The sequence below is a fragment of the Vicia villosa genome, linkage group LG5 (genome assembly GCF_029867415.1).
Source record: "Vicia villosa cultivar HV-30 ecotype Madison, WI linkage group LG5, Vvil1.0, whole genome shotgun sequence".
Lineage (NCBI taxonomy): Eukaryota > Viridiplantae > Streptophyta > Magnoliopsida > Fabales > Fabaceae > Vicia > Vicia villosa.
The window spans coordinates 63,804,489-63,876,577 of NC_081184.1; the positions used below are offsets into that span (position 1 = coordinate 63,804,489).

At 34.7% G+C, this 72,089-nt stretch overlaps 1 protein-coding gene and 1 long non-coding RNA gene across 3 annotated transcripts; one reads left to right on the top strand and one right to left on the bottom strand.

The window, feature by feature from the left end:
• The first annotated feature begins 35,072 nt into the window (after window positions 1-35,072).
• On the top strand, window positions 35,073-43,559 carry LOC131606681 (uncharacterized). Of its 2 annotated transcripts, none has more exons than XR_009284968.1 (7): window positions 35,073-35,388; window positions 36,124-37,237; window positions 38,785-39,969; window positions 41,791-41,867; window positions 42,216-42,307; window positions 42,390-42,486; window positions 43,298-43,559. It is a non-coding gene; the product is annotated as an uncharacterized LOC131606681 (long non-coding RNA). The 2 variants fall into 2 exon arrangements; XR_009284969.1 differs by having other exon boundaries at window positions 41,791-41,820.
• A 2,647-nt stretch (window positions 43,560-46,206) lies between these two features.
• LOC131606682 (equilibrative nucleotide transporter 3-like) lies at window positions 46,207-48,860 on the bottom strand. The gene is made up of 10 exons (XM_058878848.1): window positions 48,780-48,860; window positions 48,483-48,555; window positions 48,300-48,404; window positions 47,852-48,007; window positions 47,619-47,762; window positions 47,421-47,526; window positions 47,108-47,280; window positions 46,867-47,027; window positions 46,509-46,767; window positions 46,207-46,419 (listed from the first exon to the last, which is right to left on the bottom strand). The coding sequence occupies exons 2-10, from the start codon at window positions 48,513-48,515 to the stop codon at window positions 46,312-46,314; spliced, it is 1,245 nt and encodes a 414-aa protein (XP_058734831.1). The 5' UTR covers window positions 48,516-48,555; window positions 48,780-48,860; the 3' UTR covers window positions 46,207-46,311.
• Between the last annotated feature and the right edge of the window lie 23,229 nt (window positions 48,861-72,089).

Below are 72,089 nucleotides of genomic sequence, written 5' to 3' on the forward strand. Positions count from 1 at the left end.
TCGTTCCGACTAAATCTATTGGTCGCAATGGTTAATAATTGATTAATTATTTAATCAAATCCTATAAATTAAAATACACATTATTTTGCTAAATGGTTTTAACCATCTTATTGGTTATGATGATTAGCGTACCTTATCAATTTGTTATTATTTGTAATCGTATTTATCGGTTATGAGAGGTAACAGTATAAAAATACAAATTCATAAAATAATAAAATACGTTAATTCATTATTAGTGATAATCGAATCAATCGATTTGAATTGGTAATGGTGCAAAAACCCCAATCTTTTAACTATGGTGATCAAACCTATTGATCATTGCGGTTAATTGTGCCAAATCAGGGTTGTACGCCCGAAACATCTAAAATACACTAAACCACGATACTACAGGATTTTTATCCTGGGCAACTCAAAATGCCCTTTCAAATCAAATTCAAACTGCGATAGGCAATTCGAAAAGCCTCTAAAACAACTCCAAATTCAAATACAATCAAATTCAATTCTAAGGCGTACAACCCGTATCCCGAACTACGTTGACTCTGATTCTCCCTAAGGAGATACGTAGGCACTTGGCAACAAGGCGAGTCCCCTTCCCAAAAATCTCAATTTTCCCCCTTCTCATTTCCTTAGCTATTAACCTCTGTAATTTTGCCATAAACCTTTATCTTTGAATGTTAGCCTTTAGGAAAGGGTTGAGGGTGCCTAACACCTTCCCTCGACCTGAATATAGTATCTTACCCCGATCTCTATACTGCGTAGGGTTTCCTATTCACCCTTCAGAATAGGTGGCGACTCTCTAAGTTCTAATTTTTAGGCAGGTTGCTACACCATCGAGTACGATGGGCGCGTGGGGTGCTAATACCTTCCCCTCGCGTAACCGACTCCCTTACCCTTTTTCTCTGGTCGTGAGACCGTTGTTTTGTTTTGTGGTTTGCTGGCATTCCCTTCCTTTTCAGGATAAATATGTTAGTGGCGACTCTGTTAATTTTCGCGGTAGCGACAGCCTCGTCACACTGAATTCTGGGAATACAAACATCTCAAACTAAAAAATTAAATGGGTGGCGCCCCAAGGGATCGAACCCATGAACATTTATCATTCTCACCCTTTGCCACTTGAACTGAACTCATATCTTGTCAATTACACGCTTGAAAAATAATAAATAATAAAACATTTGATTAAATGCAAATTCAAAAGTAGTCAAAACCTGGGTCCACTCATTATACGCAAGCCAATGGTATTGGGAGAGAGATTATGTGTGTGTTGACTGGCCACTCATGGTAGAGAGAGGATTCAAACGTGGCTGACCTGCGAATAGTATTGCAAGAAACTTCCACGCGCGCATCCAAGCACTATTCACTTTCTTCTTCGCAGCCACCTGCGATTTTTCCTGCGGAATTTCCTTCAAGTTCATCATCTTCAACCTGCAGATTGAGAACACCAAAAACACGACAAGAAAAATACCGGCCATCAACCCAGATCTATATAAAGACATGCCCTGAGTTCAATGGTGGTATAGGATTGGACTGAAACGGCCTGCAAGTTAGAAAACGAAGACGAAGCTTCACCATGCCCTAACCATGGTGTTTGACGTTCCAGTTGTCAAAGCTTGCGAAAGATAGGTCTAACCTGGCCTAATGAACCCCAAGAATGCATTAGTGTGGTTACTTTCAATTAAAATACGTTAGATATTTACATTCGATTAACAGAAAAAAAATGCAAGGATGATGTTTATGCATGGGACCATATAACGTGTTATACCTTTACCTTTAGATCCAAACTTACTATATTGTATCCCTGGAACAAGATTGGATGGTTGAACTTAGCTGAAACCTGCTGCAACTCGCGACTTTGGATGCCCAAATTCCTTGAATATTTTCTCCTTTATAAACCCTAGTGGCTCTCCTTTTTTTCTCTTAATTTTCCGTCCTAGGTGTGAGAATTACTTCTGTTTATATAGGGCATTAGATTAGGTCAAGAAGTAATCCAAAAGGCCATGATTGAAGGAAAAATATTTGATTGAATGTTGGATTTCAATAATCATGGAAAGTTTCTATTTTTGCCTCATATCTCTCCAATCTTTTTTCATATAATTTTTGGACTTTTGAATCAATTTAAATTGATTGAATATTTGATGATTGAACCATATAATTTTATTTCATTTATTTGTGATTTTGTTTGATTTATTTGAATTTTAATGAATGAAATCAAATGTAAATCAAATAAAATTATGAAATAAATAATATATGACTAATGGTCCTTTTCCAATCCCAAATTCACGTGGTAATGGTAATGTCATAGGCCCATTACTCAAAAATATGAAACTCACCTTTAGGGCTTTATGCAATTTCTAAAATCGACCAACTTGTGCAAGCCATAACTCATTCAATATTTATCATATGGAAATGATCTAAGACTTTTTGGAAAGCCCAAGATGTCTTCTACAAGCCACTTTGGAACATATTTTTCATTTGGAGATTTTATCTTGATGATATTGCTCCTGGCAAAAAACAGCTTTTCGTGAGCTTCTAGAAGGACCTGTAATATACTGGCTCATATCACTCAAATGATGCATTTTTGTCCTTGGCATGTGAGAGACAAAATTGTAGATAAATAAATTTCCTTCAAATTGAGCTTTGGATGGAAATTTTCTGACGTTCCATGTAAAAATTATGGCTGGTCAAACTGGGGTTGACTTTCTCCTTAAAAACCCTAATTTAGAAACTTAGGTTTTTGATGATTTTGGAGCTTTTCTTGATGAATCATGATCAATCCTTGGTCAAATGATGAATGATCCTTCAAAATGAGGATGTTGACCAAAAATCAGGAATTTTGATTGTACTTTGACCACAGTTGACTTTTAAGTCAAACCAGTCGCCTATTGATCATTTGAGCAATTGACTGAGCAATCCTATGAATCAGAGCTTGAAACTTGGAATGAGGACCCTTTAAAGCATATGAGAGGCCATGGGATCCATTTGAGGTCTTAGAACTTGATTTTACTTTGAGAAATACAAAACCCTAGTTTAGAGGCTGTTGTTTAGGAGAGAGACTGCATGCTTCCTTCTTGTGTATCTTTGAGCATTTGAAAGTCAGATGGACTGAAATATGAATAAATATGATGGGAAAATTTTGGGGTATGACAGATGCTCTGATACATTCAAGAATTTTCTGATTCAGTCAAGCATGCTATTACAAGGAAGAAATTCAAAGCTCTGAAGCTGTCCTATGGAAGCAAGAAGCAGAAGCTCTGAATATTCTGAAGTTCTAGGCAAAGTGAAAGTCTCTACTGAATTGGAAAAATAATCAGGGAAGTCTTTTATTTATAAATTCTTCTAGTATTTATTTCAGGGGGAGATTGTTAATGTCAGAGGGAGACATATTCACACACTCTGATTATATGCTTATGCTATAACTGTGTAATTGTCTTTTGTCATCTGATATTCTGATTTCAAATTCATATCAATTATATATGTTTAGTCATCATCAAAAAGGGGGATATTGTTAGAACAAGATTTGTTCTGATCAATATTCTTGTTTTGATGATAACAATATATATGAATTTTGTATCAGACAATGTGGTACTCTAATCCTTTGCATTTTCCATTTCAGGAAATATATAAAGAGTATGCACAATTCAGCGCTCAGAAGCACTGACTCAGAAAGTTCAGGATTACAACATCAGAACATGCTCTCGCAAGACATCAGAAGATGGTCAAGCAGAATTAGAACATGGTCTATGAAGCATCAGAAGAACATGAAGTCAGAAGCAGAAGCACTGAAGTTCTTATGGTATCACGCTTAAGCACTTCAAAGTCAGAAGACAAGAAGATGCTCTGCACCAAGCTGTGACTCTGATTATTCAAACGTTGTAATCACAAATCTGAGATCAGAAGCTAGTACTAGATGACAAGCTATTAAGTCTAATCTCTGACTGACAAAAGGAACATTAGAAGCTACAAAAGGCAAAGTCAGTAAAAGCAGGAAAAGCATGGCTCGAGGTAGTTGACAAAACAGTGAAAACATTAAATGCAAAGCTATACTATTCACGCAATGCATTAAATGCAATCCAACAGTCATCTTCTCAAATGCCTATAAATATGAAGTTCTGATCAGAAGCAGAAAAAGCTGTTGTGAAACATACTGAAACGCTGTTGAAATCAAAGCTCACGATTTTCATCTTCAACCTCACAAACTCTTGTATTATTTAGTGAGTGTTAAGCTTAGAACTTAAGAGAAATATCACAGTTGTGATTATAGCTTACTAAGAAGCAATTCATACTCTTGTAACATTTATTTTACATTGATTGTAAAAGGTTCCAAGAGTGATCAGTGAGATCTATAGACTCTAGAAGACTTAGAAGTTTCTAAGTGGTGATTTCCTAGAGTGATCAAGTTGTGATCAGTATACTCTAGAAGACTTAGAGGGTATCTAAGTGGAAAACCATTGTAATTAGATTGATTAGTGGATTAAATCCTCAGTTGAGGTAAATCACTCTAAGGGGGTGGACTGGAGTAGTTTCGTTAACAACGAACCAGGATAAAAATAATTATGTTCATTGTTTTTATCTTAAGAGTTTTTAAAGTCACACTTATTCAAACCCCCCCCCCCCTTTCTAAGTGTTTTTCTATCCTTCAGATTCTTGCCATGCAAGAAGAGTTAAATCAATTCAAGTGAAACGATGTTTGGGAACTTGTTCCAAATCCAGGAAACAAACGTATCATTGGAACCAAATGGGTATTCAAGAATAAAATGGACGAAAATGGTATAATTACTTGAAACAAGGCAAGATTAGTGGCACAAGGGTACAATCAAGAAGAAGGTATTGACTTTGAAGAAACCTTTGCTCCGGTAGCTAGATTGGAGGCGATAAGATTACTACTTGCGTATGCGTGCTCATTAGACTTTAAAATTTTTCAAATGGATGTAAAAAGTGCTTTTCTCAATGGTATCATCAATGAAGAAGTTTATGTAAAGCAACCCCCCGGGTTTGAAGACTACAAGAATCCTACTCATGTCTTCAAACTAAAGAAAGCATTATATGGGCTAAAACAAGCACCAAGGGCTTGGTATGATCGACTAAGTACCTTCCTGATCGAAAAAGGGTTTGTAAAGGGTAAAGTAGATACTACTCTCTTCATTAAAAAATTCAATCGTCATACTTTACTTGTACAAATTTATGTAGATGATATTGTTTTTGGGTCGACTAACCATGAAATGTGCAAGGAATTTTCTTCAATGATGCAAGGAGAATTTGAAATGTCCATGATGGGAAGATTAAACTTCTTTATTGGTCTCCAAATCAAACAACTCAAGCATGTAATCTTCATCAATCAGTCAAAATATTGCAAAGAACTAATCAAGAAATTTGAGATGGAAAATAGTAAAGATAGTGCAACACCAATGGGATCTGGCACCTACCTTGATCCAGATGAACCAGGAAATCCTGTCAACATCATAAAATATCGTGGAATGATCGGCTCACTTTTATACTTAACGGCAAGTAGACCAGATATAATGTTTAGCGTCTGCTTATGTGCCAGATATCAAGCCAACCCTAAGGAATCTCACCTTGCAGTAGTCAAACGAATCATTAAATATCTAAAAGGAACAACCAATGTCGGCTTATGGTATCCTAAAGGTAGTATGAATACTTTAGTTGGTTATTCTGATGCTGACTATGCAGGTTGTAAAACTGATCGTAAAAGCACCAGTGGAACGTGTCACATTTTGGGAAATGCTCTAGTGTCATGGTCATGCAAGAAACAAGCAAGCGTGGCACTTAGTACTGCTGAGGCTGAATATATTGCAGCCGGAAGTGGATGCGCTCAAATCTTATGGCTCAAACAACAACTGCATGACTATGGTTTAAACCTTGGCTGTATTCCTCTGAGATATGATAACACAAGCGCGATCAACATAAAAAAAATCCAGTGATGCACTCCCGCACGAAACACATAGATATCAGACATCACTTCATATGGGATCATGTGTTCAAAGGTGACGTTGAGATAACATTTGTAGATACGCAAAATCAACTCACGAATATATTCACAAAGCCGCTTTCAAAAGATGCTTTCTATAAAATCCGTCGGGAACTTGGCATTTTGAATGAAAAGTGATCTGGCCTAACTCTTCACAATTGATTAAGGTGCCTTCCTTCTATGATCATCATGTTTTTACTATGGTTATAATTGAAATTTTTGCATTTTCTGCATCAGTAACCGGTTATCCAGTCCCCAATAACCGGTTACCACTGGGCGTTTACGAAAAAAATTGGTTTTTACATTGAGTAACCGGTTACCCAAACCCCAGTAACCGGTTACCCTGGGCATTTTTTTATTTTTATTTTTTATTTTTCGTTTTCATGAAATGTTACGTTTTTTATATGTTTTTTATATGCTTTGTTCCTATGTGGCATACATGCATGCATCTAGTTTTTTTAATTTTATTTCCTCTCTCCTCATATCTCCTTTTTTTATCTCTTCCACCTACCTCTCATAAACCTCATTCAATTCATTCAAACCTCTCTTAACTACACATTCAATCCATTCAACCCTCACATTCAATCTCATAACTATTCTTAAAAACTCTCAAATTCCCATAAACTCTCTACCTATTTTATATTACCTCAAACTTTCATCTCTCCATCTAAAACCTAACATCTCTATCATCTTCTCCAAACCCTAACTTTCATCATGAGATCTTCAAGAAGCAACAAGCATATGGATGGAAGCTCTTCAAGGCATCCGGCGGCACCATCCTTGAAAGCTCGACGACTCACCTTCAATGTCCGCAAGAGACTTCTAATGGGAACAAAGTATGGTATGTTGCATAAATTTCCTAACACTAGCTTCCAATTTCCAGAATTGCTTAGATACCAAAGAGTGGATAGGTTTGTAAGTGACCATGGAGAAGTCTATGCGGATTTAGTGAAAGATTTCTATTGTTCTTTTGAACTTGGGGATGATTTATCTTTGTCTAGTGAGGTTCAAGGGAAACAAATTTCCTTGACCTTAGAAGAATTTAGGGAGTTTTCAACTATTCCCACTACCGGCTTGGCTATCCTTCACGGTATGTCACCTCCATGGGAGAACTGTACTAGGTATGGCTACTTTTATGAAATTTCAAGAGAATCGGTTAGGGAGAGCTTCGCGGCCAAGGGTAACACGGCAGACCATTTGGTATTACCGGCGAAGAATTTAACTGTGAGTGATCGAGTGCTTCACTTTTTCATTAGTTATATTTTGATTCCAGAACATTCCAACCACTCTCAAGTGAGTGATACCGAGTTGATGATTATGTTTGCGGTCAAAAACCGCATTAAACTCGATTGGGCAACTATGATCTTAAGGAATGTGGAGCATTAACTTAAATTAACGGGTGGCCTACCCTATGCTAGAATGATTTCTCGCCTTTTGCCTCAATTTGATATTGCTCTAAGAAGGGAACCTAAAATCATCATGACTAATGATAATGAGATCGACACTTCAACCATCACCAAAAATACCGGCATTTTTCAAAACCGTGATGGGCGATATGTTTATCGAGAAGTTGAACCACAACAACCAAATGCTCCATACCAACCTCCCGCTATACCCGAAGGAGGATACACCAATGAAGCTATCTACAACCTTCAAATGTTAACCTACAACAAGATGTGTGCTATGGAAACCTATATGATCAACCGGTTTAACAACATTCAACTCCAAATAGATATGCTTCACAACCAAAATGAAGAGGAAGAAGAGGAGGAAGAGGAAGAAAACATGGATGAGAAAGAATAGTCATTTCATCTCATTATCATTTAGCTTAAGTTTCATCATCTTTTTATGTTCAAGTTTTATGTTATTTTCCTCAATGTTGTGTGTTTAAATTGCATGTTCTAAAAACAATGTTTGCATTATGTTATTGAATTATTATATTTGAGTTATGTTTGGATTAAATATATCCTCTCTATACTTTTTACCATTTATATACTCTAACTTTCATTAGTCTTTCATTCCTTTTTGTTAATGACAAATGGGGAGAAAGATCTCAAAACTATATGATTGCTTTTACTAACCATATGTAGCTCAAGAATACTCAACTTTCAAAATCAAGAAATACTCTTACATAAAGGGGTAGTATTGGTGTTAGGGGGAGCAAAATTCAATCATAAGGCAAAAGCAATATTATTCATATTTTCATCTAATATTGGTTTGTCATCATCAAAAAGGGGGAGAATGTGAAGACAGGCTTCTTCAAGAGTTTTTGATGAAGACAAAACATCACCATAGCTTTTGGCAAAGGACTTGGATCAAGACTTCTCTCAATATACAAGTTTAATCTTCAATATATCTTGATCAAATGTAAGGTAAATAAGTTAAAGAAAAAATCACTTAGATATAATTGTGTAATCAATGGAAATATCACTCATATCATGCATTGCATTTAAAAGGTTTTTTGGTAAAACACATTTCAGCATAAAAGCCTCTCTCAAAATGTTTTTTTGGCTTTTTAGTTGAAGTAATCGGTTACTGGCATTATGGTAACCGGTTACTGATGTTCTGAAAAGATCTCCCACTGTTTTTTGTATGGGTAATCGATTACTCTAGTCTCAGTAATCGGTTACCCTGTTAAAATTTTGACAAATATGAACGTTGGGAGTGGGTAACCGGTTACCCTGCTTTTGGTAACCGATTACCACTGAAACATCACATCTTTTCATAGTTTCTTAAGCCATACGAAATTAGTTTTAAGCCATGTATTTGCACCTTTTTGAAAATGTTTTTGCAGCCTTTTAGAAGGGTGTTTATCACTATATAAAGGCTTCATTATTCCTTTTGAAAACACACACATACTATCAATTTTTCATAATCATTTTGTTGTGCTCTTGCTTTCAAATTTTCATTGTGTTCAAACTTCTTCTTTGAGAAAGAAAATTTTCAGCATACACTTTCATATAGTTAGAAAATTTTCTTCATCATTTCCATTGAGTACATAATAACCTAATGTGAGAAAATGTAATACGGTGAACTGACTTTAAAGAAATGTTGCGGATAGCAATAGTCGCCACCGACTTTTATTTTATCCAATTTAATAGAAAGGCTAAAAGAACAGAAAAAGACCTTTTAAAAAGATTTTAAGTTCGGGGGGTAATTTATACAAAGGGAAGGTGTAAAGCACCCTTTGTATCCATGGTTATCCATGGGCTCTTAATTGCCTAGCTCACTTTTTGAATTTGATTTTGGAAAGAGTGGGAAAAAGATTTTGAATTTAGAGCAAGCAATTAGTAGCAACTACCCTAAGTTTTGAAATTTGTTCTTTTAGCTTTTCAGGGTGAAAGGGTCTATCCATACCATGAGAGGGCAAGAAGTCTTTCAATTGGATGTTTAAGGGTCATCGAGAATAATCGTTCTCCACAAGACTGTCCCATGCCACAAAGAGGGCAGGTAGTCTAAGGGAAGGATATATTAGTCATTTATTTTTTAGGCATCATGCGAGGATACCTTAGCAATAGGACAATCATCTTATTTTTCCGAGGCAGCATCGAGGGACTAGATGATTTTTAATCTCTTTAGGCAACCTTGCTTTAGGTTTCCTCGGAATCGAGGGACTTGACTATTTTTAGTACAATTAGAGGTAACAAGGCAACAGGCAACAAAGGCAACAAAAGGAATTACCCTAAAGGTGTGTGTGTGTGTGTGTGTGTGTGTGTCGCAATCAAGTGATTAATTTCGATGATATTTATCTTGTAAATTAGTGATCTATGTTCAATTCATGGTTTATCACTCCCTAGGATTACTAACCACACAGTTTAAAATTGCAGAAGTTAAAGGCAGAAAAATAAAAGTCCTACGCTATTACAATAAACATCTGCTGGGAAGGGGAAATTAAAAGACGGAAAAATAAGAGGGATCAATAATTAGTATAAATATCTTTGAATGCCTTGATCTTCCTCGAACCCTCGATTAACTCTGAAAATTAAGAAGAAAAGAATAGGGGTAAGTGTAGGAGAGATCCGTTGACTATTTGAAATAAACACTATTTTGGGCAAAAGGCAAAATAAGAATTAAAATGATATTTAAACAAAAAAAAAGGAGTTAGAACTTAGCTTTTTGATCTGATGGCGCGTGGGTGAAGAATCTTTGATTAACCCTGAAAAAAATTAAGAATGAAGAAAAGAAAGGTTAGTGTATTAAATGATCTAAACCCTAATTGATAAAAGATCTACAAACCCTAAAAAGTTTACAAACCCTAATCCTGAACCTAAAAGGGTTATTTAAGAAAACTTATTGTGACCCAAAGGGTTTATAAGGCTTAAAAATGCGTTAGTTGTAACACCCTTCTAAACCCCCAATAAATTAAATGATATTTTCAGAGTAAACATGTAATTAAGAGTGTTACAATTATCTCATATAAAATAAAACATCTGTCATGCTGTTCTGAGGAACATAAACAATTGCAAACATGTTTAAAACACAGCGGAATACTTTATTAGTTGAATAATCAAAACCATCATCCACCACGTTCAAGGCATAAACAACATTTTCAACAACAAAACCAAAACTAGAGTTATCATCCAACTCTAAACACAAGAGCCCCCCAGTGTTACAAGACCAGAGCAGGACACCGACACAACCGAACTACACTAAGTAACTCTACGAGTTATCCTCACCCAGCACAAGCCACTAATCCTTAATCTGAAAAATAATCAACAGTAAGGGTGAGTCTCATTCGCAATTAAACAATGTTATCAGTTCATAAACGATAAAACATCAACAGTATAATATTCACCCAACATCATCATATATTCAGGCTATACACACATACATCAAACACACAACATTATAACATTGGACAACTTCCATTCATGTTATAATAAATCAAACACCTAATGCAATGCAACTACATGCATGTGGTACCAATCATGGGACGAACCCATCTCACCGATCCACCATCGTCAAGGATACGGCGACACCCACTCACTAATTCCACACAATGGGAATTAGCTACCACTGATCCACCATCGTCAAGGATCAGCCACATAATGATTATGAAATGCATGTATCAACCATAACATGCTCATCATCCACATAGACCAACCAATGTCATAATCATCAACCAATATAGTAATCAATAGCCACACACACAGTTATGCTATTCCCAACCAAATAGAATACATATTTTACATCAACAATATATGTATAACAAACACATATAACACATCCATCATAATTCAACACCTTGAATTATCCACCATTGGTATAACATACATTCATCATGTAACAATCACAAAAATACATAGAACTTATCATTTATCAATTCCATGTATCACAATTAGCACATAATACACAATACCCATACATGTTATTCTTAAATAACATTAATCCACGACATACACAAACACAATTACATATCATTTTCAAACCACATAATAATTAAATTATCTAGTGATAATTAATTTAATTTAATCATAAAGAGCATTTCATTAGCTTCATAACGCTTCGAACGGCACCCAAAACGGACTTACGGATCAAAAGTTATGAGTTTTATAAAAACAAGTATTTTTCAAAAACGTACAGCGGTAACCGATTACCCAAACACCAGTAATCGGTTACTGAAGTTCAAAACCCAAAATTTTCTGTTTTTACTATGGGTAATCGATTACACCCCTTTCGGTAACCGATTACCTCGTACCTGCAACCCAAAAACCAGTTTTCAGCACCTTGAATTCCCCCAAACATCCCCCAATCGAACCAATACGATTGTATACGAAAAACAGAGGGATTTCACATGCAATATGAGTTATATCATCAACCAAACAACACTTTTAACATCAACAATCACTACCAACAAGTAATCACACAAAGTTCACAAAATTGAACCTAAATACCAAAACCCCAACCTAGAACATATTCTCTATCGAATCAATAATATACGATTTCAATCCTAACGCCTACGACCCGATAATAGAGGTTAACCGGAAGAGTCCCCCCTTACCTTAGAGTTTGGGATCCTTGAAGCTCTCTTCCTCTTCTTCTCCTCTGTCGCACTTTCACGTTCTCCCAAATGCACTTGTATTTCTCTTCTTCCAGAACTCTTGTTTTATGAAAAACACAACATAGCTTTAGTAAAGGCCTTATTTCTTGCACCCCCTTTCTCACTAACTACAGCACTGACCCATTACTACATATTCCAATTTTATTATTTTAATCACCGCATAATTACATAAATCCAATTAATTAAATTAAAATCCAATTAATTAATAAATATAAAATATGGGGTGTTACAACTCTCCCCCACTAAAAGAGTTTTCGTCCTCGAAAACATACTTCAAGCAACCAGCTCGTATAAGAATCCTTCATATGATTCTCCAGCTCCCGATTAACATTGCCACTTGATAGTCCTCCCCAAGCTACTCTGACCAATGCTATCTATTTACCGCACAATTACTTCAACTTCCTATTTTTGATCCTCAAAAATCATCTGATATAGCCAACAGAAAGCGTGTCTCATGCATTCAAATTTCAACTCTTACGTCATATTTGACCATCCAAAGATGTACCACTCGTTATACCTCCAAAATTTAACAACAATGGGACATTGAGGTACAACTCACACAATGCACCCAATGATTGAATAAAACATGAATGGTCACCCAACGCATAATCATAGTTGTAAACTATTCTTCATCGTACTACCTTAGAATCAAATTCATCCTCAAAATGAAAGAGAATTCCACCCACGTCAGCAAGATGTATAACATTTCTCTAACCTCTCCATCTTAGAAGGTTATACATACGCACTAGGATCCCATCCTAGAAAGCGATATCACAACCTTATTTAGGACAAGGATCTTCCCCCAATCCTATCCGCCCTTCTCAATATCCTACTACTTAATAACACTGTCATCGTGACATAACTTATCTGCATCTGTCAATAAGGTCGTCACTCAACACTAATATAGATTTCCGCTACACAAGTCTGTGTAATATCATTCTTTATCCATAGCATGATTAACCCGTTCGACACTGCAGTAATGCATCCCATCTACCGAACGTACCATCCTTAAACATACCTTCCCGTCTGAGCGATAAAATTTTTCACCAACTTCTTCCTTCAAGAACTCAATAAGCATATCCCTATACCATTTAATTTCAACTATCTGACTCCTCTCGAGTCACACCAGCAATTATCTAACCCGTTATGGTCCGCTTTCGCTGCACTACTCTGGTTACTCGTTACAACCATCATTACCAATTAGATTTTTGAGTTTTTACCCAATTCTGGCCCTCTTTACTCATTCATTCAAGAATCATTCTTTACCATACATGGTACCAATCTACCACTTAGCAAAACTTACCTGTACTCAAAAACAAATTCCTGCTTTACTTTATCTATATAAAAAAAAAATTCTAACCATCAAAACGAGTACACACAAGTAGTTATAATCACACCCATCAACCTCAATATACCATTGCTTACGAAATAGCTCAAACTGAGTCCCACTCTTCTCTAAGAATTAAATCAACTTCGTCCTTCTTAGAGTATAATTCCTCATTATATCTGGAAATCTGTAATAATGCTTTACAACAGCACAAAATTATCATAGCATCATATAGTATCAACTCATCGTCTTCACTTCGCCGAATACATAATCGTTAACTACGTACAACCACAATAACATACTCATCATCTCGGAAATTATTCAAAAGAGTCATAATCTTCCGACGCGGCATCCTTACATCCACTAGATTCTAAATCCAACATATAGATCAATATATATTCCCTACGCAGGCTTCCGACATATTAATTCCTCACTACCCACGAGTAGTACTCATAACACTACTCCACATCATGCTTTAACTATGCGACTCTGATTACCCGTTCTAAGTCATTTTTCCATCATGTTGCACTCTTTCATATTCACTTCTTCATAATTCCACACAACGTCGTGACCGATTATTCTCACGGTTTAATATCCATCACAACTTATACCATTAAGGTAACAAAACAAGCTTATCTTATCGATATGATTTCGTCTACTACCAACAAGAGATTAAGGGTGATCAAGTCCTCAATCTGTCAATAGATAGCCGACAACCATATTTAAGCATAAACTGTCGTTACTACATAATAGTGTCCTTCCTGAGTTTGCACTCAAACTCATTAATTTCATCATAATCCAATAATTCACTTTGAGTCTTTACAACTCGCACACTTCCTTCTCATTGGATCTTATCGGTGACACACCAACGTCCAACCATTTTACGCAATCCGCTTCATAGTCACTTAGCATCACATACTTGTTACGTACTTTCAAACTTCATAATCACTAATATACTCGAACATTACTATTCATCTCGTTCCAAATCAAATCCTCATCTTAGCAAAAGACCGCGACCACATTCATAACTCGTGGTTTTACTCTAAATTCCATGACATCTTTCGCGCCTGAATGTCATTCCACTCGACATCTCAACAAAGTCTTCCTCACATCAACAGGTGTTAGAAATTCTCTACAATTCTTCTTTTATACCTATCGTTACTTTGTCATCACAAATACGACCCCAAGAGTTCTAAAGTTTATTCCATCTTTACTACTAATTCACTTCTCACTAAAATCCATCGGTACTCAAATTATCTTTATGACCGAACATTTCTCCAACTTATTCATCAACAACATGTTCTACTCAATTTTGTTTCAAACAATCGCAGTAGTAGGCATTCTTATTCAACAAGTTTCACGCTTCCATAAACGAATTCAGAACCTCTCTTCATAGGATCACAATACTGTATTTATAACCCTCCCATAAGGTAGAACATACTCCCTCTTCTTCATAGGTTCAAATGGCACATAATACCGACACTCGGAACTCAAGATATGAATTTTCCAATAGTTATCCAAAAATGAAACACCGACGCCATACAGCGACACTTTAAATGATATTTCCAAAACTCCTCAAATGGTACACTCAATTTCTAAAATTACTTCTAAACAAGTCTTTAATTATTCCTTCAATTCGTTCAACTCTGACACTGACATCCTGTGCAGTACTGCTAACAAGTCTAGTTCTAAGGACAAGTGTAACTGTAACTTCACCTCTTTCCAACGTCATCCCGTCCCAATTAAATATGTTACAGCTGCTGCAACCATTTTTATAACAAAGTTCATCTCGTTAGCTTTCCGACGCTTCAAACGGAACTCAAATCGGATGTCCAGAACTCCAGTTATGAATTTTCGAAGTTTCATAACGATTCGGCAACTTTCCTGCGTTTTTCTTGCGGAAATTCCACTCCGAAACTCATCCTCTTCAAATCAATCACATTCTATACAGCCTCTTATCATATCTCTTCGCTCCCAAATATTCTTATAACTTGAGCAACACATGCCATCGCCGAAGTGCGATTTCTGAAACATTTACGACCGCAATCCTCTTTGCAAACTTGCAACTGAACCTCTTCCGAGACGCAAGGCTACTCAACTGACAACTTCGCAGCCCATCAGCAGAGCGGATACATTGCAACTTTCTAATTTCCCTCTCCAACCAATAATCATCAATTACATCTAATCATCCTCCTTCAAGATGCTCCAACTTAATTACCAGTCAAGTCTTAATTTCAAGTCACCTTCGATTCGGGAAATAACCAACTCCAACAACACTTGCACTGTTACCAATAATAGCCTACTGAACCATCATCTTACAACTGAAACATAACCCAGAAGCGAAGCTTCTCCCCACTTGTTTCAATCCAACACCTGCAACAAAACAAACAAGTACCGACATTGATTCGCTCACATGTCGTGTACCAAGGGATAAAACGCCGACAGTATACAACTGTCGCGCAACTCAACAGACTCGACAATTGGCCGGACGGACCGACCTGCTCTGATACCACTATTGTAACACCCTTCTAAACCCCCAATAAATTAAATGATATTTTCAGAGTAAACATGTAATTAAGAGTGTTACAATTATCTCATATAAAATAAAACATCTGTCATGCTGTTCTGAGGAACATAAACAATTGCAAACATGTTTAAAACACAGCGGAATACTTTATTAGTTGAATAATCAAAACCATCATCCACCACGTTCAAGGCATAAACAACATTTTCAACAACAAAACCAAAACTAGAGTTATCATCCAACTCTAAACACAAGAGCCCCCCAGTGTTACAAGACCAGAGCAGGACACCGACACAACCGAACTACACTAAGTAACTCTACGAGTTATCCTCACCCAGCACAAGCCACTAATCCTTAATCTGAAAAATAATCAACAGTAAGGGTGAGTCTCATTCGCAATTAAACAATGTTATCAGTTCATAAACGATAAAACATCAACAGTATAATATTCACCCAACATCATCATATATTCAGGCTATACACACATACATCAAACACACAACATTATAACATTGGACAACTTCCATTCATGTTATAATAAATCAAACACCTAATGCAATGCAACTACATGCATGTGGTACCAATCATGGGACGAACCCATCTCACCGATCCACCATCGTCAAGGATACGGCGACACCCACTCACTAATTCCACACAATGGGAATTAGCTACCACTGATCCACCATCGTCAAGGATCAGCCACATAATGATTATGAAATGCATGTATCAACCATAACATGCTCATCATCCACATAGACCAACCAATGTCATAATCATCAACCAATATAGTAATCAATAGCCACACACACAGTTATGCTATTCCCAACCAAATAGAATACATATTTTACATCAACAATATATGTATAACAAACACCAATTACAACCACAACATCATAACAGATATAACATCCACCACCCAGTGCAACAACAATAGCACCTCTCACAATCGTGTATCAAGTACAACAAATCCACACAACAACAACATGAGATTTACATCACCATAATACCACATATAACACATCCATCATAATTCAACACCTTGAATTATCCGCCATTGGTATAACATACATTCATCATGTAACAATCACAAAAATACATAGAACTTATCATTTATCAATTCCATGTATCACAATTAGCACATAATACACAATACCCATACATGTTATTCTTAAATAACATTAATCCACGACATACACAAACACAATTACATATCATTTTCAAACCACATAATAATTAAATTATCTAGTGATAATTAATTTATTTTAATCATAAAGAGCATTTCATTAGCTTCGTAACGCTTCGAACGGCACCCAAAACGGACTTACGGATCAAAAGTTATGAGTTTTATAAAAACAAGTATTTTTCAAAAACGTACAGCGGTAACCGATTACCCAAACACCAGTAATCGGTTACTGAAGTTCAAAACCCCAAATTTGCTGTTTTTACTATGGGTAATCGATTACACCCTTTCGGTAACCGATTACCTCGTACCTGCAACCCAAAAACCAGTTTTCAGCACCTTGAATTCCCCCAAACATCCCCCAATCGAACCAATACGATTGTATACGAAAAACAGAGGGATTTCACATGCAATATGAGTTATAACATCAACCAAACAACACTTTTAACATCAACAATCACTACCAACAAGTAATCACACAAAGTTCACAAAATTGAACCTAAATACCAAAACCCCAACCTAGAACATATTCTCTATCGAATCAATAGTATACGATTTCAATCCTAACGCCTACGACCCGATAATAGAGGTTAACCGGAAGAGTCCCCCCTTACCTTAGAGTTTGGGATCCTTGAAGCTCTCTTCCTCTTCTTCTCCTCTGTCGCACTTTCACGTTCTCCCAAATGCACTTGTATTTCTCTTCTTCCAGAACTCTTGTTTTATGAAAAACACAACATAGCTTTAGTAAAGGCCTTATTTCTTGCACCCCCTTTCTCACTAACTACAGCACTGACCCATTACTACATATTCCAATTTTATTATTTTAATCACCGCATAATTACATAAATCCAATTAATTAAATTAAAATCCAATTAATTAATAAATATAAAATATGGGGTGTTACATTAGTGGATAACACCTACCTGAGGATTTTAGGGTTTATAAATGAATCGAGGTTAACAAACCTAAAAATTAATTATTAATTTTCAATTAATTAATTAATTAAAAGTATATACAAAAATAATAATTTTTACTATTTAAAAACAATTATTGATAAAATTTTGGAAAAAAGTCGAGTCTTCGATTAAAAAAATTCAAAAGTCGTGAAAATATTATTTACTTAATAAAAGATAGTTCAAGTAATTTTAAAAAAATATTACAATAGAAAAGAAATAATAAAATAAAAGGATTTATGTAATTTAAAAATAAATAAGAAATTGAAAAACTTAGCTTGGATCAAGTGAGGTTGGCCTCTGGTGGTCCAGATGGTCCTTCAATCCTGGTATGTTAGATCTGGATGCTGGGAGATCTAAGGGTGATGGCGAGGTGGTGCAGCATGGGCCTGCCTTAGAGATGGAGCGCTGGATTTGCGAGTAACTAGCCTGTTAAAAAATAATGTTGGTGGACAGGATCGAACCCAGGTTTCTTCTCCCACCATTAAGCGCCTATTTCCAATTGTGTTGCCAAAGTTAGTCAATAATATATCACACGTAAAATATTATATAGAAAACACAAACTATAATGGACAAGTCAACCAAGGTATCAACGTGGGGCCCATATACTCATTGACGAGCCAATCACATCTGGAGAGAGAGCGCTGGGAAGTTGACCAGCCAACCACCCTTCTTCAAAATGCTACGCGTGATTCCTGTTTCTCATGAGCACTGTTCATCTTCTTCTTTCTCATCACCTGCGGAATCAGTTGCGGACGCGAAAATACCTGCGGATTTTCCTTGGTTTCTCCATGCGTACTCCTTCATTCTTGGAACCTGCAAAAAACAATCTGAACAAGGAAACCAAACGTCCAGATTACAGAAAACGGTCATGGAGAATCCAATGGTGGCCTTTGTTTGGCCTGGAACCGTCTACAAGTGGGAATTCAACGAAGAACAGAGGTTATGCCCTAACATGGTGATTTGCGATCCAGACCTCAAAGCGTCATGTTAATGGCTCCAAGCTTCTTTAAATGATGGCAGTAACTCGTATATATAGTCAGTTTGGATCAAAACATGATAAATCACGAGATATAGAAATCAAGACTTTGATGAATATATGAAACATGATATGAATGATTCAATCGTTACATGATTTAACTGACAGTGTGTACTTACTCTATGTTACCTGGAGAATGCAATAGGAGGACTTTCTGGTCTTGAAACTTGCTGAAGCAATTTCTCTTCACGTGCCCTAATTTTAAGAAAGTTTGGAAGCTTTGAGTCCTCTTTTCCTCGGCCAAATTTCGTCCTCCCCTTGTGTGAATTGTTTGAGGTATTTATATAGCTTAGAATTAGGGCAAAAGTTTGCTTGAAAAATAAGTTGATTGGTGAGAGAAAATTTTGAAGAGATTTCATTGATTTTTGCATAAAATATTTCTCTTTTGGCTCCAATTATATTCATCTCTTTCCAATCACATTTACCACGAAATTTGATTCATATTTGGATGATTTGATGATTGGAAAATAAATCTTTGGTTTAAATATATTCATCTTATATTTTATTTATTTTATTTAACATTTAAATGAATGAAAATTCACATAAATATAAAAAAATCCATAAAAATAAAATAATATATTTATGGACCTTTAATTAACCTATGGATAAGTTTAGAATCCAAAAATTAGGCCCATGGGCTCAAAAGATCAAAATTATTCATTTTGCACTTCATGCATTTTCTCAAATTTTCCCAACTTTAACCATGTGTATCTCTCTCAATTTTAACCCTATAAAGGTGTTATTGACCATTTTTAGAAAGCTCAAGATGTCTTCTAAAACCTCCTTTTGGTCTCATCTCAATTAAGTTTATCATGTTCAAGTTATGAGCTTTGACCCAAAAGGTGTCTTTGTTGACTTTCAAAAATGACCTGTAATCTTTTGATCCATATCTCTCAAATGAAGCATTTTTGGACTTGGCTTGTGAGAGTCAAAATTGTAGAGAATTCAATTTCCTTCAAAATGAGCTTTGGATGGGAAATTTTTGATGTTCCATGTGAAAGTTATGGCTGGTCAAAGTTCAGTTGACTTTAGGTCAAAAAACCCTAATTTATAAACTTTTGGTTTTGTTGATTTCTGAACTTCCCTTGATGAATCATGATAAATCCTTGATCAAATGATGAATGATACTTCAAAATAAGGATGTTGACCAAAAATCAGGAATTTTGACTGTACTTTGACCACAATTGACTTTTAGGTCAAACTAGTTGACTGTTGACTTTTTGAGCAATTGAGTGATCAATCCTTGGCATCAGAGCTTGACACTTGGCATGAGGACCCTTTGAAGCATATGAGAAGCCATGGGATCCATTTGAGGTCTTAGAACTTGATTTTACTTTGAGAAATACAAAACCCTAGTTTAGAGGCTGTTGTTTAGGAGAAAGACTGCATATTTCCTTCTTGTGTATCTTTGAGCATTTGAAAGTCAGATGGACTGAAATATGAATAAATATAATGGGCAAATTTTGGGGTATGACAGAAAAATTTACTTATTACCAAAAATTTTCAATCACTTGTAATTCTTTATGTTTGTATTGATTACATCTTTTTGTTCCAAGTGTGGATATAAGATTGTAAGGTTGTAACCTTGTTGTCCATAGTTTTGGAAACAAGAGGTATCCTTAGGGAGGGTGTTCTATTAAGGACTTATTGAAATCCAAGAAAGGTGTTCTTGGTTGTTGTCTCTTTAGAAGGACTAGGAAGAGTCTTGTAAGAGTCATAATATTATAGTAAAATCTCTTGCTTGTTGGCAAGGGGAGTGGAGTACTCTCGACCTGTAAGGGGAACCAGTATACATCGTGTGTTCATTTACTTTCCTCTTTTATTTCTTTCATCACACTCAACAAGATCATAAAAGAATAAAAGGAAAAAAATCTACCATCACCTAATTCACCCCCCTCTTAGGCGCACATATTAACTTACATGTTACAACCTAACTTTTACTTAACTCACATCCAACCCAAACTTAAACCTATTATACCTTAACCTTATGATTACGAACAATTCTCTTATCCTTACACATATGATTTCAGTCCCGATCTTCTCTAATCTTTAATAGCATTATCAGGTCTTCTTTGCAACATACATCTTCTCTCATCTTCTCTAATCTCTACTCTCTTATATTATTTCTTTTTCACCTTCTCATTTTTATGCAAATGTTTCCTATTTCAGTTCCGTTTTTATCGCCCATCTTCTTCTCTAATCTCTCAACTCTTTTATTTCTTGTTTTTCATCTTCACTAATTTCTTGTTTTTCATCTTTCATTTTTATGCTATTATTTTATGTTTATTATTGCACTTTTGTCTAATTTAATTTTTACATATTAAATGAAAAGTTCTTGTCAAAATATGACGAGTTTTGTTGTTATTTGATAGTGTATGAATGTATAAATACAAATTTATGTTGTCATCTATATGTGTATGTATGACTCAATAAAATATTTGTAAAAAACCGAACAACCCGATCCGAACCAAACCATTGGTTTGGTTCGGTTTTTTCTAAAAGCCAACCGAACCAAACCAAACCGCACAATTTTTTCTCTTGCGGTTCGGATGATTTTTTTCGTTAAAACCGCCCAAACCGCACCGCAAACACCCCTACATGTGTGCATAGTATTGTTTGAATGCGATCGAGTACCTCTCTCTAAAATCAACCAACAAACTCGTAGTTTAACCCCGAACTACGACGCTCTGACTTTCCCATTGTACGAGGGAATACGTAGGCACAAGATACAAATGTCTTGGCGAGCACAATAAATAAAAAAATCATATTTTGTTCCTTTCTTTATTTATCCTAACTTAATAAAGAACACAAGTAAACATCACGCTAACAATCAATCACAAGATTAACTAAATGAGTCCCATCGAGTATGATGGAGGTGAGAGGTGCTAATACCTTCCCCGTACTTAACCGACTCCCGAACCCTAATTTAGTTGCGATGACCACCTTATCCTTTTTCTTTTTTATTCGTGGGTTTTATCGATATTTTCCCTTTCCTTTTGGAATAAATAAAATTTGGTGGTGACTCTGTATTTTGAATGTGTAAAACGCTCGAATATTTTTGGCCGGCCGTGACAGATGCAATGATGCGTTTATAATTATTGTGTTACGTATATGTATGATTCATATGGTTTTTGGATGACTTTCTGTTGTTTTGAAAGTTGGAATTTTTGGTAAAAGGGGTGAATTTCGTAGCAGCATGAAGCTGCAGAATTTTTTACTTTAGGTGCAGGATAACGGGTTACCTAGTTATGGTAACCGGTTACCCAGTCAAATAGAGGTGTAGAAAGTGCAGTTTTGAATGGGGTAACGGGTTACCCAGTTACGGGAACCGGTTACCAAAGAAACAGTAGCTTAAAAATCTAATTTTTGAACAGGGTAACGGGTTACCCAATTATGGTAACTGGTTACCACTAAAGCTTTTTGAAAAATATTTTATTTTCTAAAATTCATAACTTTCAAACCGTAAGTTTGTTTTGGTCGTCGTTTTATGCGTTGGGAAGGTAATCGAGTACTCTATCTAATAAAATGGTTTAACTGGCAGTGACCCAATTTTATTTTGAAAAGCTCGATTTGTTTTGTTTATGGCGTGTTTTGTACATTGTGTGCATGATTTGGTTAATGTGACAATGTGGTGATGTTGTAATGATATAACTGTGATTTGACGTTATATGTGGTGTGAATTATATATGACATAATTGTGGATGGTGTTGAAACTGAATATATCGTTTGATGTTGCTTTTGGTGAGTTATTGGTGATGACATTGTTCATTTTGATCTACTGGTGATGTTGTGACAACATGATTGTAATGTGATAATGTGGTTATGATATGATTGTGTTGCAATTGTAATGATTGTTGGAATGATGTGTGATTGATTTGAATGTTGCTGATGACATGTACATACTTTATCGGTGATGAAAATTGTAACACCCCTTACTAACCCCGCAGCAATTAAATAAATTTATTCAGAGTACATGAAAATAAGGGTGCCACAATTCAAAATTAAATAAAACATCGTTCAATTATATCATGCATTCACTGAGACAATCATCGTCAATTAAAAACGTTTCATGTTAACACAGCGGAATCAAATCATACGGATTAAGTTTAACATCTATAAAACTTATCCTCCAAAACATCAAAACATAACTAGAGTTATAAACCATAAACTCTAAACATCGCGTCCCCAGTGTTACAAATATCTGAGCATGACACCTAACGCTATCTAAATAACTGACTCATGAGCTAATCCTCACCGAGTCGAACAGCCGCTATCCTCAATCTGAAAATGACAACATGTAAGGGTGAGTCTCATCAACATGTAAGGGTGAGTCTCATTCGCAATTAATCAATGTTATAAATTCACGAATAACAAGATATCGTGCATATTACTCACTCAATTGAATATATTCAGGTTTACAACAATAATGCACCAAACACATCAATTAAATCAAACACACCAAGTTACAACATTGGACATCTTCCATTCATGTTATAACCATACATATATGCTAATGCAATGCAACTACATACATGTGGTACCATACATGGGCTAAACCCATCCGACTGATCTAATCATCACCAAGATACAGCTCTACCAACACAAATTCCATACAATGGGAATTATGCCCACCATTTGATCCACAACATCACCAGGATCCATCACCAAAAATGTGTATGAATGAATGCACACATATAACATACTTATAACATCACCGATCCGATGCACCGCATCGTCTCACCATAACTCACCATTTTTGTAACATCCCGAAAGTTCTTATTTAATTAATTTAATTAAGTTTTAAATTAATTATTGGAAATTAGCATTTTATCGAATTATGTGGAAAATTATAAAATGTTAAGTTATTGGGCCATGTGGTGGAATTAGTAAGGTGGGGGTGTAATTGTGAAGGAGCCCATTACTAATTTATTTTATGTTTCATAAAATAAGGAAAACAAGAGGAGAAAGAAATTAGAACGTGAAAACAAGAAGTTGTGAGAAGAGGGAGAGCTGAAAACGCGAAGGAGAACTAAAGAGGAAGAAGACCCATTCAAGAATTTGGCTAAGGTAAGGGGGGACTTATCTGATTAGCATCTATTATCGGGTTAGGGGTATATAATACTGAATAGGTGTAGAATTCGGGTCGATTGAGTCATATGATAGATTCAGGGATTGAGTCAAATTGTATGATGTTTGATTCCCTATGTTTGAATCCATGATGTTTGTGTTGATATGGTCTCAATTGATGCGTAATTGGTGTATTATGATGTGTATTTTCGTTTTGTATGTGCATTCCATTTCCTTAGGTTCGTACTGGTATGAATTGAGTGAGTTTGGAATGTGTAGAATGCTGTGTTCTGCGATTTGGGGTTTCTGAAAATCGCCAGTTCGCGCCGCGTCCCAGGTTTGATATTTTCAGATTGAGGAGTAGTGGCTCATAGCTCGATGAGGATAGCTTGTAGAGCTCATCCGTTAGTTGGTATCGTGTCTGTCATGCTCTGATAGTGTAACACTGGGAACGATTTAGTTTAGAGTTTAATTTACGTACTCTATTTAATGGTTCTAATTTTGATCAATTACTTGTATTCGGTGATGCGTACTTTCTGTTGTGTTAAACATGATGTTGTTTATTTGATTAATCGTTTCTAATAATGCATGATTGTTGACACATGTTTGGTTTAAAATGAATTGTGGCACCCTTGGTTGCATGTTTTACTCTGATTATTTTAATAATTGTCGCGGGGGTTTAGAAGGGTGTTACACTGCTCCTCTAGCCATTTCCAGTAATTTAGTAAACCCAAAAGAAACATATATTCAAACTTCCAACCAAAAAGAATCCTCACCCATACCATCTGTTGAAACCCAGACAAAAATCACTTCACCAGAAATCCAGCAAGAAAACCCTGTCATTACTCCCACACCAACAAATATAAACCCACCTGAAATTCCACTACCAAAAGAAATGGTATCAACCACTCCTTCTAAACCAGAAGCTTCACCTTTATCAGGAAATGATCCACCATTCCATGTTGAAAATGTCTGTTCAGAATCATCTGAAATTAGACCTCAACCCATAAACCAAATTGCAAAGCCTTATGAGTGGTATAAAGGATCATAGAACATCCCAGGGATTACCTGCCCCTTAGCAATAGTATTACTCAATGTTCTGACATATAACACCTTTGCTGAATCAATCACACAAACACCACCATACTTAACTAAAACTATTTCACCTCACTCATCCCCAAAAGACTTTGTCTGTCCATCCTCACCAGAAGTTCAAATCATCTCAGTTTCACTTTCACCACAAAATTCACCAATTCACATATCAAACTCACCCCAAATAATCTTAGAAGTTTCAACTCTAGCCACTGAACCTCTAACTGAACAAACTACTGAAACGAAACAACAAGAACAAGAGCAATCCCCCAACAAACAACAAGAACAATCAATGGAACCTGAATTTGAACAAACCTCTGAACCAAAACCAAAACCTTCCCATGAACCTCATCATACTGAACCCCTCCCAACAGATATTGACATATTATTCAAGAATTTTGAAACAGAGATGCAGGGATGGATTACAAGATTAAAAGCTTACTGTGCAACAAATGGAAGTCCAGTGGATTAGAAGCCCTTTGGGATGCATTCAGAAGGAGATTCAACTCTGAGTCTCTTAAACTCAAAGAAGTATGCTGCACTCATGCTAATGAGAAATTTTCTGAGTATCTGAATGTTGTCATCACTCTTGTGATTGATCTCTGGGCGCTAAAACCTCCTATAGTAATCAGCAACACTCCATGTTCAACATCTTCTGCGCATATGGATATTGATGATGATTAAACAAATTCCTTGGCCTTGATAAAGCAAATTCCAATTGAAGTGCCTGAAGACATTTGTGAAGGAAGAATACCAACCTGGAAAGTAAATGCAAATCAGTTGTTTCCCAAAGTTCTCACGGTTTCCTCTGTGCTTGCAAGTGTTTCCAGTGACAAATCTGATTAGATGCTTGAAATGCTAAATAAACTCAAGAAGGAAAATGCCGAAGTCAAAAAACAACTAGCTAGGAAGGACGCAACCAACAGGGAATTCAAATCATGGATGATGAGGCAAAAGGAGTCTACAAATGAAATCAAAAATCTTCTTCTATCTCTTGTCCCTAAGCAACCTTAGATTCTGTTTCTGTTTGAATTTCTGATATAGTCCTAGTTTTGTGTATATTAATACTTTGCTTATTGTGTGGATTGTCTTGATCACTGCTTTATGAACATCTATGTGTGCTTCGTTTTATGCTACCTGATTATTGTTTGCAATCAATTACAGCAATAATAATTTTATAAGTAACCGTATAGGTGAAATATTAGAAATTGTGAAGTTCTCTTGTTAAAATTTATACTTCAAAAAGGAGGAGAAACTTTAAAATTGACATGATATTCCTAGACAAGTAGTATCTGCTTTGAAAGTGTGCAGGAAAATTTGAATCTTCAGAACTTCTAGAAGAAGAGTACATGCACAACTATATCTATCAATCTTCTGAAGAATCAAACTGAAGAAATTATTTCAGGGGGAGGCATAAATCAGAAATTAATTCATATGGTTATCTAATTCAGGGGGAGACTATACATCTCAGGGGGAGAAAAATTATTCCTAAGTCTGATAAATCTCATTCAACCCTCTTAAAAGCTTTTTGATTATGACAAAAAGGGGGAGAAATAATAATATATTTTGATGAATAAGTTGTTGAAAAATAAGTTGCTTGATTGAACATATAAAAGGAGATGAAATATACTTGCTTAATTATTATCACCTCATAAAATTGTTCCATCAAAATACATTGTTTTTGTCATCATCAAAAAGGGGGAGATTGTTAGAACAAGATTGAGAATCTATGTTCAGAATCTGGTTTTGATGATAACAAACATATATTTTGTGAGTAACAATTTTATTACTAATGATCTCTTTGAGTGTGCAGATATTATGTTGAAAGCGTAATACAACATTCACAATGACAGTATCAGAAAATAATATCAGATACATGAGTTTTCGGTAGAAGATCATCAGAAGTTCTAAAGGTGCACGTAGCAGACAGATTAAAGCAACAAACAACAAAGTCACATGAGAACCTTAAAAGAAGATACAACTTCAATCTACAAAACGAATAAAAGACAAAAGCATTCAGAGTCAAGGGAAAAAACCGTTAAAAACATAATCATTAGCCCAACAACTACAACACTTCAATGAAACAACTCCCGAGGTTGATTGAAGAAGCAACCCTCATGCAACTTGTTGGAGAAAACAAAAGTAAAAAGCAAAACGCAAGAATTTAATGTGCTCTCCAAAGATCAATATAACAGATACAATCTAAAGGGGTACAAATAGAAGAAAGATTCATCATGGAAAGTGTGGGTTCAAAAAGATGTAGTGCTCAAAACTGAAAAATCACTAAAGTGATTAAAAGCTTAAATAGAAGAAATCTAAAACACCATCTTTGTAGAGACTATCAAACAGTTTTCTTAATCTGCTTGAAGAGAAGAATAGAAGATCAAAACAAGAAGCATTCTTGAATAAGAACTGTTGTTCTTAATCTGCTTGAAGAGAAGAATAGAAGATCAAAACAAGAAGCATTCTTGAATAAGAACTGTTGTTCTTAATCTGCTTGAAGAGAAGAATAGAAGATTAAAACAAGAAGCAACCTTGAATAAGAAATGTTGTTCTTAATCCGCTTGAAGAGAAGAATAGAAGATCAAAACAAAAAGCAATTCTGAATAGATACTATGTTCATAATCTTCTTTTAAATAAGAATTAACGATGAAGATCAACTTGAAGAAGCTCTCAACACCTGAAGCTAACGTTCTTACTCTGCCTACTCATACCAAGCAAGGATCTCGTCAGAAGATGCAGACAAGAAGACTCCAACGATTGTTCACTTAAAAGTGATTACTTGTCATTGTATCATATATTTTGTACTTAGAATATCTGCTTATTAAGAAGCACGGTATTGAAACCAATTTAATTTGGTGATGATGCTTGAGAAGACAATGATGGTGGTCATTGTGGAAATTCTCTTGGAGACCAAGTGAAGGTTAGAAGTCAAGGAGTCAATGGATGTTATATCTGTGGATCAGATCACTGAACAGTCCATTGCAATTAGTCACGAGCAGTTGTCTTGTACAGGGTTACCATATTGATGAACGTTATATCTTGTTGAGATCACTAAACGGTTCAGTTATCTAGGGGATAGTCACTCGCGGGTAACTTGTGCAGGGTTAGTGTTATACCCCAAAATTTGCCCGCATCTTTTTTCAAGAAAACTTCAATCTAAAAATTAAGAGTTTCATATAATCTTGGATTTTCATATCCTGATTTATGAATACTTGGTTTTTAGAATTTTTCTTATACGGTATTTTGGCTCGCTGATTTATTCTTACGCAAACGCCAACTACTGTTTATTACTTCACACACACTATCTATTTAATATTTATTTACAGATAAATAGTACTGACACAATTGGTACAGAGATAAATCTTTTGCAGGCGCAGAGTCTGGGATTCAGACTGTACTGGTAACAAGTAAATTATTATTAATTTTTTGTTTCCCACTAACTTTTGTACTATATTCCATTATTTTCAAAATCTCTTTTCAAATCTCTTTTTCAAAAATCAAATCTTAACTTTATTCTACACATCTCTCTTTTTCCAACACTATCATACACTTTCTTTCAAATCTTACTTCCACTCAAGTTTTCCTTTTGTACGGAATCACTTCATTCCCCAACGTCTCTATCCTTCTTTTCATTCTATAAATACCTCTCATTTTTTCCATAAAATCTCACATCAAATTCTAACTCATCTCTCAAATTTCTACTTCATATTCATTCTCTCGTCCTCCCCGACAAAATGGCGAAGCGGATGGAAACATGTTTTATTATGGTCATCACCATTGCTACGGTGATCATGTCCTTCTTCTGTCTGCATAGTCCTGAAAAATGTGGACCTGCGATGGTTACACTCCCGATCATCTATTTTCTGTTGGTCATAGCATGGGTTATTAATCGTCATTTTTAAAGTTTGCCGTATCTCTTATTTTCTTAAATGTACCGTTTACTCGTCGTACCGTTCATTATAGTATGTAATGTTTGTACTGTCAGTATTAAATGTTGTACTATTTGTCATACTGTTGCTTAATTATTCAGATAATATTTTGTGTGTTTTCTGCCAGTTAAATATTTATTTTTCTGTGCATTAAATGATTTTCAGGGTTATCGGTAATTTTGCTCGCGTACAGTAAATATTATTTATTTATTATGTCTGTATTTTTTTAACAAGTCATGTAAATAAATTTTCACCAATCACATAAAACAAAAACAACAAAAAGAAAATTAACTTTGACTGTTGATTTTTCACTCTAACTGCTTCATTAATGCCTGAACAGTCAGTTGGCAGTCAAACCGCTGACAGTGCAATTTTCCGTGTTTTGTACCATCAATCAAATCAAACTTTTATAATTCAAAATTCCAAGATTTTTGTTCTAGAAGTCTTCTAAATATCACATGATTAGCAGAGACTCAGCACTGCGCAAAAATCAGGTACGCTTAACAGTCTCCTACATAAACAGTCCCTAATTAGGGTTTATTGTTTTTTCAGGAGAAACAAGTTTTTGAGACCTCAAATGGATTTCATGGACCTCCATATATCTCAAAGTACCACCATACAAATTTTCAAACTTCAATTCACTCAGACGCACAGTCAGCAGCTCAAACAGTCAACAGACGACCCGTTTGACCAAAAAAGTCAACAGACAGTCAAAAATGAAATTTTTTGTCAACATCCATATTTTTTTAAAGGATTCATCATTTGATCATTGGATGATCATAATTCATCAAGGAAAGATCAAAAATCAACAAAACCCTAAGATTCAAAATTAGGGTTTTCTCCTAAAAAGTCAACTGAACTTTGACTGGTCATAACTCTCTCATCCTTCATCCAAAAAATACAAACCAAAGCTTATTTTGAAGGAAATTCCATTATCTTTCAAATGCAATTGGTCCCATGGCCATTTGATTCACCATTTGAAAAATATGAATCAAGACATTACAGGTCATTTTCAAAGTCAACAAAAAGACACTTTTTTCAAAAGGACACACAAGGAGCATCAAAAATCATTTTGACATGAGACAAAAGACATTGGTTAGAGGACTCTTTGATGTTTCCAAAAAGTGCAAGATCTCCTTCATATGACAAAAATTGAGGGATTTACACCTTGTTGAAGTTGGCTAAATTTTGGGAAAATGCATGAAACCAACATTGATAAAAAAATGTATTTTTTCCAAATGGGGCCTAATTTCCATAATCCAAACATGTCTACCATGATGTAAAGGGCCTCCCACGACCAAGACAAAGCCCACACCATTTTTTCCATTTTTGGTATAATTTTATCCCATTTAAGATTAAAATGAAAATGGAAAATGGAAGGATAATGGATGGCTTAATTTCTAAGCATGACTCATCAAGGGAATCAATCAAACTCTGCCCCAAGCCAAAGTACAGCAGAAGGAGGGTTGAAAGTCAAGCCATGGTAGCTTAAATGCAAAGCCATAAGTGTTGGAAAAGTCAAGAATTCAACAAAAGCACTTAATGCTTTTTAGCTTAGTTCTTAAGCACTTCAATGCCTATATAAGAGCTATAACACTTTAGTAAAAAAAAGGAGACACGAATTGAGAACCATTCTATGCTTGTAAACACACTTGTATCAATTTGAAATTTAGAAGGAAATTTAAAATTCGAATTTTAATTTCCAGCTTGTTTTAACACAAACTAAGTACTCAAACACATTCCCTAACCCTCACTAAACGTAACCAGATCAATTGCAAGCCTTGAAACTCATTGAATCAAGCACTACAGGTCACGATTTGTTCAAATAAAAATCAACTTGTATCTCATAATACATGCATGTTTAACAAGATGTAGACATATATTTGAGTTTAGTTTGATGTCCTGATCGTTTCTGGACATTTAATTAAGGTTTGGTTGAGTATTCACGAAGCTACCATTTTAGGGTTCATGATCTCAAAATTAGGGCTTTTTGAATTAGGCAACATTGCAGGTTCTAAGTGGTACCATTGAATTCGTATGGACTAGACGAATCGAACCATGACCTCGCGCCAAATTTCTTTTGTGTCTAACCCCTATTCGTTATTTTCCAGGTTTAAGGTTCACCTATTACAACGCTTTTCTTAAGAAAACGCTGTTAAAAGAGGTGGCGAGAGGTTGAAGACGAAGACGTGGCCTCTCCCTATTGGTCAAAACGCGCGCGCGTGTTTTTAAATTAATTTGTGATCCGGTGCTTTGCAGGTGTCACTTTTGCCATGTGTCTCAATATCTGAGCCATCTGATTTCATTAACTCTCAATCCAGCGCATCAAAACACTCATCCTTACCATGGACTTTATTTAATTTCCACATCTGATTACTATCTTTTTATTTTCTATTTTATTTTAATTTCTTTGTTAAATTAATTAAAAATAGTTTTAAATATCCAAAAAATACACAAAAAATATTTTTAGGCTTCTAAAATAATATTTTATTTTCTGATATAAAAATATTTTATTTTTCTTCATAATTTAAATATTTTGTATAATTAATTAGATAATATGCATATATTTACCTTTTAATTATTTTAACCAATCAAAAAATCATAAAAAATTTGTTCTTTATATTAAATATTGTTTATATATTATAAACTAATTTTGTACATATTTAGGATAATTTTCTCTTTAATTTTTAATTATTTGTATAATTATTTGTATAATTATGTATTAATTAACTTAATGATTTCAAAATCAATTTCAAAAATTCCAAAAAAATTAGTTTTGTTTTAAAATTAATTAACAAGCACTTTGAACATATTTTAAACTTAATTTTTAGGTTTAAATTTTATTTCCATCTTTTCCTCATTTTAATTAAATTAATCATGCATTAATTATAATTAAAATCAATCATCAAAAAAATCCAAAAATACTTCTTTTATTTTCTTGCAATTTAAATTCCTAGATAAATGTATAGGTTGTCAAATCCATGTAAATAGCGTAGTTTACATTTCCTGCACAATCGATGTAATAGCGTAGATTTACTTTCCGCATTTTACATTTCCGCATTTTAAATTCCAGCACATATAAACTGCGTGTATGTCAAAGATAAAATTAAACCGTTAGATCACTAAACTCCAAAGATAAAATATCTGAATCTAAACACAGTCACACTTGCACCTCTTAAGGTAATCCCTTTTCTCATTCTTTTCAAAATCAATCAAAATCAAATTCTACTGTTTCGAGTACAAAATCGAACTTTTGTTTATATCCGGTGAAAGGATAGATTTTTAAAAGAAATAGGATAAAGACCTTATAACTCAGGGTAGACCTCCTAATTTGCTTGCTCAAATCAAAACAAACAAATCTCTCATATATCATTGTTTTTCAAAACAAAACTTTCAAAAAAAGACAATACTTTGTATATATCCAAACAAGGATCATTACGAAGTTAACGTTCTTTTTTTCAAAACATCTTTTGAAAGATAAAAAACACTTTGTATACATCCGCACAAGGATCATTACAAAGTCAATTTACAAAGGTATTTGAAACCACATACGAGCATTTCAAGGCAATAGAAAAGTAATTGAAAACAAGTGAGCTAAGCAAATTAAAGAGCCCATGGATAACCATGGATACAAAGGGTGCTAACACCTTCCCTTTGTATAACCTACCCCCTTACCCAGAATTTCTTAAAGGTCTTTTTTCTGTTTCTTTTATAAACCTTTCCTTAATTGGATAAAATAAAAGGTCGGTGGCGACTCTCTGATTTTCAAAAAATACAAAAGCAGAAACAAAAAAGAGTCAGTTCGCGTATCTCTCCACCAGAGGTATGGAAAAAAACCGAGTGCATGACAGTTAGTCACAGCAGTTAGTTGTGCAGGTTGTTAGTCACGATGGATGATCGTGCAAGTGTAATAAAGTTTGGTTATAGTGGATTAAGTCCTCTGTTTCAGAGGCAAATCACCTGAGGAGAGTGGAATGGAGGTAGCCTTATTCAGAAGGTGAATCAGGTTAAAAATGAACGTGTCTTTTACTTTCTGTATAATTCATTTAACTCAGAACATTCACGCAAAATGTCTTCAAAACTATACTGAGACAAGTCAGAAGTTCTGATGATATAAAGAAGTTAAAATGAATATCACATTGGTTATGCAACTCTATTCCAAGCATGCTTCCGCAACATTAATGCATATCCACAAGATGAGATACTAAGAGAAAGAAAAGAATTTAGAGAAAGAGAATTTTAATTTGATAAAGAACACAATTCAATTCCCCCTTTCTTGTGTTTTTCTCCACCTTCAGTTAAAAGACAAGAAGTCGTCCAAAAGGAGGCGAAATGTGTCAAACTGCAACATGAATATCAAAATACAAGTTGTCGAAACTAATCTTGAAAGCACATATTTATCAAGCGAAACCACTAGCATGACCGAAAGGTGGGACAAAAGCAAGATTATGCTTTAATTAATTATTTTCATTGTTGAATAAGTTGAGTTATTGTCTCTGTCATTTGTTATTTCTTTAAAAACCCTTTAAACTTGTTCTAAATAATGGAGTGTCAAACTTTTCCCTTGGGTAGGGTTTTTTAATGAGGCACCCCCTCTTTGTCTTGTTTTGATTTTTGGAGAGTTACACACTAAAAAGGACTAGTGAAAACTTTAAGTAATTTTTGGATTTCTATGGAAAGATCCTCGATCATGGTATAAATGTTTTTTCGACTATGTTTCTTCTATAGTATTTTTTCAAATTAAGTATGATAAATCTATCTTCATATACCAAGAAGATTCTCATATGACATATTTTTATTGTATGTGGACGATATCTTTCTTACTGCCTCTTTTGATGACTATCCAAAATCTCTCATATCACACTACTTAGCTCTGAATTTACTATGAAAGACTTGGGATTATTCAATTATTTTGTAGGTATTGCTGTCAACGACATGCTGACTTATTTTTGTTTAGAAAAAGTATGTAGAAGAAATCAATGAACGAGTTGAAATGTCTTCATGCAAGTGTTGTCCTACCCCGTTGACACTAATACGATTGGGGAGGTTGCCCAGATACCAAACAATCTACATCTAATTGTTATGTCTTTCTTGGTGACATGGTCTCATGATCTTCTTAACCCCAACCCGCATTATCTTGCTCCAGTATTGAAGCCGAATATTGAGGTGTTGCTAGTCATTATTATAATGATGACAATTGTTGTATATTAGACACATTAATTATCAATAAAGATGCAATTGTTATTTTCCTATAAATTTAGACAATTGTAAAAACCTAATAACTAATTTGATTAAATATAATTTTTTGTCACATATCTTTGATTCGGGGTTTGTTTAGCCCATTAATTTTTAAAAAGACCTTTTAAGTTATTTAATTTTTTAAAATATATCAAATTAGTCATTTTCATTCAAATGTGAGTAATGATATTACTTTTTGCTTATGCGGCAAATGACGTGTAACACCGACATTTAGTGACTGAGTTAGCGACGTAAAAAATAATCACTAAAACTAATTTCTTGGTTTAGAAGTATTCTTGATCTTTTTCATTAAACTCAACACTATTCTAGTTTTCTCGGTGTATGACATTCCTTACATGCTGAGTATTGGCTTTGGAAGGCAGTGTGGTTTAGTCATGACCATAAAGCAAAAGAAGTGATGATTTTGAAATTTCTGATTTGCGTACTTCTCTCCTTACGTTTCTATTGATTTTGTTCATGGAAATTAAGCCAATTGTAAATGCAGGGCCAATAGTATATTACGGTCAAAGTCACTTGAACTAGGGGTGTGCAAAAAAACCAGTAACCATAAACCAAATCTATATCCAAATTAAACCATATTTAAAAACCCAGCCCAAATTAAAAATTAAAACCGGAGGCCCATTTATCAAAACAAAAACAAAAACGGAAACCATTATTCAATTTGGATCACATTATCGGTTACCAAATTTGAGACATACCCTAATTCCCAAACCCTCTCTTCTATCTCTTCTCTTCTACCGCCTTCTCCACCGACGCAGCACCTCACGGCCACGCAGACGTCACGCTCCGGAAAAACTGCAATCGACAGCCACCGACGAAATCGGTTACATTCGGAGGTCTATTGTTTATTCACCGACAGCATCTTCGTCATTGTCATTCATCTCAAATGGAAGAAACTTAGAATATGCAAAAGTAAGAAGTATAACGAATCGCGTTGTCTCGGGTGGTTGCGTTGACTCAACATTGCTAAGGTACATCTCCTGCATAAAACTTGTTTTTGATAGTACTGCATCATGCTTCCTGTCGTAACACTATAAGGCAAAGTTTCTAAGTCTCAGTAGGTAAAACATCATAGCTACATTCACTATAAGGCCAAGTTTCTAAGTCTCAGTAGGTAAAACATCATATCTATTTTTTGTGTTGAATAATGACTACCTCTGTTAGAAAATTCAATTGAATATGAAGAAATTTGTTCATTATAATAGTTGAAGGTTCCCATATACAAGTGAATTACCTAGAAATTTTCTTATGATGTTAAATTATGCACATGTTAGAAGATTTTCCCTGCAGTGTCTCTTTAAATGTGTCAGTAGTCAATGATTGTGTGTATGGAGTCTCCAATCTGAAAAGATTGTGACAATGGTGTTTTAAAATATTTGTGAACACATTCTTTGCAAACACATTTGTGATATTTTGGGTGTTTTCCAAAAGTTGTTTATTTAATGGGTGTTCTCCAAAATTTTTTTTTAATAAAGTCAAATTGTATAATCTATAAACTATTTTTATAATCTATAAAATTAAGCTAAAAACAGTTTATGAACATGTCTTAAGCTATATCATAAGGTCTCCCATTCAATATTACCAACAAAACACTTAAATAAATGCTTATGTAATAAGATAAGTTTAAATAGGTGTTTACTTTACATTACCAACAAAACACTTATTATAGTTCTTTATTTTTAATACGTGTTTGGTCTTTTTAACAGATTCAAGATGACTAATAGAAGTTATGCAACATCCGAGAATACGGTTTCAACCTCTCCACCTACCGTCTCTAATGAAATGCCACCTCCTCACACTAAGAAGCGAAAGAATCGTTCAGAGGCTTGGAATCATTTCATTGTATCGTCAGAAGAAGAACAAAAAGCTTCGTGCAAATACTGTGACACAAAGATTAAGTATAATAATGGAACTAGTTCCATGCATGCTCATTTATCGAGATGTCTCACTTACAAGAGGCAAAAGACATCATCTTCTATGACAAGTGCTGAAGAACATGTTAGCTCTCCTATAATTGTCAAGTTTGACCAAGAAGCTATTCGAAGAGCAATGGTTAAGATGTTCATTAACATGGAGATTCCTTTTCGAAAGTTTGAACACGAGTCTTTTCATGAATTTATGAGTCTCGCTTAACCAAGATTTCAGATTTGTTCGCACATAACATTGGCACGTGATGTCTTGAAACTATGGGACACAGAAAGAATGATTTTGAAAGATTTTATCTCTATGAATTGTCGAAGAGTTTGTCTCACCACCGATATGTGGACTTCTTGTCAAAACTTGAGCTATATGTGTGTGACGACCCATTTCATTGACAATAATTGGCACTTACAGAAGAAGATCTTAACTTTTTGTCAAGTCACAAATCATACAGGGGATTCTATTTGTGAAACAATGGAGATGTGTTTGAATAGATGGGGTTTAAACCGCGTGCTTAGTTTGCTGGTTGATAATGCTTCATCTAATGATGTTGGGGTTGAACGTCTCAAGAGAAGGCTTTTGTCCAAGAATAGTTTAGTTATGAGCGGAAACAATTTTAATATGAGGTGTTGCGCACACATATTGAACTTAATTATGAAAGAAGGTTTGAAAGACATTGATGCTTCTGTTTATAGAGTTCGTCATGCTGTTTGGTATGCTAGATCTTCTCCCGCGAGGCTTGCTAAATTCAAGGCATGTATTGATGAGGAGAGAGAGCATGGACTATAAAGGTTTAGTTTCTCTAGATGTTGAGACTCATTGGAATTCAACTTACTTGATGTTAGTATGCGCATCAAAACATGAAAGAACTTTTGAAGAATTAGGTTACCAAAATAAAAGGTATGTGAATTAATTTTGCAATATTTGTGATAGTATTTTATGTTTGTGTAATATCCTTTCTGTAATTTGAATGTTTAATGAATGTGTTGGTTTGTGTTGATTGGAAAGGGAAGATGGAGTAGTGTTTTTTACTATAGGAAGATAATTCTTAGGGATGATTGGTACTGATTGTTGGTTTTTAAATTTGCTATTGATTTGTGGTTGCACCCTTTAGTGTTTATGACTATTGTGACCCTGTGACTGATTTACGTGTGCTATCTGGTTATCATTAACAAAATCCAAGTGTTTATGACCGTTGTGGCCTTGTGACTGATTTGTGAGCTCTCTGATTAGCATTAACAGAATCCAAATGTTTAGTATGACTGTTGTGGCATTGTGACTGATTTGTGAGCACTTTGGTTAGCATTAACAGAATCTAAGTCATATTATGTGACTGAATTGTAAGCTTGACATTAGTAAGATTAATAATAAAATCTTTGTCAATTTCTACTTCTGTGATTCCAAGTATTAATGATTGAGAATGCCCTCAACTTCAAAGGTGTTTCCTCACCTCTGAATTTGCACAGCTCTCCTATACTGATTACTTTTTAGGATTTCCCTTCCTTTGTTGTTTCTCCTTTTATTTCATCCTTGTTGAAAATAAATTAACTTTCATAAAAAAACAAATACATTTACTTAAATTAGATACTAAGGATGTGCAATCGGAGTGATTCCATCCTTACATTTTTTCGTTTACTTTCTGCTGTTCGAAGACTCCAAATATCCCTATGATAGGTGTACTTGGATTTGTTCGCTTTACAATCATATCATTACTATTTAAAGTCTCCAACTTGGTATGAGAATTAATTTTGTGTGATAGTATTTTGTATTTTATACTGTCTGCGTGTAAAAATTAATCTCATTGCATGTACTTTTCCTGCGTGTATAAAATAGTTGATGACAACTTTGCCGTGGCAATCAAATCTGAGTTGTGTTAGCTATGTCTAAATTGTTTTGGCTTTAGCAGTTTAATGTTGTACTGATATTTTAGTCAATACACTTGTTTACTGGAGCAGACATTCTACTTTATTCCAATTTCTAATTAATGGAATGTTAACGACTCCCTAGTTGGTTGCATGTATAAAAAACAGAACTTAGGATTTTGTTACTAACTTAAGGTATAAGTTAATAGGTTAGTTTGTACTTTATAGGTTATTTGAAGTTAGAATAAGGTTAATGAATAGTTTAATCAATGATTAAAGTGTGGTTAAACTGAAATTAGTTTTAACAATTAGTGGGGTAAAAGGGATAATATAATTAACAATTGGAACATGTGTGATGAATTCAAATTATTCCTCTTTCCCTCTTGAAATGTACTGGGGCTGCAACTGTTTTTGGTTAGATGTATGTTAATGGTGTGGTTCGAATTTGCTTCTGTTTTGGGTTTTAGTAACAAAACTATGAAGGGTAACAAAACATTTTTGGATTTCTACTCCTACTTCTGTGATTAAGAGTTATGAGTTTATTGCTAACACTAGTATTCTTATTCTCATTTTATGTTGTGTTAGGTATGTGAATGAGTTGACAAAAAAGGGAAGAGGTGTTCCGGCGAAAGACGATTGGAAGCATATCAACTTAATCATTCCATTCTTGAAATCATTTTATGATGCTACTGTAAAAATATCAGGGCCATCTTATTTGACAAGCAATATTTATATGTTTGAGGTCTTGGGTATTGGAAAGAGCATTGTGGCTATGTGTGCGTCTGAAGATGGACATCTACGTTCAGCAGCTCAAAAGATGAAGAAGAAGTATGATAAGTATTGGGGGATCCCATGATAAGCTTAACATGTTGTTGTTGATTGCTCTAGTTTTCGACCCTAGACGCAAGGTTAGATTGGTTGATTGGATGGTACGATGATATTATAATAAGGTTGATGTTGATGCCTTGAAAGGAACCTTAGAGTCTTGCTTGAAATCTATTTATGAGGAATATTGTGTTGGAATTATGTCCCCTCAAGGTAATTCAAATGAGCCGCAAGTTTTTGGTAGTGTTAGTCATCCTTATGGAACTGCTGAGTTCTATCTTTCAGAAGGGTGTGACAATGCAGATAATGAATTAATTGCTTATCTTGGAGAGAAGTTAGAGCATAACATGGAGATAAATGTTCTAGAATGGTGGAGAGTAAACTCTGGTCGCTATCCCATCCTTGCAAACATTGCAAGAGATGTTCTAGCTATACCAATAACACAGTGGCGTCTGAATCTGCATTCAGTACAGGAAAAAGGGTGCTTGATCCATATCGTAGCTCATTAACACCTAAAATAGTCGAAGCACTGATATGCACTCTGTAACGCCCGGAAATATAAGTATATGCTTAATTTGGTCGTTTGTGACGTTTATTGGAATTTTACCGTTTTTGGAGTCGTTTCAGTCGGTATTAGTTCGAGATGGCGGACTAATATTTAATTGAAGGTTTTCATATTTTTGGTACTAGAAATATTATTAAGGTAATATTCTGCGTTTTGGGGTTTTTCTGAGCAATTGAGTTTAGACCGTAAAGTAGATATTTTGTTGAGATATTTTGGAGAAGTAGGGGGGATATAGAAAAGAATATAAGAAAAGAAAAGAAAAGAAGAAAGAAAAACAGAAAGGAAAGAAAGAAGAGAGAAAGAAAGGAAGAGAGAAGAAGAAGAGGAAAAGGGATTTTTGTGGAGATCAAAACAAACCTTGATCCAAGAACAAATCCAAGGTAAGGGGGAGTATGTCGTTTATTATGCATTTGTATGGTTTATATAGTTGTTCTTGTTCATCTTCTTCATCCTTTCCATATCTTCCATTTTTTCTTGTTTTGTAAGAAAATGTTAGGTTTGAGAGAGATTAATGAATCAACCATGAAAGTTGAATGTTATGTTGTTTATATGGCATGTGTGTGTTATATTGATGTTATAATGATGTATAGGTGTTAGAGAAATATTTATAAGAGTTTGGGTGGTGGAAATGGTGATTTTAGGGTTTCTACGAAGCTTAGGTCAACCTACACAGGGGTTTGCGTCGACCTGTGTAGCCTAAAAGGCAAAAATCTGGGTTTTCTGATGAATGCGTCAACCTATTGGGTCAGCGTGCGCATAGCCGAGGGTGGCAGGAGTTCAATGCGTCGACCTATGTTTTCCATGCGTCGACCTACAGCTTTTTCCATTTTTGACAGATTTTGTAACGATCGTAACTTTTAATACGTAGCTCCGATTTTGTCGCCGTTCGAAGCGTTGGAAAGCTAAGGCAATAATCTACACTAAGATTTAATGAAATGGTTCATAGTATGTAGTATCCTATTATTTTTATTAGGATTTAGTGGTAGAACTAAGTAGGGTTAACATATGAAGTATGTTTATGTTTTCCAAACTTTGAAAAGTCGTATCTTTTAACTTGGGTGTTCGTTTTATGTGTCGTTTGAAACGTTGGGAAGCTATTTCCATGCTCTATATGATGATGTTGGATGTAGTAATGGTTGTTTGATTTTCATAAATGGTTTTGTGAACTAGTGCATGATAAATCATGATGATGTGTTGTGTGAATGTTAACGTATTGGTACGAGGTATGTGATTAGTTGTCGATAACATGAAACCATGTTCATATGTGTTATGTATTAATGAATGTTCATTCTTGATATGTGACGATGTTTGGTTGTTTGTTGTTAACATGATGTGTGGCCTTATGGCAAGTAATTGTTGTTATGAGAATGATGTATTATCATTGTTGAATTGTTGTTTTTACAACTTGTTGATGATGTATTGATGAAGTTGTGGGCTGATGGTCAATATTAATTTGATGTGTATAAGTGTGTTATAAGTTCATCTATGCCGATGTGGCCAGTATGTTTTGACGGTGAATGTGTGCTGTGTGCTTATTAATGCTTGTGTGGTAATTATGGTGTGATGTAATTGATAACGATGTTATTAATTGGTGATGTATCCTTTTGGATAGAATATAAACGATGTAACGTGAGTGTATGATCGTGTTATATTGTTGATGATGTTGTTGTCATGTAATAGAGTCATATATTTGCGCATCATAACATTTCAATACGTTAATGGCGGAATGATGTTAACAGATGGCCTGCGGGCATTGGTTACCAATAGGAGCTTAATGCTCGGTAACGGTACATTAGCCTGAGTGGCAAGAGGTCATCAGTGGGAGCTACATGCTCGATGACGATAGCCTGCGGGCTTCCTGAGTGGAATAAAGTCCCAGCATAATGCTCGGCCAGGTGTATTTGTCATAATGACAAGGAGGAGTTTACTCCGGATTTGGTACCACATGCATATGCATAGTCGAGTCTCATTCATCATGGTCTGTCTTTATAATTTATGTTATCATTCATGTGTCACATTACTTATATATCGATTGTGGTTGAATGAGTGGATTGCCGTGACTTTTATTCTTGAGATATTATGTTGATCCGTGTGTTGTATTTTGATTAATTGTGTTTTAGTCGCTACATATATTATACTTATTCGTAATGAACTATATACTCACCCTTCTGCTGATTTGATGCTTGAGTGGCATCCTGCAGATTAGCCGCTGTGGGAGTCTTTTGGAAGAGGTAGTTCTCCAGTTGGTCTTGTCGGTCGCTCTGATATGTATCACCGGGTAGTCGGGAGTCTGTTGTTATTTATTTCTATATGACTCTTTTGAACATGTATATGTGATGATGTGCTGATGTGTATTGTAAACACTTTATTTTGGAAAACTCCTCTTTGAGAGTGAGAGCTATATATATATATATATATATATATATATATATATATATATATATATATATATATTCATATCTTCCGTGTGTTATGTATCGTTTTATTGGCAGGTGTTGTATGATTTTGGCATCGCTGATGTCCGTTTGTTTTCTAGGTGTTTGTTTGGTTACTTAGTGTAACATCCTAATTGTGTTGTATGAAATTTTAATACTTTGATATTTTCTTGCCTAAATGCTTTGGGTAGAATTGGGGTGTTACACACTCAGGATTGGCTCAAAGGAACATCTTCATCCTTGATTACAAATGAAGATTTTGATCTTGAGAGATATGAGCAAGGTATGATAACTAAGTATATTCGCTAATGTATTATTATTTATTATACTTGAGGCATAATGAAATGTATTTATATGTTTTGTAGAATTACTTTATACGGAAGATGGTGCTAGCGATTCAACATCTTCAACCTCTGTTGCACTCGAAGAGGACTTATCCGTTTAATTGCTGTACTGCATTCGGTAAAGCTTTTATACTAAATATCTACTCTAACCGAATTATGTTTGTATATGCTACTGGTTATACACATTGTTTTTGCTTTTCTGTATGTTTTATTCTCCACCATGTAACTGCTGCTCATTATGAGTTGATTGCAATTTGCAAGCTAGCCGAGCAACAATATATATTTGACAATAAAACTAAATGCAAAGCTAGCCAACAATATTTGACCATAAAAACTATTATTTAATAATGCAAGATCTTATCTTCATATGACACATATAAACCTATATATATACCAAGAAATCTCGTCAATTTTATTGAGATCGCCCTGAACAAATGTTGTATTTTGTATGTCATTTAACTTTGCAATAAGTTGGGCATCTGCAATAGCTTGAGGAACTACTTCATAGCCATAAACGTGCTTTACACTGTTCAAAATTGGAAGAGCAGACATTAACTTAATTGTTTGACTGTTTGTCCTAAAATACTAGTAAAACCAAATGAAGATTAAAACTTACCTTCTGGCAAGTGTAAGACCTATGGTAATTTTTAGCATATTGTAAACCTGCTGAGTATTTGTTTGGAAGAAATACTCTTGTTGCTATAAATATTGGTAACATTATTTTTCTTGTGTGAAGTGATCATCTTAAAACATTCAGATCTATGCATTCTAAAACTGTATTCCATTTGCACAGTCCTTCATCTTTAACTTTCAAGCATTCTAAAACTTTATTTCTTAATCTCTATTTTGCTGACCATATTTCCCTAGTTGACAACACTGATTTCTATCTCGCTGACCATATTTAGACTGGCATTTCAAATTTTGTGCAGGTTGAGATTGTGATGGGACTTGAGGAAGAATTTGGCATTAGCGTGGAAGAAGAAAGTGCTCATGATCGACAAGCTTCTTGAGACCAAGGCTTAAACCAACAAAGAGGAGGACTTAAAATGTCCATTTTGGAGTGTCTTTTTTTTTTGTTGCTATATGATATTTGGTGTGTCAGTTTAATTAAACTTCATGTAACTGCTAGATTTTTTGTGGACCATATTAGGATTACAATAATGCTAGTTTTAATCTTAATTTTGTAGAACTTACGTCTCTTTACATGTTAAACAGAATTTGCTCTTATAAGTCACACGTATTTGCTCTTATAATGGTCTTTTTATAAAATTGGTATTTAAAATTGGTCTTTACATGATATAATGTTGGTTTTTAAACTTTTTATTTTTAAAAACTGGTTTTTAAACGGATTATTTTTAAAAACTGGTTTTAAACTGGTTTTTTTATAAAACTGGTTTTTTAAAAGAAAATAAAAACTGGTTTTGAGAGAATCGGTTTAAAACCGTTTTTTTTTTGTAAAACTGGTTTTTGTGAAAAACCGGTTTAGTGATGAGTTTTCGGGAACTTCTTAAATATTGGGAGAGTGATGAGTTTGCGGCCAAATTTGAAAATGCAAAGAAGATGAGAGCATCTGAAAAGGGTGGTTGCCTTAATGCTGTTGGAAGTATAAGCACTGCTGAGCATGTTCGACGCATGGTAATAATTATTACCACTTCTTAAAGTTATCATTTCAACTAATAATTGATATTATTAATTATAGTTTATTTTGTTATTTAGACTAAGGAATTAAATAGACCACCACTTATGACCGAGCTGGTTGCGAGGACTCGGAAAAAGAAAACAGGAGCTTTTGACAATCGTACACAAAAAGCTATGGTAAGTTATTTAAGTTGGGTATTATATTTGGTTAAGCTATCGGTATTATTTTTTTAAGCTATCAGTATTATTTGGTTAAGTTGGATATTATATTTGGTTAAGCTATCGGTATTATTTGGTTAAGTTGGGTATTATATTTGGTTAAGCTATCGGTATTATATTTGGTTAAGCTATCGGTATTATATATGTGCTTATGTGATGATTGATGATATGATCGGTATATTCGAATGAATATTAACCTGATGATGCAAAAAATATTGCAAAGTGGAAACCATGAATATGTGATTCCTTAATTTGTTGATGAAGTTTATTATTCTGATTTATTAATTAATTCCGACAGGTAGAATTGGGGTGTTATAATTTTCATGTGGCATGTGAGGTGTTGTGGCGTGAAAATCATGTGGCAACTAAATTTGTGGCGTGAAATTCATGTGGCAACTAAATTATATTTAACTTTTTTTTTTGTATGTGTAGGATGATTATCAGGCATTGCTTGTACAATTTCTGACTGTTAATCCTCAGTATACTCCAAGACCGGGAGAGCCGCTTCATCCGGATGTGGATTTTTATCTTTGGACTAAAGTCATTGGTGGCAAGGGGTCTAACGAGTGTTTTTTTGGTGGTGGAAATTTGGCAGGCACCTTGAGACCTGATGATATAACTCTATATCAAAGAGTTCTCGATGGGGAAGGAGGTTCACGTCCTGTAACTTTAACAGATGAATAGAGAGAAACCGTAAGACAATTGGCAGTAAATGAGGTGAGGCGTGAGGCGGCGGAACGTGAAGCGGCACTGAAAGCCCAAATGGAGGCCCAAATGATGGTAATGCGGAATGATCATCAGCGGGAAATGGAGGTCATGGCAAAAAGACAATCGGATATGGAGGCACAAATGCGACAATTTATGCAATCCTTTGGGGGAAACCAAAATATGGGGAGTTCTGCGCCGACTGATCAGGAAAATTTAAATGAGGATGAGTTTTCCGACCCGGACTAATTGTTGATTTAATTTAGTTTTTATTTTGTTGTTACTTTTGATTTTGTGGAACCTATTAATTAAATTATAATTACATTATTTAGTAATATTAGATTTATAATTTTAGTTTCTTAATTTTAGTATATTTAGTTTATTGAATTAATTTATTAATTTTATTAATTTTAATATATTTAGTTTATTAATTTAAATATATATATATATATATATATATATATATATATATATATATATATTGCAAAAAAAAATATTAGTGACGCGATTTCCATGTCACTAAGTAGTGACATGTAAATCACGTCGCAACTTCACATATATAATTGCGCTTTTATATCTCCTCTAGGTAAATTTAGTGACGTGATTTGCATGCCACTAGGCAGTGACATGTAAATCACGTCACTAATAAAGATGCTGTTGCGACGTGATTTTCACTTCACTAAATAGTGAAGTTAAAATCACGTCACTAAAAGTTGCCACCTTGCCTCCTGCGACGTAAATGATCACGTCGCAAATAATGATTTGTGAAGTGTTTTTTCTGTTTGTGGCGTGATAATCACGTCACTACTGAGCTCTTTTTTTGTAGTGCAAACCATATGTAAACCGGTTTTAAAAAAATAAACCAGCTTTATAAAATAGTTTTAAAATCCAAACCAAATCATATATATGGTTTAATTTAGTTTGATTATTGATCCATGCACATCCCTAACTTGAACTGTGGAAATTAAGTAAAAAAAAAAAAAAAAGACAACAAATTTTGTTAAGTTTCTTTCGATCTTAAAATTAACAAGGGAGAAGTTTCTTGAAACTATAAAATTCTATCCGGATCAAGATATTAATGTTCTTATAAATTCTAAACACCACCACAAGACAATTTAAGTGATCGAGACAAACTAGAACTCTAGAATCTAGAATCTAGAAATTAATGTTATCTTTAGAGTGTTGTTTCCAACGCGTTTCTATGGTTGCGGATTTTATGTTGATGGATTTTATAACAGGGCAAAAATCTATTGACCAAGGCTTTATTAAAATACTGTATTCACAATTCAAGAGAAGTATATAAGTGCTAAAAGATACACATTTCCACCATTTGTTTGAGAACAATGACTTTACTATTTCTCTAGTTTAGCTGGTTAAAATCTCACCATCCTTTACCTATTAACCACAACCAGTCAAGTGTTACCCCTGCAAAAAGACCTCCAAGAAGACACAACACCAACATATTCCCCAAAGCATTTTGTTCAGGTCCCTACAATATCAAAAACATCAAGTCTTAACCAAATTCATATATTTCAACAATTCTAAATCTCAGATAGTGAAAACTGAAAACACACCCACCTTGTAACCTTTAGGTGCAGAAGTGAAAACGCAGATAGTGAGGTAACCATTGGTTAACCCCAAGAAAGATGTCAACAATATCATCCAGCCCTGAGTACCATACTTTGCAGTGAAATAAAATGCCGGTATAAGTAAAAAACGAGAAATAACTGCTATCATGATCAACTTTCTCGACTCCAAGTTTAATATTTTCACAAGTGGAATGTATCTTCCGAGAAGATCACATATATTAAACATGGCAATTAAAACAAGAGCATACCTGGAACAGATGGAAATATCAATCAGCTCTTAAATCAGCACATATATACAACATAGAACATGTGAAGTAAGAAAAAAAGCAATGCTCTGATGAGCGTACCATGTGCCTAAACTATGTGATCCAGTATCTTCTGATAAGAAGCCGGGGAAAATAGACAGTGTTAGCACATAAATCAGGAACAAATCAAGTGCATAATCAATGTTTTCTACAAACAACTGTTTCATTCCTTTGCGCTCCTGCTGTTTTGAATCTTCTGTTGCCTAAAAAAAAAAGGACATTAGTCTTGCAAACTGAATCACAAGACAACAAAAATAGGAATGTTCAAGAAAAGAATCTGTACTTCGCCCGGTGAGGTCTGTATGCCTGCGGCAGCAAGGTCAGCTGTAACCGTTTTGGATCCTTCGGATGCTGTTTTTGAACGGTAATACTTCACGATTGCTAGTTTAGGAAAGACAGATGCATAGAGAACAACACACAGAAACTCAAAAAATGCGGATAGGGCAAAGAACAGAACTGCAACCATTATAATTACAAATAATGATCAGTATAATAGTATAATGACAAACCACTAAAAGCTTAAAATCATTAGTCTAGCAAAACTTTGAATCATGAAATGCTTTCAAGCTAAGCATTGATAATTAAGTTAAACTTACTAGCTCCTTTGCGAAGACCGTTTGGAGAATTCTCAAATACTGCTTTTGTAATTAACCTCAAAACCGATATTATGGCTCCAGACGCCGCAGAACCAGCGAGGAAAGACTGCATAAATAAAACCATTAAAAGAATGCTCATGTTGAAGATACTGTTTGAACTTTGAACCTCATAGCAGTAATTTCATTGGTGATGTTGACCTGAATGAATTCTGGAAGCATGTAGGACAAGTCTCCAACCATTCCGCCTTGTACATGAGCATCTGATATTCCAAATACACCACTAACTATGCATATGCCAATGAAGGTTCCAATCCCTCCTTTACCAGATGTTGCTAAATCCAACTATGGTATGTAAATAGGAAAAGTAAAATAAAACAAAAATCCATATTCTAGAGGAATCAGAGTTTTTGAAACAAATGTACAGGACTTACAATTAACAATGCCAAAATGCCAAAGAAATAGACGGTATATCCAAACAAGTTCCGTAGTCTTGTATTGATTTTTGCCTCATTGTAAGCCAGAATTGCTAGTGTTCCAAATGCAAATGGCTGATATACAATAGTTAGCACCCTAGAAGGGTGGTATTTCTGCACAAGGAATAAATGAAATTTAAAAAGTTATATTTAAAGACAATCATGTGATAAAAAGGGAGGTTTCGGATGCACAGACACACATTGACAGACACAAACACAGACATAGACACCTTTTTTCAACACTTTTTTACAGAGGTGTCGACACTAAAGTCTAAGAATCATAAAATGAAACATGCAAATGCATCTCAGAAAACAAACTACCATCATTCAGGATACTAGCAAGTAAACAATGCTGCTACACCAAATAAATTATCAGCAAGAACAATTCAGAAAGCAAAGAAATTACCGGAAACAAGTAAATATAGTAATCTACTATAGTCAGCATACTGTTCCAAGCAAAAAGACCTCCAATACCAAGAAACCAGCAAATCACTATTGCAGCATATTTACCCTGCCATTGCCAAAGAATTTAGAGAACAAATAATGAATGTTTAACTAAAATAATAATAAAATTTGCAATATAGATCACCTCAAGACGCGGTGGAGGCTCAGTGTCGACCATGGCTACCTTAGATGCTGAATTTTCTTCAATCAATCAAGCACTGGAGTGCATGCAAAGTTAGGATTTTGTACAAATATATGGCTAACAAATGAGATGCAAAGTTATTTATTTTAACCTTTTGAAATGAATACTAAATTTAAATAAACTATATTTTATGCAATTCATTGAGATGATAGTTAAGCGATGAGTTTGTCTTTATGATATTCATAATGGCTGAAACATCACGCTAAGTAGAAGCAATGTGTATAGAATCTGCACGTATACCTTATCAAGTGATATTATGACAGCACAAAAAACTAACTTCTTCTAAGTAATGATATTTATATGGAAAAAAACAAAATGAGACTGTACTTTGGTTATGGATACGTTTGTTGTGACTTGATTGATGACAAGGAGAGGTTGTTTTAATAGTGTAGCTAGAACATAGTGTGGGCGGGGTATGGGTCAATTTTCAGATGGAAATATGGGGAATTGATAGTAGAAAGGAAAGTGTAAGATAAGATTTGGACGCGGACGAGGTTACTTGAGTATTTTTAAAGTCAAAATAATTTATTTAAATAAAATTTAGGTAAAATATATATAAAAAAAAGCAAATTATTTTTTGATGATTATTTATTTTTAATCAAATTAAAGCATCTCTAAAGTAATTGTTTTATCTAATTAGGACCAACTTTATTAGGTGGATGATGAAAAATATGAAAAGATACTAACTTTTGCATAGGTATTCTTTTTTTTTTTTATTACGGGACAACTTCTCTACCCATCTCAAAAAGTTGGGTAGTGTACCTTCCACCAATTACATTGCATCATTTAGTTTTATCTTATTTAATTAATTATTAAATAATTTTTTTTTGTTTCCAAGACATTTCACATTGAATGTAACTTTACCCAACTTTTTGAATTGGGTAGATAAGAATCCACCTTTCTAATATGTGTGAGATCGACTGTAAAAAAAGGAAATAAATATCACATATAATAACTATTATTTAGTTAAAGTGGGGAATATTTTAATTTCAAAGAGAAATAAACGTAATTTTTAATTTATTAGAAAGATGAAAAATATAATTATAAAATTGGGTTAGTCCCTCGTCAAAGAGAAAAGACAAAAGGAAAAATAAAAATAAAATATTAAAAAGAAAAAATAGAATAGTCAAAAACAACAAAAATGGAGAACAGGGTTCAAGAAGCTAAACAAATATGAGATTAGACAAATCAAAAGTGTTTCAATGTCTTTAAAGTACTTCTTTCTAATGAAGAATGAAAGGTTTTCTCACCATAAAAAATTCACTATATTATGGACAAATTTGCTAGCTAGTTTGCGCAATGGTTCCATTCTCTAAAGATATGCGAGTAAATCAAATTCATTTATAAAATTTTTTCAAAATCTATATCTCCCAAAAGATTAATTCTCTTGTGATGAATATGAGTGACTGTTTGAGAATCACTCTGGATCAATACATTATGTCAACATTTCACATTAATCTTCTCATGCTATTCTGTTGGTCACATGCTATTGCTATTCCTAGTGCTTTCATATTTTGACAAGACTGTGTTTATTTTCGCCCACACTACCTTTGGATTTCTCCAAACCACCAAAGAATTTTTTTTCTCATTTCCGTATCATCTATCTATTTAAAGATTGACTAGAATCTTCCTTTCAACAACGAAGAATTGAGATTGGTAATGGCTGATGTGTTGCTAAATTTAGTATGTGTATTGGTTTTAGCATTGTTGAAACAAATATAGTTACGTGCTACCCATATATGACGAATTATATGGGCCATATCTAATATAATCATATCTCTCACTTTAGGGTTCCCCCTAACGTGATAACCTGAATTGATTAGTTTTTCGGTAAGGTGGAAATAGTTAGCTTCCTAATAACTATTGGGTAAAAATGTGGAGTAGGAAAATAATTTAGAGGGGGTGCATAGATTAAAAACAAAATTCGACTGATATTCCATAAATAGAATATCAGAGGTCTTACAAAGTTATGGATGGAAGACTTGAAATGAAAAATATGTGAATTATACTTTTATTGGCATTTTATCACTTTGACAGAAGCAGAATTCACAAAGCTTACAAATGTTTTAACAATGAGTAATCAAACTATTGTATATTACACAAGAAATATCATATACATTATTTCAATTGTGATCAGATTCTAATAACACTAGTTACACAAAATTTAATCACCAATAAAGCTTGATTAGGTTCCAATTAAAATTCTAGCACTAGTAAGACAAATGTTATGACATCATCTGCTGACAGAAAATACTTTTACCAAAATACAAATTATGCAAAATTAAAATGCAGAAGGTAAAAGAACATAATTAGTTGTTAACCTGGTTTGGTACAACTCACCTACTCTAGAGGCTACCAAGCCATGAAAGGAAATCCATTATAATAGTATTAGTTCAAAGCCTAAACAATCTCAGTTTACAACTTATCACCTAATCACTAATTCTATGCAATTTCTAACTAGGAACCTCCTAGATATGTGAACTCCCTCTAACTTTCCACAATCACCTCAGTGATAAAACCAACCACAATCCTAGTGAATGTACCAAGGAACAAATAAATTATTACACTTCTGATAAACAATACTTAGTTTTACTTAAAAGCTTCAACTAAGAACATTACTAAACTCTTTGCTTAAAAGCTAATGAGTGAAAACAATAACTTGACAAACAGTTAAGTAACAATTAGTCCACCTCAATGTATCAAAAGATACATGAGCGCCATACAAACAAAAACACAAAGACATGAACTACTCTCAAAACCCTAAACACGTATTTGCACCCACGGTTTGTTGTTGTGAATGCTTGCTATTATAGGTTTAGCAAGTCCTTATTTATAAAATCTCGCACTATGAGCTTGGACTTAAATCAAATTCAATCTTCTCCTTTTTTTTCATTCAGCTGCAAGATCTTCACAAAAATTAGGAACAAACCAAATCAAATTAAAGTTTCCTGAAAAGTCTCCAAAATCCTTTTTATGAAAACCAAATCAAATCTACACTTTCCCTAAAAAATACTTGATTGGATGGGCCTGTATGAGTGCTTGAATCTTCTAGAATCTCATATTTTTCAATCAAATATTTAAGGAATTAATTAAATATTTAAGGAATCTTCTAGAATCTCATGTGTTTTTCCAGAACATCTGTCGAAACACATGACAATAGAACTTGTCATGACAATCACAAAACCATGGAACTAACAATTTCCATGTAACATCCTATTTTCTCCATCGGTAATTTAATAAAAATTAGAGTAATTAAAATTCTCATTCAACGTCAAATAGGATGTCACGTCATCATGTCATGCAATTTGCTCAACATTTAACAAAAGGATACATCACCCTTATTCGGATGAAGCGACATCGCAATCATCATGGTGTTCAACTTCACTTTATTAATGCAACGTAAACTAAATCATCATACACTTGTCATCATCTCAAACAACTTAAAAACCCTCATCGCAACAAAGAAAAGAGAGTTTATAAAGCTCTCACAATCTTTCAAAAACAACTCATAACTTAATAGCAACACAAGCGTTCATCCCTAGTGTTACGTATCAGAGCATGACCCGACTCAATCTACACAATACTAGGAGATGTAACACCCCTTTCCTAACTCCAAAACATTCAATATATATATATATATATATATATATATATATATATATCTATATATATATTCATAGAGTAAATAAAATGCATAAATAAAAGGGCATCACATGTTGTTTCCATAACAATGAAAATCCAAATCAAATCATACAAACATGCACTGATCACCTTATAACACAATTTGAAACTTCATGTTCTCATACAATATGCATATCGCACGCGGAAAAATAAATCTCAAATAAACACCATATCCAAAATGTCAAGTTAAACACCATAGGGATAACAATATCCAATCATACAGAAAACATGAGTTCCAAACCCCCAGCGTTACATGATCAGAGCATTTGACTCACTACCTAATCAAAACGATAAAACCGAAAGACTCCTCGGCTAAATCTTCGTTCATGCACGCTACTCGTCGGAACCTGCACGATGTCACCATGAACATCATTCAAACAGAAGGATGAGAATTCACATCATAATGAATACATAATATATTTACAATGAATATAGCATACCATAATATAATCATTCATTACACTTCATAGTTTGAACAAGTTTCACAAATATTGCACATCATACTAATACAATTATCACACAAGCAAACACATCAATTCAACAATCACATAACAACAATGTGACTTGAAATGCAATTAATGTGACTCATGCATGTAGTACCATGTGAGTATCAAGCTCACCGCTCCTGATTAAAAACCAGAGCCACGTTTTAGATTCGAACAAGATCAAAGCCCTCAAAATATGAACATTTAGTTCACCTCTTCCGATCCACCTAGGAACAAAGCCACACTTATGTTTCCATTCAAGGATCAAAGAAACACCTCTATTTCCCTTCAAGGATCAAGGCCTTCATCGTAGCTCACACCCCACATGAGCACACTACCAAAGAACATATAGTTTGTCACCTATGTTTCCCCTCAAAGGATCAAGGCCACCATGAATGCATGTACAATTACCACAAAACATATGCAATTAAGATCATCCATTAATCTTAACACACCGCATACCATAATAATTCAACACATTGAATTATCCACCAATTGTACAACATACATCCATCATGTAAACATCATCAACAATGCATCCAAATAGCATTAAACATTTACACACATCACAAATAACATATAACATCATAGCTCAACAATGTTATTATCACCTAACATCAATTCATATATTACATAAATACAATTCAAGAAACATGTCTTCACTCGCGTACGCATCATACTCATAGTATTCACCAATTAAACGCTTCATCATAACATATACTAAACAATACCAACATATGTTGTTCACATCCAACATCAATTCATTATAGCACATACGTTAAGTCACGACAAAACATAGTTAAGTCAATTCAAAATAGAAAATAATTACTTATTGATATATTACCACATGGTTTCACTGTCTCATCGTAAGTAAATCACTCATCAAGTATAACACAACATAGTTACACCAACTCATAACAAAGAACATATTTCCTATGTTATCTCTACATAGTTCATAATTTCATCTTAATTCCAATATCTAGAGACTATACCCTATGATTAATTTTATTCTACCAATGTATATTTCATCTCATTAGCTTTCCGATGCTTCGAACAACAGTTAAATCTGAGTTACGGTTGCGAAGATATGTCCAAAGCAATTTCTTATAAAAATATCAGTTTCGTAACGGTATGTATCGACGCGAAACCTCATGTGTCGAATAATAGTTCAAAATTCTGGATTTTCAAAACAACATGTATCGACGCATAAGCTTTTGTATCGACTCATAATAGAATTGTTCCAAACATGTATCAATGCATAAGCTTTCGTATCGACTCATAACATAATTTTTCCAAACATGTATCGACGCATAAGCTTTTGTATCGACACATACAACTTTCAAACTTCTGTTTTTATAAAACAATACAGTATGTGTCGATGCAAACCAACATGTGTCGACTCATGTTACGAAAATTTCCCCAAATCACGTCCAGAAACCCTGTTCAGACTATGGGATCTCAATCAAACACCAACAACAGTCTATAGCAACATAATATATATTATTTAACATATAACTCACACCGATTTCATGGATTTCTACACAACCCTAACATTTTAAAAATTATGAAATAGAGAGATGAAGAATCCTAATCATACAATTGCCCATTGCATACATATATACCCACAATAATGAGGATTCTCCCCCTTACCTTAGGTTAATCCTTCTTCTTCTAGGTTTCCTTCACTTTCCCTCTTTCTCCTCTTTCTTCCTCTCTTGAGCCATCTCTCTTCTCTTCTCTCAAAACTGAATGTTATGAGAGACTAAACCCAATCCCTCTTACTATTCTTCTTTAGTCTAATGGGCTTAATTACACATTCTCTTATTACTTCTATTTCAATTATTTAGGCCAAATAGCTATTATCTCATTATTCTATCAATAATTATAATAACCTAATTAGCATAATAACACACAATTAAATAATTATCACACCAAATAATAATTAAATAATTATACTAATAATAAAATAGCTATAAAATAAATAAAATAGAAAAAACGGGATGTTACAGGCGCCACTTTATACCTCAAGCAACTCTAATCCTTGCCACTTGCGCGTTATCCACGTAGAGGTAACATTCAAACAGAAGGGGTGAGATATCATAACAATATAAACGAAGATATGATAATGAGCCGATAAAGTATGGAACACATAATTATAATATTCATACTTCATGCATTAACATCCATACACATCACAGCTTCAACAATCACACCCTACCCTTACCTTAGTGTTCTTGCAAAATCTTTACCTTAGCAATGGAAGTTCTTCCTCTCCTGAGCCCTAGCCTCCTCTTCTCTCTTTCTCCAATTTATGTTCTCTCTTTCTTGTTTTCTCACTAATAACCCTTAGACCTCTGATATGATAATCCCAATTTACCCTTCCTTATTTTTATTATTGAATTAAATATAATTTATTTACTAGCCATATTATTATTACTATTAAAATAACCACAATATTAATAATTCTAATAACACTATAATATTTATATACTCATTTTTATTCTCAATTCCACGTCACGACTACCTTATTCTAAGGTATTCTACCCTAAAATTCACATCATATCACATCACTTATCTAAATTATAAAATAAATACGATAAAAATGGGGTCGTTACACTCCACATTTGGCAAATTTTGGCTAAAACAACCAAAACACAATTAAGTCCTGGAGATAGGAATAAAACCACAAATGAAAGCTACATGAAAGCATGTAAAATTTGTACAAATTGCAAACATAAGAATATATCAGTGATACACTGCAGTTATAGAGAGACCTCTTCTTCAAAGCTCTCCAGAAGTCAGATGTTTAGATATATGGTTTGACATCACATTAACATAAATCAATAGCTTGTACAATCAGATAGGTCATGTACCCCCTGTCATACAAAACCAATTCTCCCCCTCAAAGAAAAGACCAATCACCAAATATGAACTACCTAAGTTCACGCATCAGAGGCACGTGCAACAAAAGATGATAAAAGCCTCACATGACAGGCAAGATGTCAGAACATCAGGTAAGAAATCATGTACACAACTCTTCCTGTCTCTAGTAGCAGTAGTAGCAACAATACAACACTACATTAACAAGCATGACAGACTATCATGTTCCCCCTAGATAGTTGCATCCAACAAGCAACCACAATAACTACTCTCCCTTTAGCATTAGCACAATCCTATGAGTATGTTAATCAACATGTTAGAACAAGTGTCATAACATCAGGACAAACAAATCATACTAACACTTTACTCTCCCTTTTTAGCCAAAAATTGACAAAAAAAATATAGTAAATGTAAACAACTGGAAGCTCACACATTGCACATAGGTAATGAACACAGATGAAAGCACAAAATCTTAGATGGAAGCAAACAAACTCAAATAATCCTCAGGTGGTCTTCCACCTTTTTCCCCTGTCAAAGATTCTTCTCCCCTCCTTGTTATTGTCTTGTAGAGATCTTTTGTTATATTCCTTCTCAAGCCTCAGAGAATAGAGGAAAGATGCAACAATTGCATTCTTCTATACCTATAATTGCTATAACTCCTCAATAATGCAGATACCCAGCTCACCTCTAAGCTTTTCAAAATAATTTCCATCCAAATCTTTGGTGAAAATATCAGCAAGTTCTTTCTCAGTGTTGATATGCTCCAAAGTAATCATCTTATCTTTAACAAGATCTCTGATAAAATGATGACGAATGTCAATATGCTTGGTCCTGCTGTATTGAATAAGATTTTTTGAAATATTAATAGCACTCAGATTGTCATAGTATAGTGTCATGACATCTTGCTGGACATTATATTCCTTCAACATTTTTTTCATTCACATCAATTGAGAATAGCTACTTTTAGCTACAATATACTCAGCTTCAGCAATAGACAAAGAAACACAATTTTGTTTCTAACTAAACCAGGAATTAGATTATTTACAAAAAAAATGAATATCCACCAGAAGTGCTCTTTTTATCATTAGCACTACTAGCCCAATTTGTATCAAAATACCCTATCAACATGGAACCTAAACCATCAGATTATAACATACCATAGTCACTAGTACCATTGATGTACTTGAAAATCTCATATCTTTTTTGCTCTAAATTTAAAGTGTTTAGTAATCGCAAAAGTTTGAAGTACTTGTTTGATCAGAAGGAGTTAAAAATGAGGCGGAAAAGATGGCTTGAATTGTTGAAAGACTATGATTTTGATTTGAGTTACCATTCTGGTAAAGCAAATGTAGTGGTTGACGCATTGGGTAGGATGTCTCTACATATGTCAATGATGATGGTGCATGAGTTGGAATTAGTTAAACAATTCAAAGACACGAGTTTGGTGTTTGAATCAACTCCTAATTGTGTGAAATTGGGAATGTTGAAATTGACGAATAGTATTCTTAAAGAAATTCGAGAAGGACAGAAATCTGACATGAAATTGGTTGAGCAATTGACATTGAGTAACCAAGGTAAAGGAGGTGAATTCCAAATTGATGAGAATGGTGTGATGAGATTTGGGAGTAGAGTGTGTATTTCAGATGTTTCGGAACTTAAGAAGAGTATCCTTGAAGAAGGACATATAAGTGGTTTAAGTATTCATTCGAATGCTACGAAAATGTATCAAGACTTAAAGAAATTATTTCGGTGGCCTTGTATAAAGAAAGAGTTCACTAAGTTTGTTTATGTTTGCTTAACTTATCATAAGCCGAAGGTTAAACATCATAAGCCTTCTGGGTTAATGCAACTATTGAACGTTCCAGAGTGGAAGTCGGATAGCATTTCCATGGATTTTTCGATGCGTTTACCAAAGAATACTAAGGGCAATGATTCTATTTGGGTGATTGTGGATAGGTTAACTAAGTCGGCTCATTTCCTACTGATGAAGATTAACCATCCTATTTCTAAGTTGGCTGAGATGTATATTGAGGAGATTGTGAGATTGCACGACATGCCGTCGAGTATTATGTCGGATAGAGATCTGAGGCTTACATCGAGATTTTGGAAGAGTTTACAAGATACCTTGCGTACTACTTTGAGATTGAGTTCGGCGTATCATCCGCGCACAGATGGTTAGACCGAGTTGACTATTCAATCATTAGAGGAGTTGTTGAGGGCTTGTGTGTTAGACTAAGGAGGAGCTTGGGATAGCCATTTTTCATTGATTGAGTTTACTTACAAAAATAATTTTTCATGCGAGTATCAGTATGGCACTATATGAAGCGTTGTATGGTAAGAGGTGTAAAACTCCATTGTGTTGGTATGAATCAGGCGAGAGTGATATGCTCGGGCCTGATATTGTGCAAGAGACAACTGAAAAGATAAGGATGATCCGTAAGAGGATGAAAGATTCTCAGATTCGTTAAAAGAGTTATCATGATAAGAGGAGGAAAACACTTGAGTTCCAAGTAGATGGTCATGTTTTTTTAGAGTTACTCTGATAACCGGTGTCGGTAGAGCTTTGAAGTTGCGAAAGCTTACACCATATTTATTGGTCCGTATCAGATTTTAGAGAGGATAGCAGAGATGGCTTATCATAATGCGTTGACGCCATCACTCGTGAATCTTCATGACATATTTCATGTATCTAAGTTGAGGAGATATGTTCCGGATCCTTCGCACGTGATTCAAATGGATGATATACAGGTGATGGATAACGTGACTATTGAAGCGTCACCATTGGGAATAGAAGGATGGGAAGTGAATCAGTTGCGAGTTAAAGAGATTGCCTTAGTAAAGGTGTTGTAGGGTTGACCAGTTGGTGAAAGTCTGATGTGGGAGCGAGACGACCAGGTGAGAGAGTCTTATTCGTTCTTGTTTTCGTCAGGTAATTTTCGAGGGCAAAAATTCTTTAAGTGGGAGAGAGTTGTAACACCCTGATAATTAGATCTAATTATTTAATGTGTTATTTGATGTTTTGATGTGATTATATGAGTCAATGTGAATTATCTATGAGATTATGTGACGTGTGATGCTTATGTTGACATGTGTGTGGGGTAGTGAGATTAAGGTCTTTGTTAGAATAATTAAATATTAAAATAATATAGTTCTAATTAGCCTTATTATTTAAATAAAATAAAATAAGACGAGAATATGAGGTGGAGTTAGTGAGGGTAAATTAGGAAGTTCATAATAAGGGTCCTAAGGTTAACTGAGTAAAAAAAGGAAAAGAAGAAGAGAATATTCATTCATCGTAGAATTTTGGAGAAACGTGAAAGAGAAGAGAGCTAGGGAAAGAAGAGGAAGATAAGAACCAACCGTATGATTCGAGAAGAGGATCGAGCTAGCTAATAATATAAGGTGAAGCCCGCTTAGTGTGCTTTTGAGAAAAAGAGAATGGTCAAGTTAGTGAGGAACGTTCTTAGCGCGGGCTATGGGCCGCTAAGCACGGTATACTGGGAGAAAAATTGACATTTTTGAAAAATGATTTCATATTATAGAAGCTTATGATTTATAATAATTTTTGGGTAATTTTCCAGAATTTAATAAATGCGTTTTGATGGGTTTTTAGGGCTTTTAGTATGGAATGTGATTATGTGATTACATGTATGTTTGTACTTGTTGCAATTAGATGTTTGTGTGATGAATGATGAATGATGATTGTAAAGTATGCATTGTGTTGATCGAGATGATTATGATGCTTATATATCGAGATGATTATATGATTTAATGAATAAATGAATGATGATGCTATTTTGACTAGTCGTGGTCGTAGATTATTATGAAATTGTGCATCTTGCATTTATAGCATATTTGTAGGACGATAGTCCAGTGATGTTTGCAAGACATATGGTCTAGTGATGGTCTCAGTGCCATTGTGCGAATTGAGTGCAATATTATGATGTGCTCCGGTTCCAAGCGGGAATCGATCCTATTGGTGGGGATCTTTGGAGAACAATGACTAAGTCATCAGTGAAGTGTTGGCACCACATGCATGAGTCAATTGGTGTTGCATTGCATTTTTTGTCACATTGCATGATTGAAAAGATGTTTGATTAGTTGTGATATGAATGATTCAAGTGATGATTGTGCTTGTATTATATGATGATGTTGCAAAGAGATGATGATGTGCAAGTGTGAGTAACTATGTGAAGCATGAGGATACATTGTATCGATATATGTGTGGTTGTTGATTAATTGTGTACCACTACTATATTTATTCCTTATGTCTTATATAATAATAATAAAATACTCACCCTTTCTGTTTTAATGTGTGTGGGTAACGCGCAGGTAATCAGGAGTAGCCCGCAGATGTTAGAGGATAGCTTCATGGAGTCCTTTTTATCGCTCATTTAGAACAAAGGGAGTCTTGCTCTGATACGTAACGTCGGGGTTGGGATTGTGTGTTTTGGAATTATTTGTTCATTTTGAATTTTTTTTAACATGATGAAACTTTTATGGCATTATGGTATTTCGGTTTATAAACCATGAACTATGAAGTATGATGAATTTTATGAAGTTTTATAAAGATGATTTTGAATTATGATTTTTGCTGGGAGATAATTGATGGTATTATTGTTGTGTTAAAGAAGTTAATGCTTTATATAATTTTTGAGAACGCGTGTTACAGAGCAAGACTTATTATTGGGAAGTTTATATGAAGGTGACATCCTCGTGTGTATGTTTTAAATTGATTTAATTCACATTATATTGCGAATATTCTTGTGGGCTAAAAAGGTGTTACAATGCAAACCACAAATAACACTAAATTTCCACTTCTTGCTAGCCAACAAATAACCACAAATTTTAAAAGGACACTCACATTTTCTAGTACCTGTTTCGTCTCTTTTAAACTTTCGTAGAGGAGTCTGGTATTCTCCCCTTCTTTCGCACAACATTGTTACAAAATCATTTCTTCTTTCCGAACCATTATCTCATCTTCCTATTACCACATCAAAACCAAATCTAGTTGCAGTCCTATGAATCCATGTGAGCATGCTATCACGATCATCAAACTTTTACTTGTTATTAAAGTCACCGATGACATCTACCGCATTTACGAAAATCCCTTGAACATTCGGAGAAACATCGTACGTAGAAACTAATTCTTTTGAGATGTTATCAGGGTCCACCATACCTATTTGTAAACAATAACAAAAATAACATAAAATTATAAAAATATTGTAAAAAAACAGCACAGACATGTTCCGGAGTTGTACCTACGAAACATGATCATCTTCAACCCGTTCTGGAGATGTACCGTTGGATTGAGATAACACCCATTTATATTCAAGACCAATCCATTATAGATATGAGGTCCACTTAACTCAATGAAATTATTTTGGTTGCAAAAATAAAATAAAATTAATGGCCTTTTTCAACTTAAATTAAAATTATTAAAATATAACATAAAATAAAAGAATATTTTTGGATTTTCTTAGGTTTGTTTTGTTTTTCTTTTATCAATTCGAATTTTAAAATAAACAAACAAAATAAAAAAATATTTTAACCAAAGGAAATATCATGGAAACAAAAAGAGAACTAGATACACAGGGGGATCAAGCCAAGATTCCTTAATTACAAAGCCTAGACCTAGGGGTACCTTTCTTGTCTAGCAAGTAATCTGCAATGATATCCTTATGAACATAATTAAACCAATAAACATCTTTGCAAATTAAACCAATGCTAGCCAAAGAGTCCGCACAAAAATTGATTTCTCTATAAATGTGTATGATCATGAAATCTATGTATATCGAGTAGTCCAAACACATTAGCCAACGAGACCGGAGAACTGAGAAGATTAAATTACTAGTTTTCTTTTTGATTTTATTGAAGGATAGAAAAACACTTAGAAAGGGGGGGATTGAATAAGTGTGACTTTAAATCTTGGACGATAAAAATAAATTGCACAATTATTTTTATCCTGGTTCGCTGTTAACGAAGCTACTCCAGTCCACCCCCGCAGAGATGATTTACCTCAACCTGAGGATTTAATCCACTAATCGCACGGATTACAATGGTTTTCCACTTAGTCCGCAACTAAGTCTTCCAGAGTCTTCTGATCACACACTGATCACTCCAGGAACAACTGCTTAGATACCCTCTAAGACTTTTCTAGAGTCTACTGATCAACACGATCACTCTAGGCTTAGTTCACTCCTAAGACTTCCCTAGAGTATTCTGATCAACACGATCACTCTAGTTACAAACTGCTCAGCCAACTGCTAAGACTTCCTAGAGTATACTGATCACACGATCACTCTAGTTCCTTACAACTTAATGTAATCTATTCAAGAGTTTACAAATGCTTCTTAAAAGCGATAATCACAACTGTGATATTTCTCTTAACGTTTAAGCTTAATCTCACTAAAATATTACAACAGCAATGTAGTGAGTTGATGAAGATTCTGAGCTTTGATTGAACAGCGTTTCAGCAAGTTTGATATTCACAGAATAGATGTAGAAATTAGTAACCTTGCTTCTCATCAGAACTTCATATTTATAGGCGTTGAGAAGATGACCGTTGAATGCATTTAATGCTTTGCGTGTTCCGTACAGCATCGCATTTAATGTTATACGCTTTTGTCAACTACCTCGAGCCTTGTTCACGCTGTGTCTACTGACGTAGCCTTTAGTAGCTTTTAACGTTCCTTTTGTCAGTCAGCGTAGTCTGCCACCTGTACTTCCTTCTGATCTGATGTTTGTGAATACGACGTTTGAATATCATCAGAGTCAAAACAGCTTGGTGCATAGCATCTTCTGATCTTCTGACCTTGAAGTGCTTCTGAGCGTGATACCATCTTCTGATCTTCAGTGCTTCTGATCTCATGTTCTTCTGATGCTTCCATAGACCCATGTTCTGATTCTGCTTCGACCATCTTCTGATGTCTTGCCAGACCATGTTCTGATGTCGCATGCTGAACCATTTGAGATACAACTTCTGAGCGCTGAATTATGCGTACTCTTTATATATTTCCTGAAAGGGAAATTGCATTGGATTAGAGTACCATATTATCTTAAGCAAAATTCATATTATTGTTATCATCAAAACTAAGATAATTGATAAGAACAAATCTTGTTCTAACAATCTCCCCCTTTTTGATGATGACAAAAACATATATAAATGATATGAATTTGCGATCAGAAAGAGTAGACGGCAAAAGACAAATTACACAGCTATAGCATAAGCATATGAATATGTCTCCCCCTGAGATTAACAATCTCCCCCTGAGATAAATACTCGAAGAACTTTGATAAAAGACTTCCCTGATTATTTCGGTAGAGACGATCATATAAGCTTCTGCCTTCAGAGAATTCATAGCTTCTGACTTCTGCTTCCATTGGACAGCTTCAGAACTTGAATTTCTTTGATCTTCAGAACATTCACAGCTTCTGACTTCTGCTTCCATTCAGGACAGCTTCAGAACTTGAATTTTCTGGATCTTTTAGAACATTCACATCTTCTGATTTCTGCTTCCCTCGGATAGCTTCAGAACTTTGAATGTCTACCAACATCACTTCATGCTAAATTTGTATCAGAACATTGTTGAATGTACCAGAGCATCATCAGAGCATCTCTACATCCTGAAATGTTACAGAACAAAAACTAAACGACAAAAGTCAGCATGAACGAGTTAGAACATAAAATGTATGTTTGAACACATTATATGTATCAGAGCCATATAGGCTGAAATAATGTATCAGAGCAAATAATGTATCAGAGCCATAACATTATATGTATCAGAGCAAATAGAATTTTGTCAGAACAGGATAGACAATGATATTCAAATTCTATTATCAGTGCTTCTGATTCATTCTTCTTTCTTGCTTCTGATCTCTGAAGCTTGACAGCACTCAGCTTGCTTCAGTTTCCATGGTTTTGCTTCTAGTGTTTGCTTCTGAAGATTCACTTCACTTCTCTGTACCTGCAAAACACTTAAACCATGTAGAACTTGCAGTTCTTGTTAGTGAATGTGTGGGAGCCTTTACCCAGCAACTGATAGATTAATCAAATCATTTATCATTTATCTTCTCCCCCTTTTTGTCATAACATCAAAAAAGAAAATTTAAAAAGATTCAGATGTATAAAACGACAAATAGAATCACTGGAATGTAAATCAAAGAAACTTTTTCATTGATAATCAAAAAGGTTTACAAGACAGGAATGCAGGAAAACAGATGCAACAAGGAAAGGAAACTACAAAGACCAAATCCTAAGACCCTAGCTAAGACAAAGTCTGTGCCAACATGCCATGAAGGAGTGAAACGCCTCATTGACTGCTTCTCGGGCTTTCAGGGAGACTTGGTTCTGATGCAGATCTTCCACCATCTTTACCAGAGACAGCATTCCCAGCAGGTGAAGATGAAGAGATTTCTTCGGAATCGATCAAGGGAGAGGAAGGGTTAGATGAAGAGGAAGCTGAGTCTTGAAGGTCGAAAGATGAGGAAGAAGATGGAGATGATGGAGGGCTTTCACCAGGAGGATGAAACACACGTCTAGAATAGTTTCCAGACAACATTGCTTCGAATGGATTCACCTTGAGAGGATCATAGGTGATTTTGATCTTTTTGGGTTTGGAAGGTGATGTTTCAACAGCTTTTCTTTTGTTGTTTTGATCATTTTCATTATTTCCTGGGCTTGATGAAGAGTTCATGATGGGTTTGCAGAAAAATGAACAGGTAGGGTTTGATATGGAAGAGAGAGAGAGAAAAACTTGATGAGGAATGCAAGGAGATAGAGAAAGATGAGAGGGAAAGAGAAGAGTTTGAAGAGTATTTAAAAAAAATAAAATGAAACGAATGATGAATAGCATTTAATGTTACGTGACGTGAGGAGAGATAATAAAGACAAATGAGGTGACTAGCACAGTTACCTATGGTCGGCGTCCCTTCAACTGCACGCACGTTTATCCATGAATAGTAACGACAGGTTTACCATCCCGAGATAAAACGTAACAGCTGTTTTGCTTTAAAAGAGGTTCTGAATCAACTTAGACAATGAAACGTTAGTAATAACCGAATCATAATTTCTAAACGATTTCAATCAGAACTTCTGATTAAAAAAATGTTCCACATTCATTTCAGAAGATACTCATACATGAGAACTTCTCATCTTCTCATTCTGGGCATAAATCCATACTGATGTTCTTCAGAATGAACTTAAACCTATCTTCAGCCAGGGGTTTTGTAAAGATATCAGCCCATTGATGGTCTGTATCAACAAAGTTTAAAGATATGACACCCTTCTTAACATAGTCCCTTATGAAATGATGTTTAATCTCAATATGTTTAGCTTTTGAATGAAGAATAGGATTCTTAGATAAACATATAACAGAAGTATTATCACAGAATATAGGAATGTTACTCTCAAATATCTGATAATCTTCTAACTGACTCTTCATCCAGAGCATCTGTGTACTACAACCAGCAGCAGCTACATATTCTGCTTCTGTGGTTGATAGAGCAATAGTTGCTTGCTTCTTGCTGTACCAGGAGATCAAATGACTTCCAAGAAATTGGCAACTTCCTGAAGTACTTTTTCTTTCAATTCTGTCTCCAGCATAATCAGCATCGTAGAATCCTACTAAGTTGTATTCTTTGGATTTTCTGTAAACTAAGCCAACATTAGTAGTACCTTTCAGATACCTTAGAATTCTCTTAACAGCAGTTAAATGAGATTCTCTAGGATCTGATTGGAATCTAGCACACAAACAAACACTGAACAGAATGTCAGGTCTAGAAGCAGTCAGATATAGAAGAGATCCAATCATACCTCTGTATAACTTCTGATCTACCTTCTTACTTACCTCATCCTTACCTAGGATGCATGTTGGATGCATAGGAGTTTTGGCTTCTTTGCAGTCCAGAAGATTAAACTTCTTCAGAAGTTCCTTCACATACTTGGTTTGGTGAACATATGTTCCTTCTGATGTTTGATTTATTTGTATTCCAAGGAAATACTTGAGTTCTCCCATCATGCTCATTTCAAACTCAGCCTGCATAGACTCAGCAAACTCCTTTCCAAGTGTAGGATTAGATGTTCCAAAAATAATATCATCTACATATATTTGACAAATTAAAATATCATTTTCAAAGGTTTTACAAAAGAGAGTAGTGTCCACTTTTCCTCTAGTGAAACCATTATCTAGAAGGAAAGAACTTAAGCGTTCATACCAAGCTCTGGGAGCTTGCTTCAATCCATATAATGATTTCTTTAGTTTAAACACATGATTCGGAGACATAGAGTCTTCAAAACCAGGAGGTTGATGGACATAAACTTCTTCATCTATATAACCATTTAAGAAGGCACTCTTAACATCCATTTGATAGAGAGTGATGTTATGTTGAGTGGCAAAAGAAATTAATAGACGAATAGATTCTAACCTGGCCACTGGTGCAAAGGTTTCTGTATAATCAATCCCTTCTTGCTGACTATAACCCTGAGCCACCAGTCTGGCTTTGTTTCTTACCACTTCACCTTTCTCACTGAGCTTGTTTCTGAAGACCCATTTTGTACCAATTATATTGAATCCATCTGGTCTAGGAACAAGATCCCAAACATCATTCCTTGTAAACTGATTCAGTTCTTCTTGCATAGCAATTATCCAGTCTGGATCTTCTAGAGCATGATCAACAGAAGTTGGCTCGATCAAAGATACAAGACCTAATTGACAGTCTGCATTGTTCTTAAGGAATGCTCTTGTTCTGATTGGATCATCCTTCTTTCCAAGAATGACATCTTCTGAATGACCAGAGATGAGTCTGGATGATCTTCTGACAGATGGTTCTTCAGAAATACTTAGATCCTCCAGAGAAGCTGATACTTGATCTTCTGGTTCTTTGCTTCTGAGGAGCTCTGCTTCTGATGCGTTGCTTCTTGGCTCAACAACTTCTGATATATCAATATCACAATCTGCAAAAATATCAAACTGCTTTGGTTTTTCAGAACCAAGCTTATCATCAAACCTGATATTGATTGATTCTTCTACAACCAATGTTTCAGTATTGTATACTCTGTAGCCTTTTGAGCGTTCAGAATATCCAAGAAGGAAACACTTTTGAGCTTTGGAATCAAACTTACCAAGATGATCTTTAGTGTTCAGAATAAAGCATACACATCCAAAAGGATGGAAATATGAAATGTTGGGCTTTCTATTCTTCCACAATTCATAAGGAGTCTTATTTAGAATAGGTCTGATAGAGATTCTATTCTGAATATAGCATGCAGTGTTTATTGCTTCTGCCCAGAAATGCTTAGCCATATTGGTTTCATTGATCATGGTTCTGGCCATTTCTTGCAGAGTCCTATTCTTTCGCTCTACAACTCCATTTTGTTGTGGAGTTCTAGGACAAGAGAAATCATGGGCAATACCATTTTCTTTGAAGAATTCTTCAAAGGATCTGTTCTCAAATTCACCACCATGATCACTTCTGACCTTTATGATTTTACACTCTTTTTCAGATTGAATATGAATGCAGAAATCAAAGAACACTGAATGAGTCTCATCCTTGTGTTTTAAGAATTTTACCCAAGTCCAGCGGCTATAATCATCTACGATGACTAATCCATATTTCTTTCCTCTGACAGATGTTGTTTTGACTGGTCCAAACAGATCAATGTGCAAGAGTTCTAATGGCCTTGAGGTAGAAACAACATTCTTAGACTTGAATGCAGGTTTGGAGAACTTGCCCTTCTGACATGCTTCACAAAGAGCATCTGATTTGAATTTCAGATTAGGGAGTCCTCTGACCAGATTCAGTTTGTTAATCTGAGAAATCTTTCTCAAACTAGCATGACCTAATCTTCTGTGCCAGACCCACTGCTCTTCAGAAACAGACATAAGACAGGTCACCTTCTGACTCATAAGATCTTGCAGATCTGTCTTATAAATGTTGTTCTTCCTCTTGCCTGTAAATAGGATTGAGCCATCCTTCTGATTTACAGCCTTGCAAGACTTTTGATTAAAGATTATATCATAACCATTGTCACTCAATTGACTGATAGATAAGAGGTTATGAGTTAATCCTTCTACAAGAAGTACATTAGAAATGGAAGGAGAGTTACCAGACTTTATAGTTCCAGAGCCAATTATCTTGCCCTTCTGATCTCCTCCAAACTTGACTTCTCCTCCAGACTTAAGCACCAGGTCTTGGAACATAGACCTTCTTCCTGTCATGTGTCGTGAGCATCCAGAGTCCAGGTACCATGACATGTTGTGCTTTGTCCTTCTTGCAGCCAAGGATATCTGCAATAGGAATAATCTTATCCTTAGGTACCCACATTTTCTTGGGTCCTTTCTTGTTAGATTTTCTCAAGTTCTGATTGAACTTGGGTTTAACATTATAAGCAATAGGAGGAACAGCATGATAATTTTTAATGTGAGTTTCATGATATTTCCTAGGTTGTGTCACATGCTTCTTGGTGTGTGTTATGTGAAAATTTTGAGCATGTGAAGTGTGCCTAATATCATGAGAGTGGCCATACTTGAACTGATCATACAATGGCTTGTATGTAATTTTCATTTCATCAACAGGTTCAAGTTTGTATGGGGTTTCACCCTCAAAACCAATGCCAACTCTTTTGTTTCCAGATACGGCATATATCATAGAAGCTAGCTGACTTCTGCCAATACTTCTAGATAAGAACTTCCTGAAACTTAAATCATATTCTTTCAGAATATGGTTTAGACTAGGAGTGGATTTCTCTGAATCAGAAGGAGATCCAACATTATTGGATAATTTTAAAAGTTTTTCTTTTAATTCAGAATTCTCCAACTCAAGCTTCTTTGTTTCAAATTCAAATTGCTTTTTCAGCTTTTTGTATTTGAGACTAATCTGAGACTTGAGTTCCAGAAGTTCAGTTAGACCGGAAACTAACTCATCTCTAGTAAGTTCAGAAAATACCTCTTCAGAATCTGATTCTGATGTAGATTCTGATCCGTCATCTTCTGTCGCCATCAGCGCACAGTTAGCCTGCTCATCTTCTGAATCATCTTCTGACTCATCCCAGGTTGCCATAAGACCTTTCTTCTTATGAAACTTTTTCTTGGGACTTTCCTTCTGAAGATTTGGACATTCATTCTTGTAGTGTCCAGGCTCATTGCATTCATAGCACATGACCTTCTTCTTGTCAAATCTTCTTTCATCAGAAGATTCTCCACGTTCAAATTTCCTTGAACTTCTGAAGCCTCTGAACTTCCTTTGCTTGGTCTTCCAGAGTTGATTTAGCCTTCTGGAGATCAGGGACAGTTCATCTTCTTCTTCAGATTCTGATTCTTCAGGATCTTCTTCTCTGGCCTGAAAAGCGTTAGTGCATTTCTTGATATTTGATTTTAATGCAATAGACTTACCTTTCTTTTGAGGCTCATTTGCGTCCAGCTCTATTTCATGACTTCTCAAGGCGCTGATAAGCTCTTCCTGAGAAACTTCATTCAGATTCTTTGCAATCTTGAATGCAGTCACCATAGGACCCCATCTTCTGGGTAAGCTTCTGATGATCTTCTTTACGTGATCAGCCTTGGTGTATCCCTTGTCAAGAACTCTCAATCCAGCAGTAAGAGTTTGAAATCTTGAAAACATCTTTTCAATGTCTTCATCATCCTCCATCTTGAAGGCTTCATACTTCTGGATTAAGGCTAGAGCTTTAGTCTCCTTGACTTGAGCATTTCCTTCATGAGTCATTTTCAAGGACTCATATATGTCATAGGCCGTTTCCCTGTTAGATATCTTCTCATACTCAGCATGAGAGATAGCATTCAGCAAAACAGTTCTACATTTATGATGATTCCTGAAAAGCTTCTTTTGATCATCATTCATTTCTTGCCTTGACAGCTTCACGCCACTGGCATTTACTGGATGTTTGTAACCATCCATTAGAAGATCCCATAGATCACCATCTAGACCCAGAAAATAACTTTCCAGTTTATCTTTCCAGTATTCAAAGTTTTCACCATCAAATACCGGCGGTCTAGTATAACCATTGTTACCGTTGTATTGCTCAGCAGAGCCAGATGTAGATGCAGGTGTAGATGTAGACTTTTCACTTTCATCAACCATCTTTTAAATGAAGCGTTTTTCTCTTCCTGAATCTTTTCTAAACACGGTTAAGTGCTTGCACCTTAGAACCGGCGCTCTGATGCCAATTGAAGGATAGAAAAACACTTAGAAAGGGGGGGATTGAATAAGTGTGACTTTAAATCTTGGACGATAAAAATAAATTGCACAATTATTTTTATCCTGGTTCGCTGTTAACGAAGCTACTCCAGTCCACCCCCGCAGAGATGATTTACCTCAACCTGAGGATTTAATCCACTAATCGCACGGATTACAATGGTTTTCCACTTAGTCCGCAACTAAGTCTTCCAGAGTCTTCTGATCACACACTGATCACTCCAGGAACAACTGCTTAGATACCCTCTAAGACTTTTCTAGAGTCTACTGATCAACACGATCACTCTAGGCTTAGTTCACTCCTAAGACTTCCCTAGAGTATTCTGATCAACACGATCACTCTAGTTACAAACTGCTCAGCCAACTGCTAAGACTTCCTAGAGTATACTGATCACACGATCACTCTAGTTCCTTACAACTTAATGTAATCTATTCAAGAGTTTACAAATGCTTCTTAAAAGCGATAATCACAACTGTGATATTTCTCTTAACGTTTAAGCTTAATCTCACTAAAATATTACAACAGCAATGTAGTGAGTTGATGAAGATTCTGAGCTTTGATTGAACAGCGTTTCAGCAAGTTTGATATTCACAGAATAGATGTAGAAATTAGTAACCTTGCTTCTCATCAGAACTTCATATTTATAGGCGTTGAGAAGATGACCGTTGAATGCATTTAATGCTTTGCGTGTTCCGTACAGCATCGCATTTAATGTTATACGCTTTTGTCAACTACCTCGAGCCTTGTTCACGCTGTGTCTACTGACGTAGCCTTTAGTAGCTTTTAACGTTCCTTTTGTCAGTCAGCGTAGTCTGCCACCTGTACTTCCTTCTGATCTGATGTTTGTGAATACGACGTTTGAATATCATCAGAGTCAAAACAGCTTGGTGCATAGCATCTTCTGATCTTCTGACCTTGAAGTGCTTCTGAGCGTGATACCATCTTCTGATCTTCAGTGCTTCTGATCTCATGTTCTTCTGATGCTTCCATAGACCCATGTTCTGATTCTGCTTCGACCATCTTCTGATGTCTTGCCAGACCATGTTCTGATGTCGCATGCTGAACCATTTGAGATACAACTTCTGAGCGCTGAATTATGCGTACTCTTTATATATTTCCTGAAAGGGAAATTGCATTGGATTAGAGTACCATATTATCTTAAGCAAAATTCATATTATTGTTATCATCAAAACTAAGATAATTGATAAGAACAAATCTTGTTCTAACAATTATCATTTTAAAATTACAAATAAATAAATAAAGTTGACAATGAGAATATTAACTTATTAACACAAATTTGTTTTGTTTTAATAGTTTATATTTTTAAAAATGAAAGATTCTTAATTAAAATAAAAATATTTTATGTTTTTAGATTTTAAGAGAAAATTAATAAGAGCGTGGAAAGCAATTAAACTAAAAATTATTGCCACTTATTTTTGGAAATTTGAGCTCAACTAATGGGTAAAATAAATATACCTTTCAAATTGATTACTTGAGATTTTGTATTAAATTGGGAAAAAATAAAGCTAATATCCATATTGTAAACTGATTTTGTAAATCTTTTTTTATTTATTTTTAAAATGGTAACAAAAGTATTTATAATTTTATCTGTAATTTTTTTTAATTTAATTTTTAAAGTTTTTTTTATCAAAGAATTAAAAATGAAATAAAACATTTTTTAAAGATTTTGTGTTGAAATTAAATAAAATATGGTAAATAAAATGAAATGAAATTAATCACAATATTTACATATTTTTTGAAATATTATAAATTTCTCAAATTACTTGGGGTAACATAGTTTGAAAGGGGAATCTAGCTCGCGGAGGTTGAGGCCCGAAGTTTTCACTCAACTAAGTGTGAGAGCTTGTAGAATTGATCATGCAATGAATAATGGAAATCATAGGATACTAATTAGATAAAATTGAAGTAGTTGTCACTTATGTTAGCGGTTAAATATTTATTTTAATGAAGGGCCATAACATCATCTTTATAAGGGGTCAACATCCTTTTTATAAGGGGATCTTTTCTTCTTGGGTGAAGAGTCAGGTGGGGGGGCTAGTATATGCATTAAGGACCAAAGTTCTCTAATTCTTATTAAAGGGAAAAACGAGCCTAACTTCGTTGAATGACCAATATCATATTCATAAGGAATTTAGGTCTTTTCTTTCTAGCTAAAGGGCCAAGTAGGGCTTGGCTTCGTTGAAGACCGACATCATTTCTATAAGGACCCAAAGTTGGCTTTACTGGCTATGTTTGTTTGGAAAATATTGTCTCCTTTATGAGGATTCAGTC

What these genes read in the sequence shown, in the direction of transcription:
- LOC131606682 (XM_058878848.1), bottom strand. Translation starts at nt 48,515, where the DNA reads ATGGTCGACACTGAGCCTCCACCGCGTCTTGAG. An exon ending in CGGTCTTCGCAAAGGAGCTA is followed by an intron (nt 47,281 to 47,420) that starts GTAAGTTTAACT and finishes TAATGGTTGCAG; the next exon opens with TTCTGTTCTTTGCCCTATCC. An exon ending in CTGCACCTAAAGGTTACAAG is followed by an intron (nt 46,420 to 46,508) that starts GTGGGTGTGTTT and finishes TTGATATTGTAG; the next exon opens with GGACCTGAACAAAATGCTTT.